A 69850-nucleotide genomic window follows, 5' to 3' on the forward strand; every position below is an offset into this window, starting at 1 on the left:
GTGCGTCCTGTCAGGCCGTATGCGGTTTACTTCCAAACAGATCAGCAAATACGCAAACACAGACACAGAAGCCAAATCCAGGGAAACTGGCGACAGCTGTTGAATGAGGAGAGTGGGTAAATATTGGTGTCTGTCACTCTTAATTTCTCCGTGTGTTTGAAAAGTTTTCATAGTAAAAGGTTGCCCGGGTGGGGAGCAGAGAAGGGTGACTCGGGGAAGCGGAGCTCTTCTGATGGTTTCTGCGAGACTCCACTTGACGGGTGGGAGGACCATCCTAGGGGCAAGGGAACCAGCGCCAAGCGTGGAGGGGCGGTGGGGGCCTGGGTGGGTGCTGGTGAGTGTCCGGGTGCCGCTCTGTGGATCAGGTGCCAGCCAAGGGCTGTGCTAGAGGGTTGGTCCATGGAGGGGCAGGGGTGGGAGCGGGCTTTGGAGACTTGGAGCTGCTCTACTGGGGGAGAAGGGGGTCTAGTCTGACCGCATGTTTTAACACAGAAGAATGAGGAGACCCAGAATTCCAAAGGAAAGAACCCCAAAATGGCTCACAGCATCGAGGTCTTTGGGGCTGTAATGAACGCTGCCCTCTGTCTCCCTTCCACCTGCAAGAATTAGTCTAAGCCAGTCGTGCCTCCGGGGTGATTGGTTCAGCAGTGGGCGTGGACCCAGCTCTGGCCGATGAATTGTAAGACATCCTCACGTCTGGAAGAGGTGGTCTTTTCTTGGTCTAGTCCTTGTTGCCCATATGTGATGTCTGGAGCCACAGCAGCCATCTTGTGCCCAGCCCAAAGACAGAGCCAGCATCAAAGTTGGCAGAATAAGAAGGAAAGGACCTGGGTCCTCAAGGACATCTGTGAGCCAGGGGACCAGCCAGCCCTGAGGGCCACCCACGACTTCTAACTAGTGGAAATACCGATGTCCTTATTCTACAAGTCTGTTGGATTCCATTTCTTGTATTTCTGATATAAGAGCAAGAAGCAGTACCCCTGCCAAGCCACATGGGGCCTCTGCCTGAGTTAGGAAAGGTACCCCTTCCTCCAGGAAGACGTCCGGCTTTGGGGGCACGATGCAGCTGGCTTTCAATGCAGACATGCCCCTGATTCCAGGAACCCCCACCCATGAACAACCCACATAGAGGACATCTGGCAAAAGCCCCGGTTCCCACCTGCCAGGCTGGTACAGCTGCACAGAGAGCTGACTCCCTCCATTTCTGGATGATTCTGGCCTTGGAGAAGTTCAGGGAAGTGCCACAGGGTGGGGCTAGCCCCCCACCCCGGCCTCCAATTCGGCCTGCCCTCCGCGGACACTTTGTTGTGTACACTTGACCTTTCCTTGACTTCTTCCCCCGTGCTGTTGAAGCCCCCACCCCCACTTCCTTTCCAAGCAGAATGACCCCTGAGGACCCCTGCTGGAAATCCTGGAGATGCGGCTGTGGCGGGAGCCCCTCTGACTGCGCTCCTCCCTCCGTCTGCCCTCTGCCCAACCCAGCGGTGCTGGGGGAATGTCGGGGGGCCGGCTGTGTCTGAGAGCCTGCTGCTCTTGGCTCAGTGGAGGACCCAAAGGTGGGTGCATGCCAGTTTCCCACGAAACACCCTCAGGAGCCAGATGTTTCCAAAGTGGGTCCAAGCCTTGGCCCGCTGGCCTCCCACGGAGCTTGGGCTCATGGACCTGGGGAGTGAAGGGGCGTTGGCAGGGCCCAGGGGAGGAGGCAGGATGGAGTTCAAGGGCCAGGAGAGTATTTTGGCCTTGACCCCTGGGGCTCTGTGCAAGAGGCAGTCAGGTCCTCGAACGTGTTTCTCATTCTAGAAGGAGACGGCGTAGCTTCCTCCTGGGACATGGGCTCGATTCCCTGCTGGACCATGGGGGCCCTGCTCAGCCTCCTGCAAGGCCCAGGTGTGCACACGGTCTGGCCTTGTCGGGGCTCCAGGAGCCAGGGCACCCCAAACGGCAGCTCAGACAGCTGGGCCAAGATGGGCGTTTGGAGTCCATGGGATCCCAGTTCAAGTATCGGGGCAGGCTGCTCCCTGCTGTGTGGCTTGGCTTCTCTGGTTCTGGTCGCTGTCTAGGAAAGGGGGATGTGACCAGTCGCTCCCACCTGGGGCTTCTGGCAGGACTTCATGCACACAGAGCCCCTGACACGCTCCCCAGCACGGCCTAAGCATCAGTCAGCGTGTCCAGTCACGGCGCTCAAGGGTTTGCGAAGCACTTTTGTGGCCGTTACCTTATCACCTAAGTACTGCTGCTCCGCAGGCGGCCCCCATGCGTCCGAAGCAGGCGCCCAGCTGGTTCCCGGCTTGCTTCCCTGCTGTGCACCCCCGCCCCCCGCCTTCCTGCCGCCCCTCCAGCCGTCATGGCCTGCGCAGCTCCCTGAGAGGCTGCGAGCTGGGCTGTTAACCTGCTGGTGGCTCTGGGCAGGTTGCTTCCCCTTTCTGTTCCCTCCGTCTCTGAAAGCCGAGAGCCGCCTCATCTCCAGAGTGGCCTTTCCTGCAGATCAGAATGTTGACATTTGCTGCCATCGGGGAGGTCTACTGCCTCAATGACGCTTGTGATCCTCTCCGCACGTCCCCGCTGTGCCGGACGTCGGCTAGACGCTCGGAATACGTGATTCTAATCCTCACAGCAGACCTGGGGGTGGGGGGCATTTGCTCCCCATCCCACAGAGGGTGGCCGAGATGGACTGGAACCCACGTTGGTCAGGCTCCAAACTCAGCCTCCGTCGGTCCCTCCACAGCTTCTCTGTAAACGCCCAGGCTTTCCTGTTCGCCGACAAACTGGGGATCGACCGACGTGGGTGATGTGGGGAAGCCCGAGCCGGGGGTGGGAACCCACGGGGAGGGGCCTCTCTGGGCCCAGCGCCCCCTCGTTCCATCCCCGCGGGTCCTGAGCTGCATGTGCAGCTCGAGGGGACGTGAGCCCCGAGAAGCTCTCTGTCCGGTGAGGAGCTCGTGCGGCACAGTGTGACGACAGCCTGAGAAAAGGCAGCCACTGACGTCCGGAAAGTTCCGTGCCAGTCTCGCTCTGCACCTGCAGCTCCCTGGAGTTCTCCCGATGTCGAAGTCGCACCCGGGAGCGTTTTGGGAGCTCTGTCGCTCCCTTCCGAGTCGCCCAGGCCCGGCATGAAGACCTGCAAATGTTTTTTTCCTCAGCTCACGGAGAAACGAGTGGGGATGTGGGTGAAGGCATCAGCAGGTGTGGCCCTGGGACATGGAGCCGCTTGTGTCCTTCATAATCCATGCAGGTACGGAGCCCGTGGTGCGACTTCGCAGACGACTTTCACTTACATAGGACACCTACGTTTTCCAATCACTACTTGGAACCTAGAACCCAGCGTGTCGGCAGATTTGCCCACACAGGTGGGGAGCTGGGTTCCCCGAATTCTTGGAGACTTAAAATCAACCTTGCCCCTCGCCAGCCTCACCGGTTCCAATCCTTCTGTATCCCCCCAGAGAACCCCGTGTCCCCTCCCGGTCCCCAGACGTTTGCAAGGCCAGCGACATGCTGGATGGTTCCGGCCCCAGCCCCCGAGGGGCAGCTGGGAGGGGGAATAGTTACGCCACAGAAACTGGTACACGCTTTCTTTTTTTTTCTGGAAAGCCCGTTGTTAACATTTCTACCAGCATCCAACTTTTAAAGGCCCAAGTTTCTTTGAAGTATCTGTTGTTCCCTTTAAAATCCCTGTGTGTTTTGCAATGACTGCAGAAAACGTATTTGTCGATGTGAATAAGATATTTTTAATGACCAGCCCTATTGCTGTGTCCACTCCTCCCTCATCTTCAGTACGACGAGTGCCCCGCAAAGCCTTCCGTGTTCGTGCTCCGCCTGGCTTTGGCCGACCGGGTGTTGCTCGCTGGGGAGACGAGGGAGACGAGGGGCAGAGCTGCGTGGGAGCTCTCTACTTTCCACCCCATTTTGCCACGAGCCTGAAATTGCTCTAAAAATAACGTCAATGTTTTTAAAATTTAAGATTCAAAAAAAAAAAAAAGGGAAAAAACCCAGCACCGCTCCATTTCTGGGTGTCCTTCCAGACCTAAGCGCCCATTGGGTTTGGGGTCCTTTCTCTAATTAGCAGCAGTGAAAGCAGGTGGGGGGAAGCTGTGGTTCGCACAGGTGCGGCCCATCTCGGTGCCAGAGGCCCCGGGACAGTCAGGGTTGGGGATGAGCCCAGGGGAGGCCCAACTCCACCAGCTGAGTTCAGGGAAATGCAGATCCCCAGGCCAGTCGCACCCAGGACTGGTCCCGTATGGTGGTCTCGGCCTGCAAGGGACAGAGCCACAGCCCGGGCAGTGCAGCCAGAGACGGGCTGGGCGGGGAGCCGCAGGAGACTGAGGCAGGAGCACCCCCTTCTCTGAGCCTGGGTCTCCTCAGCTTGGGAATGGAGAAAGTGGTCAGCCCCGGGGTAGCGGGAACATTAAACCAGACGCCCTGTGCCCTCAGCAGGAGGGACCCCTGGGAGCACCCACCTGTGCTCGTTGGGGCAGCCCCGCATCAGAGTCTCTTGCCAGCCCAAACCACGAGCCAGGACGGGCGTCTTCCCTCTGTCGACAGACGGGCGCGTGGGGCTGGGATTCTCGAAGACACAGGTCACTGCGGGTGGGGATATAGTCCGCTCCATGCCGAGTGGCCAAGGCTGACCCGGGCCCCATGGACTCAGTGCCGCACCCAGCCACTTCCCAAGAGGCTAAACTGCCATGCGGCCCTTCTGGTCTCCTTTTGGACACAGACCTTCCCAACATTCGCATCATTGATGACCAGCGGCGGCTTCTCCGAAGGGGCTTCCCATGCACCAGGCCCCAAGCCCAGGCTCGCCTGCCCCTTCACCTTAACCACAGTGGCCCTGGGAGGCAGGAACACTGTGCCCCTTGTGGGGGTGAGGACACTCATCTCAGGGTGTGTGCGCCATGGGCCCGAGGCCACTCCGACTGGAAGCCAAGTCAAACCCTCACCCATTGCCCTCCGGGCGCTGGGGGCTGAGTCCGCAGACTCGTGAGGCCGAACCCCGAACGACTGCTGCATCAGGAATCTACCGGGGAACTCGGTCACCAAGACGGAGAGCCCACTGTGTGCGAAGGGTTTCGTGCGGGTTATCGAGGGCTCGTGGACAGGCTAATGGGGGGCCTCGCTGGGCGGGTGCCCACGAGTGAAGACTTCTGTCTGCCGGGAACGTCGACACAGGAGGCTTCCGACATTCAGGGAAGTGAGGGACACGCCCAAGGTCCCACAGCTTGCTGGGCTCGGGTCCGCCTTGGAAAGCAGGCTGATGCTTTCCTCTGCTCATTCCGGCAGGATCCACCAGCCAGGCCCTGGCATGAGGAGCCAAGCCCAGCCGGGGCAGGGCATCCTGCCCCAGAGAAGCTGTTCTCACCCAGGCAGCACGGGCTGCCCATGCATGATCTGCTCACCTCTGTCAGATCCAGGGTCAAGGCCCCGCAGCTGACTTTGGCTCAGGCTGCCCTGGGCCGGGCCAGCATTGCCCCGACTGCTTGCGCTCTGGCTTCCAAAGTGGGGTCATCTGTGTGGGGACTGAGTGCCCCTCACACGGTTTGCTTGGCTCAGTCCGCAGAGGGAGCTGGCCATCTCCAGGATGGAGGTGGTCAGACGGTGCCCAAGATGTCACCGCTGGGAGCAGAGCAGGTCCTCCACCGGGGATTGACCCGCATTGATTTGCTGCCACCTCAGCTCCCTGACCGTCTTCAGATCCGCGGGTTTGGAGGCGTGAATGAGCCAGAGAAGGCCCCCAACCGAAATTACCGCTGGACCCCAAGCACCTCCGAAACGCCAGCCATCGCGAAGCGCTAGGACACAGCCACACCCCCATGAACCATGTGGGCATCCCTGTCAGGACGCCTGGAAACGTCGGGACCCTCCCTGCCTTCGAATGTTCTGTCAGCAAACCTGAGCTGCTCCTACGTGCCGGGCACCCAAGAGAGACTAAAGACACCAACACACGAGACAGGCCCTTCCTTCCTGGCACTCACTGTCTAGCGGGAAGCCACTGAGGGCATCACTGTCAACAGCAGAGAAAGTGAGGACAGCTCTCTGAGGGGGTCACCCCTGAGCAGATCCGGCTGAAGTAAAGGAAAAGCCACGTGAACAGCTGGGAGGAATGTTCCAGGAGTAGGAGGAGCAGTGCAAAGGCCCTGCGGTCAGATCATGCTCAACATGGCTGCGGGGGGCAGGGGTCCCGAAAGGCTCCTGTGGAGCAAGGGGTGGGGGGGAGGGTGAATGGAGGGGGGGTCCCCAGGACTGCCCCTCCTGGGCGTCATCCTAAAAGAGTAAGTGAAGAGAAGCAACATCGTCCTGGGGACCAGAAATTTCCCAACCACCTCAGTGGCCACCCACACGGGGGCCGACGAAGAGAGGATGGCGCGTCAGCTCCGAAGACCATCGTGCACATTTTGTAACCTTGAGGAAAGTGCACATGATATAATGTTTTAAAAAAAACGTTTTTTAATGCGGCTCCGAATACAGTCTCCAGCGGAGACGAAGGCCTGAGAGCTGTTGGCGCGGTCTAGGGAGGGGCGGCGTGGGGGGGGGGTTCTTTCTTCCTTTTTCAAATTTTATATAATGTGGTTTTGCTGTATTATTTTTATAATTTAAAAAAAATTTAAGGGGAAAAATGTGTTCAAACCAAACCAATGGCAGAGTGAGGGGAGGCAATGAGAAATGTTGGTTTCCCTTCCTCATGATACCAACGCCCCCCCCGTCCCCCCACACACCGAAGTTTCGGGTTTTCTCACCACGGCCTCCTGGGGCACGGCTAGCACAGGGAATGCCACGCTCAGCCCCGAAGGGCCACAGGAATTCCTCGGGATCAGGGAGACCTGCCCCTGACCACGACTAGGTTTCTAGAACAAGGCCAAGAGTGGGGAGGGCATGTGACCTCCCAGGACAGCTGGAACAACCGTGTCCCCAAATACCTCCCCAGCTGCTGCCTGATATCCCCTCGCGTGAGACTCCTGTGAGCACCAGGGCTTTCCTCCAGACCCCCATGGACAGCCCGCCTGTCCCTCATGCCCATAGCCAGTGTCAGGCCAGCCTGGCATCCGGGCTCACTGCCTCCGACCAGGGGGGGTCAAACAGCCCCCAGCCACTCTACAGTTGTCCCCAGGCTCACAGGCAAATCGGAGATGCAGATGCCCTCCGTGCAGGACAAGAGGCCTCCGGCCTGTGCTTCCTTCTCTCCCTCCTCTTCCAAATCTTTCTCCTTCCCAGGCACCCCCCGGCCCCACCGAGCTGCCTGCTGCTTCCCGAATGACACTGGAGCCGTCCAGACTGAGGGCAGCCTGCCTGCCCAGCTCTGCTCTTGGCCCAACCCTTGACACCCAGCTCAGACGTCCCTTCTCCTGAGCAGCCCTCCCCGACCTCCCCACATCCCAGTGTGGATTAGGAGCCTGTGAGGTTTCTCCTGCCCGCCCCAGCACCCATCCTGACAAGCCAGGTCGGGGGAGCTGCTTCCTGGCCTCCCCCTGCCGACACACACACCTTGGGGTGTCAGAACAGAGGCCAAGGTGCATAAATGACCCAGGTTGAACAATCATTGGAGAAAAGGGGGCAGGATGAGGGGGAGAGAGAAGGGCTCAGGTGAGCCTGGCACAGACGAGGTGCCCGAAACCGCAAGGGTACCTGGGGGGCCCTGAGAAAGCCGCGGTGTCATGGGCTGCGGTGCGACGGCCAGCCCAGGCCTGGCAGGGAGGGACCAGGCAAGCCCTGCCCCAGCCCCCAGCTACCAAGAGCCCCTTCGCCTTCTGAGTCTGGGACCCAATGCTCGACAGCAAGGGAAGGACGGGCATTTGCTGAGGGAGCCCCGGGAGGGGCAATGTCCTGTGCCAAGGGAGCCCCAGGGCCTGAACAGGGCCATGTGCGGAGACAGAGAGACCAGGATTCCTCAAGCAGCCCCCGCACACGGGCCTCCACGGGGTGAGGGTCTTGGCTTTTTTTCTCCCAAATGGGACTAGAAAATAAACTGCGTCCTGTTGTTATTTTTGTAAAAACCTCATGACAAAAATAAAGTCAGAGCATGGAGAAAACCATACAGGGACCAAACCCACAATTGGACTCATTTCCACACCCACCCTTAGAAGGTGCAAATTTCGAAGAGAACTTTCAGCGGGGGTTCGCGGCCCCACGTTCCGCACGTTCAAATCCCCAGGGGGGCTCCTTAGGTGTGAGCGTCCAGGTGCTGCGAGACAAGGGCCAAAGCCCAGACACGGGGCACTCAGGCTGGACCCCGCAGGCCCGGGCGGGGGCAGGGCTGTGCGGATGTGCTGCGCGGCCGCTCCCCAGGGAGACCCCCAGAGGCTCTGGAGGGACGGATCAGCATCCCAGGAGCCCAGAGCTTCCACGCGCTTGCTTCCCGAGCCCCGCTAGAAGCTTCTGGGGAGGAGCCCACAGGAGATGGGAAAAGAGAGATGAGAGGGAGAACCTCCCGTGACGCGCCCTCCATCTGTCCGGAGCCCTCGCCAGTGACACGGAGACCTGGGTCCGGGGCTCAATGCACCATGCTCTGTGCAGGTCCCCCTTGGGGCTCTGAGTCCCGTGTCCACACAGAAGGGGATGGGCTCCAGGGTCTGTGTCCAAAGACCCTCCCAGCCCCGAGACTCCAGTTCCTTCGAAGTTGGGGGGCACGAATGCGCATCATCTCTGGTGGAAAGAGCCCCTTTGTTCCACAGTGTCAGCTCGCTCCCTCCACACCCCGCGTCTCACCCAAAATGCTGAGTGAACCTTGACCCCAGAGCTTTCACTCCCAAGCCCACACCCAGCGGGTCCATGGGCAGAACAGCGGTCATCAAAGAGGCAAGGGCTTCTAACTAGTGCACCTCCAAAATGGAAAACGAGAGCCCCTCGTGTGGGTCCTGGAGTCTTACCGGTTTCTTATTTTTACCCCCTCCATGCTCCCAGCTGGTCTCGGCTCAACACGAGAGGGGGCTGATTAGATGAACAGAAACTGGCTCGGGAAGGGAGCGGCGGGTTTTGGGCGGGAGCCCATCTGTGCGGCGGGGGCTGGGAATGCGCCGGGGGGGCGTGTGGTTTCCGCACCTGCTCGGGCTGCGGGAACGGGATGAGCCCCGGGGTCATGGAGACTGAAAATGCAGAAGTACACGGCCTGGGTCAGGCATGTGGGGGCTCCAGGTCGCTGAGGGGGGTCCCCTGGCCTCCACATGAAGGGGTCTCACCGGAGCCCTCACCCACTGTGTGGTCCTAGGGAAACCGCTCGGTCTGTAAGAGCCTCAGTCTCTTCACCTGTGTACGGGAGCACCGAGTCGATGAGTAGGCCGTGGAGTGGTGGGCTATGCTCCCCCCAGAGACACCCATGCCCTGGCCCGCTGCATCTGCGGGCGGGTCCGTTTACACGGCAGAGGGGGCTGCGGTGGGAGAGGGAGTTCAGTGCGCTCATCAGCTGACCCAGGGACAAGAGGGTAGTGTGGGTCACCCAGCTGGGTCCACTTTCACCATAGGGTCCCAAAAGCAGAAGCGGGAGTCGGTGGTGCCAGTCAGGGGGGCGCCACCTGCCCCGGGTCCGGAGGGCAAGGGAGGAGACACCATTGGGCAATGCCGCATTTCCAGGAGCTGGAAACGCCGGGAAGGGGGTTCTCCCCCGGAGCCTCCAGGAGGCACGCGCTCCGTCCCCACCTCCCTTGAGCCCCAGGAGGCCCGTGCCAGACTTCCGAGCCCCAGAACTGTGAGAGGGCACATCTGCACGTTCTCAGCCGCCCGGCCCGTGTGGGCATGACTGCAGCCCCCGCGCGCTCTTCACGCACTTGGCGGGGTGGTGGGTGTCAAGGCAACAGACGCACTCACCGCCCGGGAGGCGCAGGAACGGAGGAACGCGGCCAGGGTCACTCCGTTACTGAGGGATGGCGCCTGCCCTTGACCTCCCAACACCCTGCCCGCGTCCTTCCCCTGGACCGGGCACGTGGAAGTCCTCAGCCCTCTCCACACTAGCCGCCCTGGCCAGCGCCACGGTGCCCTGGGGGCAGGCGTGGGCTGGGACCGGAGAGGCTGTGCTCCTGATGGGGAGGCCCGGGAGAGGGCAGCGCCACCATCTCTGCGTCGCTCTGCATGGGGGACTTCTCGGTCTGCCCTTCCCTCTGAAAACACAGGCCCCCCGAGTCAAGCCTCATCACAATGAGTATCTTGGTAGAATACACTCGCCATCTTCTCCGAGAGAAGCCACAGGGACACGTTCTGAGAACTGTATGTTTCCAAAGGTGACGGCGCCCTCCAGCCAAGACTTCCAGCAGCCTGCCTGCCGGGCACTGGGACAACCTCGTTTATTCCTCCCTGCAGACCCTCCTGTGGGAACCATGGGGCAGGAGGGTGTCAGAGCCCGCTGTCGGGGGCTTGGGGAGGGCTGAGACTGGGGATACCCTCTCAAATGTACTTGGAAAGGGGGCAAACCCTCTGACTGGGGGTCTCGCTCCTTCACCTGTGGGGCAGGAGAGCATCACCAGGAGGAAGGCGAGGGGTGAAGACGCGGCGATCCCTCATTTGAGCCCAGGAGGAGAATGTCTGCCATCTTGTGGGGGGCAAGTGACCTGTTTTGTCTCTCACTGCGCTGTGGTCTCGGGGCGACCTTGTCTGAGGCTGGTGTCTGTGAGGGGGTGTGTGTCCAGAAGGAGGAGAGCACAGCCCGGCCATGAGCCAGGGCTGTGCCCAGGTGTCAGGGCCCCTCTGCTTCCCCCAGAGTAATTGAGTGAACCCTTCTGAAATCATCCTCCCATCCCTGCTTGTCATGCTGTCCTTCCCCTCTGAGCTGGGTGTGGTAGACACTTCTGGGTCCCACACCTCAGCTGGTTCATTTGCAAGAAATAAGCCGTGTTTTCCAAAGGATTTTTTTATGAACTTTATTTACATGAGTTTCCTGGGGGTCATGGAAGATAAGGGTTCCCTGCACTTTCAAGTTTGGGAAGCACTGGGCTGCAGTGCTGCAGGACTTCTCAGAGCCTTTAATGTGTTTCAGGGTATCTGAAATGTATGGGAAAAAACTAGGGTACTTTGAAACTCTGTTCGACTACAAACAAGGGGTCTGGGGCTCCTTTGTTTTGGGAGGTGGTCCGTGTCTTGTGGGAGAGCATTTACAAAGGGCAGAAACAAGGAGATGCTAACACGTGGCCTCCTGCTTGGAGGAGGACTCCGGGGGAGCCGGGGAGCCCGCCCAGGAGTTCCCACTGCAGACTCCGGCACACGTGTGCGTGGCTACGGATCAGAGGCCGAGAAGCCGCCGTGACTAATTACGGACAGACGCGCTGGCTAAAGCAGTCAGAGGGCTGAGCTCGGCACCTGACAATCATGGAGGCTCACAAGGCGTGGCCCCCACGAACCCTGCGCGGTCTGATCCCAGCCCACAGGACGCTGAGGCCCCAGCTTGTTTGCCTTGCTGCCTCCCTGCCCTCGGGCTGCACACACCTTCTGGCCTCCCTCTGCACATGCCCCCCTGGCCGGGAAGCCCGCCCTCACCCCCGGGAGAGGTAAGGTCCCTGCAGCGTCTCTACTGGCTTTTCCCTGGTTTACCAGCTTCTTCCACACTGTGAGGGTCACAGACTCCTCGGGTCCCGCTCGCTCTGTCTCCAGCCCTAGAAACGGGCTGTGTCTGTTTCTCGGTCCTGGTGCGTCTGGGGCTCCTAGAGCCGGGCTCGGCCCGCGGTGCGCACTCGGTACACGTGAGGCCCCCGCACAGTGCCGTGATTCTTACAAGCGTCCCCAAGACTCAAAGGCATTAGAAACCCCAGGTCCGAAGGATGTCCGGAAGCATTCACCCTAAAAGCAAAGTATTCATGAGAGGTTGGGTGACCCCAAGGGGCGTGGGATTTGGGGGCTGAGGGCATCGTGGGCACATCCTCAAGCTGGCGACAGCTGTGTGTAACTGCAATGACCCAAAGGCCACCCCGTTGTGCCCCTCGGCCTCGCATGCTGAGCTGCCCCGCAATAAGGCCGCCAGCAGGCATCCGTGGACGCGGGAAGAAGCAGAAGCATGTTTTGTGCACGGTTCTCCCGGGTCTCCTGCGTGTTTACAATGATTTCCCGACATGTTTAAGTGGCTGAATCAGACCCCCGTCCTGGGGGAGCAGGGTTCAAGGACTCCCCGTCCCATCCCCGCTCGGCGAACATGGACTTCGCACATATGCGTACCCTAGGGGGCGTCCAGGTGCTCGGGCCCTGCAGCCTCCCCGGGAAGGGGTCCTGGTCACGTGCCTGTCACGCCCACCGTGTGGACCGGGCCTATAGAGAGCAGCTGCTCGCCAGCCTGGCCAGGCCGCCGGCCCTGGACCCAGGGAGTCCGTCCCACCCGGAGCATAGCCGGCCAGACCCCAGCGCCGCTCTCGGCTCAGACGTCAGTTGTGGGGTGCGGAGGGGGGGCGTCTGTTCCCGGGGGCTCTAATTCGGTCTCGGCCGCACGTGTGGCCCACAGCACCTGGACTGACTTCTGACAGGAGGCACCTCGAAACCTCAGCGGGCCGTGTCGCAACCGTGTGGCCCGCCACACACCCGGCTAGCACCGGCCCAGGAAGACCCGGCCTCGGGCGCTGGCCCAGGTGCCCCAAAGGGGCTGGGCCGCCCGGCATGGGGGTGGGGGAGATAGGTGAGGTCCTGAAACCAGACCCCCTGGGCCGGTTCCCCTTCCGCCGCCAGCGAAACGCGGGACTTCCACTACCGATTCCTCCCCGGGCGCTGCTGGTTCCTTCGGCAGGACGCACGGATCGGGGCACCTTCCGTCCTCAACTTCGCGTTTTCACTTTTCTTATCAGAAAGGGCCATGACTAATCCCGCGAGCCAGGACCCTCTTTGGCGTGGAACTGCCGTGATGGTCAGGGTTCCCAAAACCTCACCCGTGTCCCGCCTGTGTGTCAAGGTAGGAGCGTGAGCCGAAACGAAATTCAGAATGAGAAGAGCCGAAATAGAAACGGGAAGAGTCGGGATGGGAGAGGGTCCCATGGCCCCGGGGCCGCTGCTGGCGCGCTGGCCAGGCTCTCTGTCCGCGGAGCCCCTCTCGGTGGCCGAACAGGGGACGGCACCGTCCCGGAAACCGACCCCATGTCCGAGCCCCGCAGACCCGGCTCCAGCTACAGGCCCCTACCTGATGCAAAATCACTCAGCCTAAGCCTCGGTTTTCCCGTCTGTAAAATGGGGCAAGGGGACCACCCACCCCACCAGGCTAGAACTAAGTGCACTTGCCCTTAAATCGGGACTATTTATTCTAACAGTAGCTATGGCTTACAGAGTTGCTGCTCATAAACAACACGGCCCCGCACTCAGACATCCTGCTCCCGTCGTGCTCTGGGCACTGTGCCCCATTTCCTCATGCAATCAGTACAGTGACCCGGGGGGTGGGTCTCATTATTCCCAATTCAGAGATGGGGAAGCTGAGGTCATCCGGGCAAGTGGATCCAGGCTTGGGGCCGCTGTTGACTGAGGGTCCCTCTTCAGGACGAAGAGCCAGCGCGGACACCCGGCAGAGAGAGGGGCCTGGAGCTGAAGCTCTGTGAGCCCCAGGGTGCTGGGGCCGCTGAGCCAGGGCCCCCATGCCGGGAAGCCCAGTTCCCGGACCGTGACCTCTGCCACATGCATGCACCCTCAGGGGCAAAGCGCTCTGTCAGCCTGGGGCCTTGCAGGAGGAGTAAGGAGGGGAAAGGAGGGGATGGAGGCCCCAAGCAGAGCGGGGGAGGGAACATGAGGCCGAGCGTGAGGGACTTGGGAGGGAGGCCAGACAGGTGTGTGAGCAGCAGTGGGTGGGAGATGGGGACTGACCCCATAGAAGTCAGGTTCTAGAACATTCTCTCTGGCTCTTCTGTGGGTGACGGGGCAGAGCAGGGACCCCAGACACCAGCTGAGAGGCTGTCCTGACTTAATGACTGAATCTCAGTGGCCACGTGGGACTAGTGGCTGCCACGTCAGACAGCGCGGCTCCAAGTTCCGACAGGGCCTTGCGCGAGGAGTCGTGGCACTGGATTTGTGCGGCTGCGTGACAGCTCCGCTGCTGGGGAGGCAGCAGATCAGGAGCGTGGTCAGTGTCGCAGGGAGAAGTCCACCACTCCGCAGCATCCAGGCCAGAGCAGTTGCTGGCCGGGAGGGAGCCAGGTGGCCAGGGTGACTCGGGTCACGTGGTGGCCACTTTCTCGTGTCAGAGGTCCTGGCCAAGCATGGCCTTAACAGGTGGCCGATGACGTCACTCCTTCCCGCCTGGCGACCCAGCAGCACGAGCGACCAGGTTTGAACACCTGGGAGTTTCTCTTAAACTGGGGCACTGTCCCCTAACCCCCGCGACGCCCTGTGTCTCCTCGCCTGGTGGCTCTCTCCAGCCCCCCTCCTCTTCTCCGCTGCCGTGCCCTGGGAGCAGCACGTGTCTGTGTGTGTGTGTGTGTCTGTTCACACCTGTCACCCCCACGGTAACCAGGAGCTGGGGTGCCCACTGGATCACCCCTGGTTTAGAGGCAAGGAAGATGAGCACAGACAGAGCCCTTGCCCCGGGCCACGCAGCTCGTGAGGTCAGAGCCAGGCTCGCAGCATGCACGCGCCCTGCAGCCACACCCCGACCGTGACCCCAGCAGCAGGCTGGGCTGGCCTCGGGACAGTCACAGCCAGGTCACTGCCAGTCCCTGCCCCAGCCTCCCTGTGAGACTTTCCCCCGGGGGGCTCTGGTGCCCCCTCACCCACTGCAGCTCCAGAAGTCACTGCTTCACTAGAGGAAGCTTCTCTTTTCACACTTTATACTCAGGGTTTAAAAATAAAGAAAAATAAAACTGGTTCAAAATTAGCACAAGACTCGCTACAAAGAACACAAGACACAGTTTCCTGTGTGCGTGTTTTTTCTTCAGTTTTTTTAAGACTTCCAGAAAAGTTTCCTCTGCAAAACTGAGACCAAAAAGGCAAAAAATGCAAATGTGCTGGTCCCACCTTGAACCATCATCTGTACCTAGTCCAGGGCAGGCAGAGAGACTGAGGAGAGAGCTAGCCAAGTCCCAGAGGCTCTGCAAGCGAGGGCCTTGAACTGCGAGCAGTCACCGAGTCTCTGTGGGCTCCAGTAGGGCAGGGCCAAGTCCTCTGAGCCTGTGGCCTGACCCCAGCACCACCTTGATGGAGGGGGTGGGTGGGTGGGAGATGGGGGAGAGGATAAGTGGAGGGAAGGGTGACGGATGGAGGGAGGGAGGGGTGACCGATGGAGGAGGGACGGAGGCTGGTGCATGGAGGTGAGGTGGCCAGATGAGTGGCTGGAGGACGGACAGACAGACGAGTGACGGGTGGAGGATGGAGAGCAGGCGGATGAGAGGCTGGAGGACGGGTGCGTGGTGGACAGGTGGGCGGGTAGCTAGGTGTCAGGGGAAAGAGTGAGCGAACGAACAGTCGTTATAAAACTCCATCACGGGGGCGCCTGGGTGGCTCAGTGGGTTAAAGCCTCTGCCTTCAGCTCAGGTCATGATCTCAGGGTCCTGGGATCGAGCCCCGCATCGGGCTCTCTGCTTAGTGGGGAGCCTGCTTCCCCCTCTCTGCCTGCCTCTCTGCCTACTTGTGATCTCCATCTGTCAAATAAATAAATAAAATCTTAAAAACACCTCCATCACGTACGGGCCCACCAGCAGAGCCAGCCTGAGTGGAAACCTAGCCAGACACTTGTGTCTTCAGATCTGGGACTCACACGTGCCCACACCTGGAGATGACCCCCATCCCCCACCGTCCCCAAGGCATGGAAGTGCTCGTCCAGGGAGCTCCCGCGCCGCCGAGCTGAGCGAGTACGTGCCGTCTTCGAGCACAGGGCCCCGTGCGAGAAGAGAGCGTGGTTCTCGGCGAGGCTCTGACAGCTGGCCGGGGGGACAGGAGCTTGTGTGGGGCTCGGGAAGACAAGCCCAGACAGATGTGTGGAACAGCAGGGAGACAAGAATCCTCTGAGCAGAAAAAGCAAACTTCACTCCAGAAACCCCCACCACGAACTGCCAACTCTGCGGAAAGGAGTGAGTTCCTCGCTGCTTCAAGTATTCAAGCCGGGAATGACCAGCGGTGGCAGATGACAGTGCTCTTCCTCCCCCACGGGTTGGGGCCCGACTCATCTGCTTCAGTCTGGCGGGCCTTGTGCCTGTCGCATGCAGCAGGAAAGGCAGAGGGGACCCTGTGGCCCTGTCCAGGCCTCAGCGGGCAGCTTCCTCTTACTGTCCCCCGGACACCTACCCTAACGTTCCTGAGTCACCAAGCAGGAAGTCCCTCTGCCGTCCTGGAGAGGCCACGTGAAGAGGCCCTGGGGCCTCAGCGGGACAGTGGGCCCCCAGACCCAGCTCTCCCGCATCCCCGTCTGAGAAGCGCCCTCCGGACCAACTCCTCCGCCGGCTGGTCCCCGAGGAAGAAACCAGCCACTGAGCCCGGCCTGAGCTCTCAACCCACAAAGTTACCATCAAAATGAAGCAGTTCATGTTCTGCACCACCAAGCCCTGGATCAGGCGGCTTGACAGCCCTGGAGGGGGGGACACTGGCTGTGGGCCAGGGCACAGGGGGAGTGAAGGGGCCACATGGTCCACGGGACACAATGCTGCTGCGTGGTAGGGCGGCAACAGCATCGGGCCCTTCGAAGCTCACGCACTGTGGTTTGATAAAACCCAGACTGGTAAGTCTGGGGCAGACATAAAATGGGAAATCCCAAGTTACTGACTCAACAATTTCACCTCCTCTCGTCTGAAATGCACTCTGGCCTGCCCTGGGAGGGGAGAGGAGGAGGAGGAAAAGTCAGCTGTGGGAGCTCTGCCGGTGACACCTGTCCTTCCACTGCCGAGACAGCAAAGACCATGGCTCTGGCGTTTGCCCCTTTCCTCCTGCAGACGAGTGTGGAGCCGAGGGCGCGTGCTTCATGATACAGGCTCGGCGGATGCAGCAGCAAACACAGAGCTAGTCCCGTGCTCTTTGAACGTAGTGTCTGGTGGGGGAGACGTGCTGACCAAACAGAAACTCGCACACACAAAAATGCAGGTGTGTGTTGCGGCAACAGTCCTCATTTGGAGGCTGGCCAGCAAAGGTTTTCCCAAGGAGGCAGCCTGGAACCTAAAGGAAGCGGGAATTAACCAGTCCAGGAAGAAAGGGGGGCAGATTCCAGGCAGGGGAAATGGTGTGTGCAAAGGCCCTGGGGAAGAGGGATGGGGCTTGCTGGAGGAAATCACTGGAGCTTGGTTGGCAAGAGCAGCACAGAGACAGGGCTCAAGGGGCTGCTGGACCAGCACATTTGGGATTCTGCAGAGCACACAAAGGGTGCTGGTCTTTGTTCTGAGAGCAATCAGAAGCCACGGGGACGAGTTGATGGGGCAGAGTGCCACGTTCCTTGGCTTTTGAGACGATCACAGAGATCAACTTTCCAATGAGGACCTTGAATAACTGCTAAATGGAGGACGTCTTGTCACGTCCCCAGGCAGACCAGGTGACAGGGGCTGCTTCCCCAGCACTTCCCAGCTACCTCGAGAAAGACCCCTAGTGCAGTGGGGCCCGTTTCTGCCACAGTGTGGAAAGGGGTTCCCAGTGGGTAAGCCTGTCAGATGCTCCCTCAGCCAGGCACCCCGGAGCAGCAGCCACAGCGAGGAGTCAGATGATAGGACAGGTGGAAAAGGCCCCCTTGGATCTGGGGTCCTCCTGCCACAACCCGTAACTCTAGTCTCACTGCGACAATCCCAAACCACCGGGCAGTCTACGGAACGCCGGGCCAGCGCTCCCCAGAGCCATCGAGGCAAATCTGAGGAACCACCACAGCCCACAGGAGCCTGGGCAACGAAGCCAGCGTGGGGTCCTGGGACTAAGGAAGGACGTCAGGAGAAAGCCAAGGAAACCGGAGAAGGCATGGACTTAGCTAATGGCAACGAATCAATGCTGGTCCATGTTTGTGCCAGAGCCCCACGCTGAGGGCAGGAGCTAGTCAAAGGGAGAGTAGGTGTGGGGTGAATGGGAGCCCCCTACCCTATCTTTGTAATTTCTCCATCAATCTAGGATGGCCCTTAAAAATAAAGTTGTTTGTTTTATTCGGATGCCCAGGCCCCATCTTGAGAGCCTGGACGGGGCACGGGATTGATCCTTGGCTGGGGACACGCGGCCCTGCTCCACGCTTGGGCCATCCTGATGTAGGATGGATCCACGGAGACTGTGAGTGACCAGCGCTCAGGGCACTGTGGTCTGGAGCCCGGCCCTGGGGACGGAGGTGGGGCTGGATATGGTCTGAGGTCCGTGTCAGCCGTGGGAGGCCACGAGGTTCAGGAGCCCGATGCTTGCGTGCGGAATGCGTCCTTGGTGTCGTGACATCTGAGTTCTAGGCTCTGAGTTTGCAGAGAGCGGGGGGAGGGGGTCCCTCATGAGCGGCTGCCGCGTCTGACCTGTGTGGCACGTCCTGCTTTGGTCTTACGATACTTTCCACAGCGGACACCAAGGTGAGTCCGGCTAAGTGCGACAGCCCTGCGTTCCGGCAGCTGTGCCAGTGGTTAGCAGGCCGCGTGAGAGCGATGGCGGCAACAGTGATGTCCCAGGTGGCCGTGCAGCCGACAGGAAATCCCCCAGAGATGCAAACGGTCGTCCATGAGCCCAAGAGCTGCACGAGACAGGAGCCTGCTGGACGCGCGGGTGTAGACCCAGGCGTGGCACGTGGCCGGTCAGCGAGCTTCTGTGGGATCATTAAATAACTCACCAGATACCCGCCAGAGAAAGCGTTGAGTGGAAGATGCTGGAGTTCGCTTTCCAGGCCCCCTTGCGGCGGGGCCGGCCTCGAAACCAGCAAACGAGCCCATAAGAAGCGAGGGGCTTCCTGGCCTCCAGCCCCACCTCCACCCCTGCCCTCACCGTCCCCTCAGCAAGTCCTCTCTGGCTTAGCGTGCGAGCGCCGGGCGCCTCCTGCTCGCAATCCCCCTGCGGCCTGAGCCCCGTGAGCAAGGGCTGTACTTACTGTGTGTCCCATGAGGACACGCCAAGGGCCGGGACCCGTCGGGGCCACACCACCCTCCTCAGAGGCCCACCCGCCGGGCCACGCTCTCCCGAGGGTCCGGGGGTTGGCCAGGCCTGGCATCGTTACCACCGATTGTAGCTGATCTGTGTGGAAAGTGCCCAGACCTGTCAAGGCAGAATGACAGAAGCCAGCAGAGGGATGCCTGTCCCCCGGGAGCAGCAGAAGGGTCACCCTGGGCAGGCGGAGCGGTGCTCCCTGTGGGGATAGCCTGATAGCGCATGCCTTTGCACGGGGTACACCCCTCCCCCCCAGCCACACGGGGAGCCGGGCTATGCCCGAGAGCAGGGTGAGGCCCAGAGGGGCCATTCCTGTAAGTGGCAGGGACACAAGGGTGCAGAGTCCTAGGGCTTCTCCAGCGGGTGTGGGGAGGAGAGGAGAGGGGACCCAGTCTGGTCTGTGCCTCGGGATGCTTGGGCCGCAAGGAGCAAACTCCCTAGAAACCAGCCTGGCCCTCCCCTGACACCTGCCATCAGCGTCACCCACAGGCGGTCAGCAAGAGGGAGGCACGGTTCTGTCACCCCCCGGCCCCAGCCTCAAGCCAAGGAAGGAGTGAGGAGACTTTTCCCGGAAGCCCAGCAGCACTGCCCCTGTCACTGGCTAACTGCCAGGGCAGTTCTGGCCTGTCCCCCAGACTTGGGCGATGTGCTGACGTCACGGAGTCTCAGTCTCTTCACCAGAGCGATGGCAATAATGTTTGCTGCTTAGGAGGGGCAGGGGGAGGGGCCGTCCTCAACGCACGCGAGTCCCCTTCCTAACCCGCTGACACCCTGTCATCCAAAGGACACACAGTTCCTCCCCTACGTGCCATGTGCCCCGCAGAGCCTCCACTGGCACTGGCACAGCCCGCGAGCCAAAATTCTGCCGTCCGTTTCCTCCAGACTCGGGAAGCTCGCTCAGGCCCTCGGTCGTGCTGCCCATTCAGCAGGTGTCCCAGCCGCGAGAAGACGCCCTCTGATGACCGGTTCAGGGTGCAGAACACAGCCTCCGCACTAGGGGGACAGTGCGAGGGCAAATTCTAGAACATTCCGGATGCTTCCAGATTGCTGACCCACTCATGCAGCCATTCCTTTGGTGGTTCCTTCATGCCACACCCCTGGGACGCCTGTGACATACGTGCCAGGGAGCAGTTTCGGGCGCCCAGCCAGCAACGGTCAGTCGAGTCTCCACAGTGAACACAGGCTTCTTAAAGCCTCCTTGACCTGTTCGAAGTGCTCCTGTCTGAAATGAAACAAATCGTGAGCCTCGTTTAGAAATAATCCTTCCCTCCCCCACACACTCCACGACGGGCCTCCAGTGTTGTTCAGATTTTCCAACTAAGAATTTCCTTTTGGCCGAGCCCAGGAACCCGGAGGAAGCTAAGGCAAACGTCTCTCGAGGGCCCTGCGTTCACCGCGGTTTTGGGTGGAAATACGGTCTTTGCTGCGACTGCATCATGGTTGAATTTCACACCAGAGAAAGGAAGGACTGACTTTAACCTCAAAACAAGGAAGAATGTAGCAGCCACACACAAGAGCCGTCACCAGAACCAGCAGCCACCGTGGCCGGGGGTCCAGGAGCGTGTGGCGGTCGTCCCCGAGGACAGCTAGAAGGTGGCCCCCGCACGCTGGCCACACAGGACCTGCCATGGAAGGAATGGCAGAGGACGGAGTGCCCGTGAGGACAGGCTGGCAGCGGCGAGCCAGGAGGAAGTGACTTTCGTGAGCCGTCGCCCTCAGAAGGCGGAGAAGCAGAAATCTAACCACACGGAGGTACAGAGCTATTTTCAACCTTGGGGTTTTCACCCCAAGTCCCCAAAGCACGGGGGCAGCCCAGCTCCCGTGTGACCCCGTCAGGGCGCTGGACCCACGGGAAAGGACAGAAGAGAAGGCAGGTCTGAGAAGGACTGGGGGAAGGGCACGTGGGGCGGCCAGTCTCCGCCGTGGACGCTGGGCCGCAAGGCCATGCTGGGCCCGGGCTTCCCGTCTGCTCACGCAGGCCTGTGTCTGTCTCCAGCTGGGGCACAGACCACATCCCTAGTGGCTGAAAACACACCTTCGTCCTCTTACGTTCTCTGACCACAGATGTAGGTTCCAGCGGTCAGACGTCCGCTGTGGGTCTCACCGGGCTCAAGCAAGGTGTCGGCAGGACTGGTTCCTTCTGGACGCTGCAGGAACAATGTTCTCTCCCCTTCTCCAGCTTCTACAGGCCCCTGCAGTCCTTGGTCCGTGGCCCCTCCCCATCTTTGAAGCCAGCAGAGTGGCACGGTCCCGTCTCTCTGACTGCCCCCCCTTCCAAAACGCTGTGGGGACACCAGGCCCACTGGCCCCTCCAGGACCCCCTGCCCATCTCCAGGTCCTTAACGCAGCCCTACCCACAAAGCACTTCTGCCACGAAGGGCGTGTCCCCCCAAGTTTGCTCTGAACACTCACATATGGACATGGAGGGGGCATGCCCCATCTGCCTCACCTTCCTTCCCTCTGGAACCTTCTAAGATTCTGGCTGAGGGAGATGAGGCTTCTACCAAACTCACTATCGACTACAGTGGTGCCTGATGTTCACGGCGGCCCGCCCTCCCCACAACTGTGCTGACCCCTACAGCCTGCCTGTGCCCCCACGAGGGAGGCCAGGTCCCTGCCTGTCCACAGGGCCCTAAGTCAGGCTCGGGGCAGGCAGTGCCAACTGGCCTGTCTACGTTCATTTGGGAGCAAAACAGCAGAGCCGGGTCCTTGAACCCGAGACCTGCCATGGCCCGAGCCCTTGGCCGCCTTGACGCACGGCTGCTCTCGCGTCTGAGGCAGAAACCACACTCCCCGCATCGAGTCAGAACAGACCCAAGGCTTGAAAATCCAGCTGCTCAGCCCCGAGGGCTCTCATTCGTGGCTGCTGGGGACACGGAATGTCCGGCCGCTGTGGAAGGCTGTTGGCTGCCTTCTCGAACAGCTGCACATCAGCGTGGCCCGCGGCCCTGGAGCCCAGGTGGCCCCCACAGGAGCCGAGAACAAAGGTCCACGCCAACACCTGCACAGGCCGGGGCAGCTCCGCTTGTGGCCGCCAGCGGGACAAGGACCAGAGCAACCAGGAGGCCCAGGTCTCACGGAGACGCCGTCTGAGCCGCTGAATGGGGACAGAGTCCCCGCTGCCATGGGGTCCTGGCCGCCTCTCCTGCCCTTGCCATCCTGACCCTCGGTGTTGTCACCTCCCAGAGCACAGCCCTCCTGCCCTGTGCCCGCGTCCCATGCGGCCCCGAGAGTGGGTAAGCGGAGGACAGAAGCGCAGGCTCATGCAGAAATGCGGGAGGCTGTGTGACGTGTGCCCAGGGACGCGGAGACCCCGGCTCAGACATGGGGGCGCGTGAACCACAGCACGCACATGGTGCCCTCCGTGACGTCCAAACCCCGGAGCCGCACCGAGTGCCTGACAGCGGGAGGAGGCAGGAGTCGTGGTGTGCTCAGTGCCCAGAAGGCGAGCCCTGGGGACACACGCGCACTGGGCCTGTGACGGGACTGTGTGCGGTCACACACACAGGAAGGCTCGGCGTGTAACTCGAGCGTGTGACTCCCAGGCATGTGTTCAGGGCGGAGGGGTAGTAAAGGTACAGAGAACAGTGGGGAGGTGGTTGCCTGCGGAGCCCGGACAGCGCCGTCCCTGTAGCCAACCTCATCCCCCCTCCATGGGGCAGGGGAGGGTGGTGGTGGGCAGCCGAGGTCAGAGGCGACGGCGAGCGCAGGTACCCCAGGCTCACGGTGCTATGTCCAGGGCGCCTGCCCCGAGCACCTTCTCTCTCTGGCTTTCCACCCATCTGCCCGAGGAGGAAACCGAGTCACATGGCCACCGACCTGGCGGGGGGGCAGGGCCCGAGCTCTGGCGCCGACGGGTCTGCAGGTTTGAGACGGAGGGAAGTGATCCCAGCCCGCCTCCCGCTCAGGAAGCGAAAGGCACACTTTAGGGAATCACCTTGAGTTTCAGGATGGCGTGGGTCCCACACCTTCTCCCCGAAACTTCCCAAGGATGGGCTCTTGAGTAAACCGTGTCCTGGCTGGGAGCCCTGCGGTGTTCACCGGGCCACACGGCTGTTGCAATCCGTCGTCGTCCCCGTGCAGGGGGGCCCTGGTGTGGCCCCCCCGACCTCCAGAGGGGCCCCCGCCTGCTGCCTCCAGCAAGCCCAGGCTCCAGCCTGAGACGCCTCCCGACCAGCTTCCGTCCTCCCTGTCCATCCCCGGCCAGCTCCCCGCCACCGCGTGCCCCATTTCTGTGCTCAGAGCCCTCGGGGCCTGTGTCCTGGGCGGGCACGGGGATCCCAGGCTGCCTCCAACCCGGGAAGCACATTTCACCCCAGGGCCCCCCAGCAGCGAACACTTGCTCACACGTCGGGAACTTTGAACGGGGGCCACGTGCTGGAGAGCGAATGAAGAACAAAGCAGACGTCGTCCCTCCTTTCTGAAGATGAGGGTCTCCCCCAGGGCTGCCCTTAGCACGGCTGACATTTGGGGATGGAGGAGTCTAGTTGTCGGCAGGGAGGCTGTCCTGTGCACTGGAGGGTGGGAGCAGCACCTGCCCCCAGCCTCTAGCCCCTGGACACCAGCAGCCCCCCACCTCTGCTATCGGGACAGCCAGGAATACCTGCGTGTCCTGGGGCCGAGCCCCTGACCAGTGAGGACAGCAGGGCCGCGCACACATACCCTAATGTGAGAGGCTTCTCAGACCCCGACTCCCGCAGCCCTGGGAGGACCAAGTGGCCCCAGCTCTCACTTAGAGGGGGCGTAGCCACAGTCCCCCATCCTGCTCCCCCTGCCAGTGCGTGGGGTGCCTTGGAGAAGAGAGGCGTGTCGGGGATACTCGCAGCCGTCAGGACCCTCTCCGCCCAGGGACACGGAAACTCGGGAAGGCGGATTCCTTTGCACAAAGAGGACGCTAGTAATCAAACGAGCAGCACCCTGGGGAGACTGGCCGAGGGTCCCTCTTCCAGTATAGCCAGGTCAAAGGCGAGCTCTGGAAAGCTGAGATGGAGGACCAGACAGTGATGTTTTCGGCTCTGGGGGCCATGCGGTCGCCTTGGTCGCCATGGGACCCAAGCAGCCACAGAGCAAGTGTTCACAAGGGCACATCTCCAGATTCCAATGAAGCCTGACACGGACAGGCAGCGGGCCAGGTTTGCCAGATCAGCTGACACCTGGTCTCAGGGAAGAGAGCAGGAGCCAGGACTGGTGGGACAGAGCTGTCACCACCCAAGGAGGTGGCCCCCAGAGGACCAGGAAGAGGGGATGGTTCCTAGCGCCTAGGGACAGTCATGTGCATGGCCTTGGGAGCGACCCGCTGACTCAGGGAGATGCAGGGAGAAGAATGGGGTGACACACCGGGCCTCTCTCCTCCCTCCCTCTGACTCCTGCTGGGGCTCCCACTGGCTGATAAGGCCAGAAGCCAGAGGGTAGGGGGCCCTGCTAAAACTCCCTGGAGGTCCACTTCCCGGGAAGCCAGCAGGTGGGCACTGGGGGAGAGACCGTTTTGGGACTCCCTTTGCTCCCCCATCCGATTCCACACAGCCCTGCCCCGAGCAGTCCACCAAACTGCTCGCACTACCTGCCCACAGGGAGGGGCCGGCCCCAACCGCCACCTGGGGTGCCAGGCCAAGCCCAACCCATGTGCGTGGATGACCTCAGGCCAGCCTCACTGCGATCCCCCAGGGCAGGGCTGTTACCCACAGCAGCCATGTGAAGGAGGAGTGACAGACCACGTAGAACCAAGGATCCTGAAGTTCTGAGAAGGGAAGTCCTTTCGCCCGGCATCTCCCAGCTAATCAGTGCCCCTAGCAGGAATCGAACCCTCGGCCGGGGTAGCTGCCCTTTGCAGGTGCACCTGGCTGGGAACCAGGTGCTTTTCCCACCTTCATCCCCCTTCCTCCATCTCTCCTTTCCCGTCCTCTCCCCACCTGACCCACCACCCAGTCCCCAGGCTCCTAGCCTCCGTCCCGCGGCCTTGTCTGACCCAGTGATGCAACAGCCCAGCCAGCCTTGCAGTTGAAACCCTCCGCAATGTACAGTAGAACGGGCCATCTGCTTCCTGCGGGCCTGGCCTCCCCGGCGGGACCCCGAGCAAGCACGCGGGGCAGCAGAGCAACAGACCCTGTGTTTCTGGGCTCAGGATTTCTAACTGGCCCCGATTGCTCAATGCTTGTTTGGGACGGGGGAGCAGCGAGGTCAGAAGGAAGTCGCCTGCAGGTGCTCCAGGAAGGGAAATGCTGGATGGAGGCTGGCTTCTGGGGCTGCCCAAGGAAACAGCAGAGTCCCTCCGTCTTGCCCTTCTCGGAACAATGTTTATTTTCCACATTGTTCAGTCTCTCCAGCTCCCTCGGGTCCTTGCAATTTGGAAAAAGGGGAAGGAGTGTGCACCCTGCATGGACCGGAGGGTGGATGCGTGGATCCACAAGCCTGGAGCCAGGGCCGTCCCGGGACTGTCCCCCCCAACCCCCCAAAGAGGAAACGCAGCAATTTCAGGTCAACTCAGATCCCCTCTGTTCACGACAGAGAACCCTGATGTCCGTCTGCACGTCTAGCCCGTCCCGGCACTCGTGAAAAGCCTTCTGGTCCCCGGGCCTGCACCACACGCTACTCAAACTCCCAGCGCCCAGGGGTGGCACTCGCGGTCCATTCCTGGGCGCCACCCTCCCCCCCGCTGCCCGCCTCTGTACACATCAACTGAGTCCCCCTCCAGCAAGAAACACTGCATCCAGGAAGGGAGGGCAGGTGAACCTGAGCTTCCAAGGAGAGCGCTGGCCCGGGACGACCAGAGGGAGGGAGACGTCTGGGAAGGCCCTCCCAGGAGCGCCAGTGCCTCTGTCTCACCCTGCGGGAACCTCTGCTGCTCCCGTCCCTCCCGTCCTGGACAGCAAGGAGGCGAAGGAAAGGGAGCAAATGTGTCCTGAGCACCTACTGTGTGCCAGGCAGCTTGGAAGACCTGCCACCTGGAGCCCTCCCCTCCCACGTTCGCGCGCACCCCGCCAAGTTCACCCCTTGGCCTCGCGCTCTGCAAACACCGACCGCGCCGCCGCCCCCGCCCCCTGCCCCACACGCCAGGCCCTCGTTCCTGCCAGTCCTTGCCTGCGCCCAAGAGCCGATCGTAAATTAGAAATGGCAGCAGAGTCAACAGCTGCGTTACAGTTGTTTCCTTGTTTGTGTAATTGTGGCATAGTTTTAACCACTATAGAATCACTGAATAACTACTATATAAAGTTAATTCTAATGAGAAATATAGAATTAGATAAACATATAAACGATTTATCACATCGCTTAGTAATTAGCAAAGAACTGCATATAATTATAGTCAATGTAAACAATATAGATTATTTCTTAGACCTAGTAAGTCTAAGACTTGGCAAAACTTAATACTAAGGTAATTGAACTGCGTAAGTGATAGGTACAATAATATGCCGTTGTCGGTACTCACGTGGCCAGGGTCTGGTAAGCCCTTTACCCTCACAGGAGGTGATATCATTACCCCATACAGAGGAGCTGCGCAACAGAGAGTTTAGGTGATTTTCTCTCGGAAGCACAGCTAGGAGCCCTGAGCTGGAAACTGAGCCTGGGCTGTCTGGCACATGCCCCCTCCTGAGAGGTGACTGTGCTCCGTGGAGCTCCCAGTGCCCCCAGCACGTCCCCTCGTCCTTCCTGCTGCAATCATGCCTCCAACCCCCCCGGCAGCCGGCCCCTGTGGGGGCACTGAGGGCCTCTCGGGCTGCCGGAGCCCCATCATCCTGCGCGCAAGGCCCGGGAAGAAAGTACCAGGCCCCCGCGGCCCCTGGGAGCACCCGCTAGCTAGCCGGCAAGGCCGAGGTAGGCGCACTCGGGTTTGGCTCCCTCCCCTGGGGCCGGCCTTGAGGGCTCCTGTGTCTGGCCATGCCCGGCCCCACTGGCTCCACAGGTTCACCTGCACAGGCCTCTTCTTGCCCCCGGTGGCCCTTCCTGATGTGACCCCACACACTCCTGAAACTGCATCCTTGCCTCTGGCTCTGCTTCTGGGGGATCTCCTGCAGGACCTCAGCAAGGGTGGTCTGCGCGGTCAGCTGCTGAGGGCTCGCCTGGCACCCTCCTAAGCTGCTTTGCTGCGCTAACACAGCCCTCACCGGCAGCCTCAGATGCGAACACCGCGGCATAGGGGCGTCCTCCTCACCTGCCCTCTCTCCCCCAGCCCCGGCCATGCCCGGCCCCACAGAAACCATTCCCGATGGCCTGATCCCTTCTCCGTTTGGACAGAGCCCTCACGTCGGGGGTGACAGCGAGGATGTTGGCCCAGCCTTGCTCTGAGAAGTAAGGAGCAGAAGGAAGGGAGGGGCCAGGGGAAACGCCACATCAGGCTCTTGCCCTCACTGACAAGTTCCCTGCACCCCCCATCCTCCCATCTGGTGGGGACAGGCTCACATGGTAACCCCCCAGCGTCAGGCCCTGCCTGGGGATGAGCATTCCCAAAGGAAGGGCCACGGTCTGAAGAAGGTGAGTGTCCATGTCAGGCTCCCACGGGGGACAAGGGAAAGGTCCACCTGTCGGGCTCAAGGAGCCAGGGCTTCCGGGGAGGGGGCAGAGATCGGTTTCAACAAAGTACAGGCGGGTTGGTAGCCAAGAACGTGCTTCTGCTCTGCCCCCCAACATGGCTGCCAGATCCCTGACACTCCTGTCATCGAGAGGTGGGGACCCCCTCAGTCTAGGACGCCACGTGTGGCCCCAGCTGCGCCCAGGCCCCAGATGTGTGGATCGAAAGGCCTCCAGGCGATCCCACCCCCTGGGGCACTGAGGTCACCCTCCGCCGTGTGAGTCTTCCCGGTTGACACGGCAGACTGTGGAACGGGAAAGCCAACACCGCCGTGTCCTGTCTGAAGTCCGACCCACCAAGTCCACGAGCAGAGTGAAAGGTCAGGTGGACAGTACTGGGAGGGGCGGTCACCGCGTTCCGGGCAGCCTCCATCCGGGTGGAACGGCACCCAAGCACACAGAAATTCCCACTCTGCCCTCCGGACGCCTGGAGCTGGTCGAGCTGGACGAGGCACCACATACCACAGACAACTTGCAAGGAAAGTTTGGAAAATGCTGGATCCAACGCGTGTCTTATGTGAGCGAGAACTTGAATGCGCCCGTGTCCGTGAGGAAGTTCGAGATGATGAGTGGGTCAACGCGTTGACCGCTTCCCCCTCCTTTCAGTAAGGACAGCCACACTTTCCACGGAGAAGCCGGCCCTCCTCCTCCCTCAGCCCACTGGACTGCAAAAATTACAGCCATTTGTTATAGACCATTTCTTAGAAAGAATTTCTAAATATTTCTAAGTAACTGAGTTGCTAAACTTTCTCTTGTAGAGTCTGAATCACACACGAATCACTTCTTCCTGGTTCCCACCACGGCTGCTGTGTGGAAAGTAGCTGTCCCGGGCGCGAGGACCCCCCCTAGGACCCCGGGCCCGGCAGATCCTGGGGACGCTCACCCCGGGCCTCAGCCTCTGCTGCCATCCGGACGTTACAAAGGAAAACCGGTATTTCCCACCCCAGATGGATTTTGCAAAGGTTAGTGTGCCGAGGGGCAAGTCGCTCTGCCAAGTGACAGGTGACATGTCTTCACTTGCGTAAATGTTTCCAGAATAGAGTAAAATGTCGGACCGAATGTCTCATGGGTCCAGTCCCATGGGCTGCCCTGGGGTCCCAGAAGCTACTTGTCCAGAGGAGGCCCCATGTCCCGGGGGTCAGGTCACCTGTCAGGCCCCAATGGTATTTTCCAAACTTCCCGCCATTCCTGAGGCATCTCATCCCTGGCCCCGACCTCCACAGACAAGAGCCCCCCAGCCTCCCGGCCCACCACCCGCGTCCCTGTGAGAGCAGCTGGGCGGGCAGGGTTTGTCAACAACCCGCACAGGGGTGCTGAGCTCTGGGGAGAGGCGACTCCTGCAAGTCTCCACATTTGCTTGCAACAGTGACTCACGATTATGTCTAAGAAAGCCACCCAGTCTCCTGGGGTGAGCCGGCCAGGCCCTGTCAGAGCCTCTCCCACACTCCACCAGTGGCGAGAGTCCGCCGCATGCAGGGGATGGGTGGGTGCCTTCAGTCCCTCACCCCTGCGCCCGTTGCCTGCAGGTGCATCGTGGTGGGGGACGTCAGCCTCCCTGGGTTGGCTGGGGTCTGGGCCCCCCGAAACGGATTTGTCCTGGGTCGTTCAACAGGTACGTCCCATGAAGCCACCACTTCAACGATGACCAGCCTGGGCCCCCCGTGTCCCTGCTAGACCCCCAAGGACCCAGCACAGCGAGCGCCTGCATGAACAGAAGGTGCACGTCCCTGTCACGTGCAGCCAATGCTAACGGGGTCCCAGCATCTTCCGGGACAGGGCTGTCTCCACCAATTTCCTCCTCCCTCCGCACCCTTCACACGCCCCTCTGTCAGCTCGCACTAACCCACACGGGCCCCCAGACTTTCACAGAACCTAGCATGCCCTGCATTTTGTCCAGAAAGTTCCCTCTGATCTGCAACCCTCTATTCCTTGTTGCTATTGTTTGGGGAAGGAGTGAACAGCAAGAAAAAAACCCTTAAACTCACAGTGCGGCTCATTTTCTTAATTCCCCCTTGGAAGAACCAGGTAAAAAGGAGGAAACATGTTATAGTAACTTAAAATACAGAACATGAATCAGCTTTTTAAAAAGTACTTTAATAAAGAACAAAACAGATCAATACACATTTTAAGTAGATACAAAAATAAATATCCCTTTAGCCCATTCAAGATCTATCCTTTACTGTTTGAGCTAGAGACCAAAACCCGCTGTTCTGACATAATTTCAGAAAACAGATCTGTTCTCCTTAACAATACGATGTCGGCTTTGTTGGCCAAAGAAGAAAAGCCACTTCTGTTAATTTCCCTCGATTTTCAGGTGGATTCAAACCCAGCTCGAGGGACCCACGATGACTAAGTCTTGATACACATGCGAAGCCGGCATCACCTTCACGAAGTGGCCATGGGGAACGTGAACAAGGCTTCTCTAGCTTGGATTTCCAGAGACCCTGGTTATAAGGCTGCCAGATGGGCTAAGTGGGGATGACCCTGTCCCCTGAACCCCAGCTTCTCCCGCTTCACAGAAGTGCACCTTGACAGGTAAGGCCCCTTCCTGCCCTTTCACAGCGAGACTGAGCCAGGGCCGGTGGTGACCCGGCTGGTCAGGAGAAAGGACGAGGCAAAGCCCCTTCTCCCCACCCCGGCCTGGTGGCCACATGAGCGTGGAGCTGGCTTCCCGAGGCCGCAGCAGACACCTGCTTAGCTCACTTGGCACGCCAACCTCTGCCCGTCCTGGCACATCACCCGGGACACGGAGGGGGGGAGAGGCACCCCAACCGAGCAAAATACAACACTGCCCCCGCCAGAAAAGAATGTTCAAGTGCCTTTTAATCATAAAAGTCATTTTAGAGCCATGGTGGAGATGTGCTGTGTGCACAGTGGACGGTCAGTGGGGAGGCTGACCTGTCTTCACCCCTCTGAGCGTCTGGGGGTGGTAGATGCGCCTTCTCCGCGAGCAAACAGCCTGAGTGCTTCCAGGGCTGAAACTGGGCCTTCTCCCCCAGGAGTCGCAGCAAAGGGCTCTGCTGAAGAGCAGAACCGGGCACGGCCCGGGGCCACCCGGACCGCGAGGGGTCCTAGGGAGGGGGAAGGCACTGTCCCTGCCACCACCCACCCGGGGACTGGGGCACCGCGGACAGGTGGTCGTGACATAGTCCCAGTCCGCCCAAGCCACGCCCACACGCTCCACGGCCCAGCTGGGCTCTGGTTCACGGACTCGACGGCACAATCAAAATGCTTGCACGATGTAGTTACTTTTGCAGTCTGTGGTTTATAGCTCACTTTGTAAGAAAGAAGAAAATTCAGAGCAGTTTACAACAGGACAAGTAAAATGTGTGTATTTTGAAGACCGGTCAAAACCATCTAGAAAGATGAAAAGAGCAAGGGCTCTGGGAATGATTTAATTACAGAAATGAAAACCTAAGCTGCCTGGCAGGAAGGCCCACAGGGAACATTCTGGAACACACCAGGTCCTCCGGCAGGGACGTGCCCGCTGGGGTCAAATCCTAGGCCGCGCGCCCGTCCCCTAACACAGCTGGCGTTTTGCTGTCACCTTGAAGCGAGGCTGTTACCTAAGTATTTCTACATCTTATAAACAGGCTTAAAAAGTAAAGACCCTCCACATCGAGTCAAGCGTTGGAAACAGGAGTCTATCGCGGTAACGCAAGGGAAAGACAAAAGCAGCCTTGTCCCCACATCTCTTCCTGGAAGCAGTTACGTGCTGGTAAAACTGAAGGCCCAGACGTGGGCCTATCCCCAGACACTGAAGGCACCCGCCACGCGCGGTAACTGGGGGGTGCAGGAAGCCCACGTCTGAATCCCAGGTCACAGGGACAGCGCCCGGGTCGTCTGGGGCACGTTTCCACGCTTAAGAGTCCCGTCGTGCTCCTCCTGCAGGGGCGTCAGCGTCCAGTGCTTGGGGACGCCCCTACTGAACCAGGAGCCCCGCGAAGCGTCCCGCCCCAGCCACGGGCATCCGCACCCTTAAATACTGACAGTAACTGTAGGAACGAGGCGCGAGACGGGGCCGGATGGCACACCCCCGAGACAGGCTACACCGTGATCTGTTGGTTTTCTCTGAAGAAGGGTCTCTGGTGAGAGGTGCACACGTCTGGAAACATCCGGAAGACCTGGTCCGGCTGGGGCTCCTCGGGAGCCTGCATCAGGGGGCCGCCACCACAGCTCTTGCTGGCCTCCTCCACCAGCTGCCGCACGTACAGCTGCTCGATCTGGAGGGACAGACACAGGTCAGACGTAGGGCTGGGAAGTGTGGTGGGATGGTCTCGCACCCCAGCCAGATTCTCTGACTACTCAGTCCAAAGTGCCCACCGAGAACCTCCCCATGAGCCCCTAGGGAGGCAGAGGCAACGGAAGATCAAGTGGTATTCCCGGTCTGCGGTGCCGGCCGCAGCCACTCCAGATTCCACCATTAGAGTTTCATTCCTTTGCAGACCCTGAGGCAACTGAACCTTGCTAGAAGGCAGAATCTTGCTAGGAAGTGGGCTCTGACTTAAGGCAGGGGGAGGAAACCCAGATCCTGAGAGTCCTGGAGCGTGAGAAGATGACTGAGAGAGAGCAAGAATCCACAAGCCCCACGTGGAGGTCTCCCCGCGGGCCTGCCTCTGCCCACAGGCGGGGTCCCCCAGTCGCTGCTGCCTGTTCTCCAGCCCAGGACAGACGGAGTCCCGAAGAGTGGGCCGGAGAGCTCACCTGCACCAGGATGAGTTTGGAGCGCAGAGGGGTCAGATCCGGAAACTCTTCTCCGAAGCAGAGCACCACCCTGCTGTCCGGGAGCCGGCCCTGGTTGTTATAGAAGTGCTGCAGCTCTGCGGGGACACAGGGCAGGGGAGGGGTCACCACAGCTCCCGGCACGCTGCCCCGCTCCAATGTGGGCGCCCAGGGCTTTCATACCGGAGCTCACGCCCCGCACCCCACCCCTCTGCAGGCCGCGTCTCCAGCGAAGCCTGCCCCCCACGTCCCACAGAGATCCCAGGCCAGGTGCTGGAGACACAGGCCTGGAGGCTGGAGCTATTTCAAGCGGAGGCACAGACAGCAGAGGGGACAGAGCAGGGAGCCTGACGTTCCAGGAGGAGCACACAGGGCGGGACAGGAACCCCGGGACTCCGCACACACAAGGTCATCCTGTCTCACAATGTGCACCTCGATCCCTGAGTCCGACCCTGCGGCCTGCGGTGGGGTTTTTCTAGAGACCCTGGTCTTCCCGCCCGCGCTCAGGAAAGCCCCTGAAGCCGTGCCCTCGCTCGCACGCGTGCCGGTCCGGCCCAGAGAGGCTCCCCGGGACCACTCGGCCTGAAGGCAGAGCCGGCCAGGAACCTCCCCCAGCTGCAGGCACAGCACGTCTCCCGCTCCCCCAGGCCCAGAGCGCCCCAGGAAGGCTCGGGGCAGCCGCGGACGGCAGGACGCACCTCGGAAGAACCGGCCGGTGTCGAAGACCTTGACCACCTCGTCGCGCTCCAGCTTGTTGGGCTGGTCCTCGCGGAGCACGGCGTTGCCGCTGCAGAACACGCGGCCCTGGCACAGCCGCTTGACCAGCACGCCCTGGCAGCTGCTGTGCAGCAGGACTCCGCGCTCCAGGTGCCTGAAGAGCTTCCGCGTCACCTGCCGCTGCCGCTCGCTGGGGATGGCGTCCGCCGGCGGGAAGCGCACGAGCTCCAGGCCCTCGGGCCCGTACAGCTTGGCGCCCGGCAGGCCCGGCTGGCCCAGGGACAGGCGGCAGCCCTCGGGGCAGGTGGTGGTGGTCTGGCCCACCAGCTTGCCGCCGTAGTAGAAGCTGATGACCATCTGCGAGAAGGCTGCGGGCGAGGAGGCCCAGTCAGGGGCTTCGGGAAGGGGCGGGGCCGTCCTTTCCCCCTGCACGGCCGGGGGCGGGGGGTGTGGGGGGTGTTTAACTTCTCGGGGGCCTCAGGGCCTTCGGGGAAGTTCCTGCGCGCTTCTAGAAACCAGGCTTACTAAGGAAACTAATGACTCAATAAAACCACTCAGCGCGCTCCACTCTTCGGCGAGGGTCACCATGACCCGGATGACGCAGGAGTTCGGAAAATCGCTCCGTCTCAGGGTCCCGCTGGGACGCTCTCCTGCGAGGTCCTGCACCACAATCCCACGACACCCCGCCCACGCCATCCTACGTGCCCCGTAACCAGGGTGCTGCCCCACTCCTGACCGACGCCAGTGCTCCATTCGAGTTCAGGCCGGGGCAAACGACGGCGCCGCCCTTTCCTTGACAGATGCCGTCCCCTTGGGGTTCCGTGGATGTCACATTGTGACTCTCCAAACCCTTCAGCTACAGCTATGCTCAGAGGAGTCTACGGCCCAAGTCAGTCCGCGTTTCCATCAGCGGCCGTGGCACCCCAGCATCAAGTAAACGGAGAGAGGATTCTGCTTGCAATTTTCTCTCATGCCCTTGTCCCCTCAAGAAGCCCCCGGTGGGCACTGAGGGGTCCTTACCTCCAGCTCTGGACAAACCAGGTCTCTCGGCCTCGGGCAGGGGCAGCCAAGGGACCGGAATTTCTAAGTGTGTCTAGTCCTTGGACACCTCCCTCCCCGGGTTCTGCTTAAGAATCACTGGCTCAGAGACACCCAGCGGCTCAGCTGGTTGAGCGTCTGCCTCCGGCTCAGCTCACAATCCTACAGCTCTGGGATCGACTCCCGCGGCGCCCAGCTCCCTGCTCAGTGGGGCGTCTGCTTCTCCCTCTGCCTGCCGCTCCCCCTCCTTGTGCTCTGACAAATAAATCTCTTTAAAAAAGAATTATTTGTTCAATTAAGTACCCCCACTAGCGTTCTCAGGCTCCGTTCTCTCCCGGGGCGGAGCTAAACGGCATTCTGGAATCGCGCCAGGTGTCCCAGTCCAATCCACTTCCGTGACATGTGGGAACACGGAGGCCCACGTGGGGTCTCCCCTGCGGGAAGCGGCAGCCCCAGCATCCGACCTCAGGTCCTGTCCTGTCCTCCCACCCAGCCAGTCTGTAACACCACATCGCGCCCTGACACACTCCACAACTCCCTGCACCTCATCCCAGAGGAAGAAACACCCCCGCGGACCTTGTCCCCACGCCGCACCTTCACCCTGTCGCTGCCACGGCTGTACTCACACCGGCCCACGGCAGGAGAACTGGCTGCTTCCCAGGGGGCAGCAGACAGGGGCTCCCCACATGCCTGCATGAGGCTGTCCTCATGCCCCAGGGCAGCATAGCTTGGGCAAGGTTTGGGGGGCAAGGCCTGAGCCAGAACCACAGCGCCCGACAGGAGCCACAGGGCAAAAGCCACCACCAGGACCGCTACGGGGCTCCGGCTGGCCCCTCCCCGAGTCTCAAGGGTCCCCCACCCACCAGGGGACGGCCTCAGCACAGTGACACTGTGGTGACGATGCTGGGAGCACAGATGCCTTGACGTGGGAACCCAGCTGTGTGACCAGGCACAGGTGGCTTCACCACTCTATGCCTCAGTTTCCCTACCAGCAAAACAGATGAACAGTGGCACCCACCTCCCTCCGGCGGCTGAGGACGGCGTCAGCTCACGTGTGCGCTCTGCACCCATAAGCACCACAGGAGCAGCTACGACAAGACAAACCCAGGAAACAGGACGACACTGCCTGCGCAGAGGAGACCCCGGGAGCTCTAAGTCCTAATTCCGGGTCTATGTGGTACCCACCAGGGGCCGCTGCTAGTGCACCGGCCCTACCAGCACACAACCTGCCCAGCAGCCCGGGTAAGGAAACAGGTGTAGACGTTATGGCGTCTGCTGGGACGGCGGGACGGCTGCACGGGGCAGACGGGCTTCCCTCGATCCCCAGGCCAGCCCTGCGTCTGCGGTCTGCAGCACGGCGCCCCGCTGTCTGAGCTCAGACCCCGCCCTGACCCCCGAACGTCGTGGGCACACTCGAGGCGCACACAGGCAGCCACGGGGGCGTCTGGAGCCACTGGCCCACAGGGACATTGTTAACGCCTATCTGTGGTCACTCTGACCTGGGAAGGTTTCACATAAAAATCTGGACTCCTGATCTCCCCAGAAAAATGGGGCAATCAAGCCTGGTGGCATCTAAAGGCCACAGCATCCAACACTCCCCACCACCTTTCCCCTGCCCAGTCCCTCATCACCTCGTCCCTGCAGGGCCGAGAACAGGGGACCCCCAGCATCGACTTATTCATGCAGGTGGGGGGTGACTGGAACCGAGGTCCCAAAGTCCACAACCTCGAGAAGATTGGGTTCTGGTTTTCCTTAGCATGATGCAGAGCTACAGGCTGCTTCTCCCGCTGGGTGCTAGGACCTCTCTGGGGCAACCAAGCACACTTCCTCCTCACCCAGATGCCGCTGCCCTGCCCCCAGGAAGCACTGGTCAGCAGACAGCCCGGGCCGCGGCCCAGAGCAGACTAGGTCAGAGGCCTGGCCCTGTGAGCCAGGGCCACTGCCGGGCCCGCTGGAGGCAGCCGGGTGCCTGGCTTTGACCCGGGCCACTGCTTCCCAGCTGGGTGACCATGACCAGCGATTTAACCTCCAAGCCTGGGTTCCCTCCTTTGGGAGGCCAGAGCTGTGACAGTCCCCAGCTCACACTGCTGCTCTGCAGTGACACCAGTACTGTGAACAGGGACACTGCTCCTCTGGCATCTTCCTGCCTGGGTATGAAGCCGCCTCCACCACCCCGAACAGCCATCCCATGAGGGCCTTGGTCCAGACACCTCTCGGAGCCCCATCTCCTCCTCTGCACCAAGAGACCTCCGGTCCCCCAGACCCAAGGTCCCGCGGTCTGTCCTGACGAGCCAGGCTGTTCGCTTCCCGGAGAAGCGACAGCTGTTGGGGTAGACACCCTCAGTGAGTCCTAATGCAAATCCCAGGGGCCACTGGCAGGATGTCTGAGTCCCCAGCACAAGCAGACAAAAATGTACCAGAGCCCACCCGTGACCATGAGGGGCTGGAACACACACGGGACAGCCCGAGGCCCTACCCCCGCCCTGCGGCCCACGGGCTGTGACCCAGCACTTCTGAGCCTGTACAGGGGGGCCCGCCACAGCACCTCTCGCCAGGTGACGGGAGGTATGAGATGCAGACAGGGGAGTCACAGCACTGATCCTGGCACCTAGCCAGCCGCCACCATCGTCGCCATCCCCATCATCCCATCATCCCCATCCCCATCACCATCGTCATCACCCCCACCATCGTCATCACCACCACCATCATCTCCATCATCACCAAGTATCCTTATCATTATGAATTTGAGTGCAGAAGTCAGTTTAAAAAAAAAAAAAAAAAAGCACTCGTGAGACACTGGTGATGCTTAGCGACTGATGATATCCCTACCAGACACTCTAAAGGACACTCCACTTAATCATCACCACACTCCAGTGAAGTTCAGAGGGGCTCAATCCCTCTGCCTGGGAACTGCACCCAAACTGTCCCCATGCTCGTTCTCCTGCAGATTTACGCAGGAAGAGCTTTTTGGATCGATTTGGCGGCCCAATCGGAGAAGGGCCTCAGGGATGCCAGCCCCTGGCTTGCCCCCGCAGTGGAGGAGGAGGAATCGGGGTCCTGACTTCTGACAGCAGATCGGCTCATCCATGGACCCAAGCAGGCCCTCGGAGCTCTGCCTTCTAAGAGCGCCCATGTCGCACCCCGCCAGCCCGGCACGGAGCAGCCCTTACCTGAATGGTGCGTGTCGTAGGCAGTGTAGCCCGTCACCAGTGGCAAGCCTGCCGGAGAGAGTGAAAAGCAGATTCAGACCCAGTCGTGTGTGTGGAACCAGCCCAAATGCTCCCTCTGCAGAAATCTCTTTAAAAGGCGCCATGGTGTGCTCCTGAATTCCTACCAGAGGCTTCTACTGAATGTGGGATTCCCCCCACCCCAGCATGGTAACCCACGTTTCATACACCAGACCTCAGCTCAACCAGCAAAGGGGGAGGAAACGTCCTCTGGGCTGTGGGATTTTTGATGGAGGGTCAGTGTGATGCTCTGGGGCCCCATTTCCTCCCACCCGAAGGCCTCCTCTGAAACAGCACCAGCCTGCGTGCCCACCCCAGGCCTTGTCTCCAGGGGGGAGCCCGGGGCCCAAGCCAGCTTTCCCCAAATGCAGGGAGAGGGGGCTCGCCCAGGGTCCCGGAGGCCAAACTGCCACCACCCAGCCTGGCGGCCTCTGAAGCCAGCTGGGCCACAGTCCCTTCCCAGTGTCCCACAGGGAAACCTCGGGGGAGAGACTGAGGGAACACACAGCAATCCGTGCGCACCAAGAGCAGATAGGGGAGGCATCAGGAGCTAATAAATGCATGAATGTCTCCTTCAGCCCGTGACCCCCTGGACACGTGTCCCAGGGACAGTCCTGGTGTCTCCATTAGATGCGAGGACGGAGACTTTAAGTTACAAACTCCCCGCTGGCCATGGGATTCGAAGCCAGGGCTCCCAGAGAGCGAACACACAGTCCTGGTCCTGGTCCCGGCCCCGCCCCCCTGCCTCTCCGGCCTCCGCTCTGAGGGGGTCTCTGATGTCCTGGGGGAGCGGCTGGCGGGCCCACATGGCAAGCTCGAGTGCGGCCGAAAGCCCCATCTCCCCTCTGGTCTGGGAGGGGTTGGCCACCCCGTCCCAGGATCTTGGGCCACAAGCCGACGCCTCCCGGGGGAAGGGCCAGGGCAGGGTCTGGGGCAAGGTCCATGTGCCTTCCTAAGAGGCAGTGGGGAGGGGTGCGAAGTTACCTTCAGTAAAGCAGAGCTCAGGGCAATACCAGGACCCCCCGCCCCCGACGCCGCCATCCCCCACGAGCAGGGCGGTCCCCGGAAGGCCGGTCCTCACCTGCGCTGGGCTGCTGTATCCACCACTCCGGGAGCAGCTGGCTCCGGCATGCGTCGGGCGGGGAGGGGCTCCGCTTGACGACCCCCATGTAGTCGTCCATAGACGGCTGCGGGAACAGGGCGAGTCAAGAGCCCTGCACTCACTGGGCTTCCAGAGCGGGACTCGGGGGTTGGGACACATGAACAGATTAGACTTAACCAAAAAGCCACACCGTGTGGGGACGCCTAGATCCCAAGACACAAGGAAAACCTTACTGTGCACCTTGACCGATCCGGACACACCCACCAGCATGAGCCTGGGCGGCTGGCCACTGCAGGACCCCCGGTGAGTTTATGGCTTTTTTTGTGAAACTGCCTGTCGCAAAACCAACGGCCAGGTCACCTGGCTGCCCCGATGCGCTGGAGAGGCAGAAGGGTCTGGGACTCCAGCAAACTGATGCTGGACAGACTCGCGGGACTGAGCGCGACCTGCCTCCCTCTCCACTCCTAGACCGCCGGCTCTGACTCCTGAACGGAGGCCAACGGCTCTCATCAGCAAACCTGGGAAATCTGGGTTTCTCGGGGCCCTGGTGTGCCAACCTGACCGCCTCCCTCTCGGAGCCGGCAGGAAAGCCTCGCAGGGGAAACGGGGTGTCGCTGGAGATGCGAGGCCAGGAATGCATCCCGTCCGCTGCCAGAGACCACCCCGAAGCCCAGCCGCTGCCGCTCGCACCCAAGCCAGGCCGTCGAGCGGAGGCTCCGCGTGGCCATCTGCACGTTCTCAGGCAGCCGGGTGACTCCTGAAAATCCCGCTGCGGCCACGCGGGCATCAGAAAGACTGTCGCGCCCACACCGCCTCTCACCGCCTCGCGCCCACCCAGCTATGCTGGGTCCCCCTGCTAACAGCCCGAGAAGCAGAGGTGCGAGGCGGACGGTGGGACCAGGAAAGGCTGCCTGCAGAGCTGCGGCCGGCATCTGAGACCCCACGGGTTTTGCCGACAGGGACCTCGCCAGTCCTCGGCTCACAGCCCCCAAAAGGAGTTTCCGTGTGGTTCCAACAGGCCTGACTACCCACCGCCCAGAGGCAGACTAAGGCAGCAGCCTGCGGGCGACAGCACCCCGTCCCCGTCGTAAGGCCAACCCCAAGCCTGGCAGCGAGTTTCCGTCTTGTTCACTGCAGCCCGCCCAAGAGCCAAGGGATTCCGCGATGCGTTTTCTAAGACCGCTAGTCAGAACGTTTAAAATAGGGCAAGTCCACAGCTGGCGCGAACATCACTGGCCCAGAGCAGGGAGCTCCGCGGCACCGGGATGCACTTGGGGATCGAGGGGAAGGGGCTGCCCGCTCACCTCCTTGATGAGCTCGTCGATCTCAGGTCGCCCGCACTCCATCTCGGTGATCTCGCTCACGCAGCCGGGAGTCGCCACGCCTAATTTGCCTACGGAAAATTGGGCAGACGCGTGACACACGGCCCAGAGCATCGCAGCCATCATCGAGGGCAGAATCAGGGCTGGCTTTTCAGTCTGGGGTTTTTTTTTAATGCTGAGTTCAACAAAATACAGGTCAGTCGGTGTCTTCGCTGGTTTGGAAGAAGCCCAGAAACGATCGCCCATGCTGCCTCAGCCGTCCGATCGTCCAGGTCAAAGGGAGAAGTTGGCGGTTGTCTGTAACACTCAGAGGGCTGGGACGGCCGTGTGGCTTGTTCCCGCTGGCCAAGAAGGAGCATGAGCGCCCATCAGACACACTTCACACCAGGCGCTCACCACCCATCTAGGGCACATCTATAAGCCGGGCTGTTTGAAGACACTCAAAGATTTCTTGGCACAATGTGTGCGCAGATTGGAGTCATTTTTTAAAGTTAATTGACAGGAAATGTCTCTGTGGCTTTTCCAAATACACAGCGCGCATCTGTGCACACACCAGGCGTGCGCACATGGAGTACCGGAGGACGGGCCCCATCAGGCACAGCCTCCAGGCCCGGGGGGCCCCATGGCAAGCCCCCACCCCAGGCTCCACTCCCTCCCCACACTCACCCCTACCCCTGGGCCAGAGATGTGCCAGCCGTTTCCTATAACCAACGGGCTCCTAACTGACCTTCACTCCATCCCAGCTGAATCCAGACTCTACTTGGAGACTCAAGGACTGATTAGAAGCTGAGGATGGGGGAAGTAGAGGGAAGTGCAGGGTAGAGGGGGCCCCCCAGTGAAGCCTGCAAACCACTGAAGTACGGAGCAGAGTGGGTCCATTTAGACACTATGCAAATGCAGCGTCCCCCGCCCCCTGAGAACCGACTCCTTCTGTAACCCCCACCGGGGCAGGTGATGCTGGCTGCACCCCACGCTAGAAGCTAGCTGGGCTCACCTGCCAGGTCAAGCTTGGCTGAGCCGGCGCAGGGGGCAAAGAAGTCACACTTCTCCATTCCCTCAAACCACAGCTCATTTGGGGCTGATAAAAATTATCCAGAACTTGGACGTAAGAGGGAAAGATGCATGCCTAGCCTTTCAGAGGCCTCCCGGAGCATTACCGGCAAGGCCTCCCTGTCACGATCAAGGTCTCAGTCTCCCAGTCAAGGTCAAGGCCTCCCTGTCACAGTTGTCAGACTCTCCAAGGGAAGGCTGGTCTGACTTACTGCTGATGACCAACTCAGCCATGTTCGGTGCTAACTTACACACCGTGAAGCTACAAACTCCCAAAACTAGGGTTGCCCACTGGGGACGGGACATCCAGTAGCTGGGCTCGCGGACCAAGTGCCACCCGAGCCTCACAGTCTCCGTCCCACGGTCCCTGTCCTGTGCTGGCTCCCCTGGGGAGGAGTTTAAGGACTCTGGCCCAGGCTCACCATAGATTTGCGATCGCCACAATTTTAACTTAAATTCTCTGTCGACAGTGTCAAGCCTCCCCCAGTGGGAAGAGCTCGGACTCAGAATGTGTGCACAGCCCGGGAGAGCGTCTGAGCGCTCGCTTTCCTTCAGGCTCCAGGGACCAGTCACTCCGGAATCACCGCTTCCCAGAGCCCCCCGGTAACCCTCAGGCTCTAGCTGGGTGCCAAGGCGTCTGGGATCTCCGGCAACGAAGCCAACAGCGCCATCATCCTCCAGAGCATTCAGGAACGTGACCCTCCGCCTGCCTGCGTCCACCTGACTGTCCCCAGCCTCCTCTAGGCCTTGTTAGAAAACAGAAGGAGCCGCTCCTTCACGCTGCCCAGGCCTCTCGCCCCTGCCCGGCCCTGTGACCGCACCCCAGGGAGGCCCCACTGTCCACTCCCGGGCTGACGGCGGTCAGCAGCAGGCGGCCCGACCTCCCCACCCTTTCCTCCCATGGGCGCTGCCTCCCCCCAAGTGGAAACTGCCACTTGGCCAGCGGACAGTGGCTGAGGTCAAGGGGAAGCGCTCTCAGGATCTGCTGGCGCAGACGAGAGGACAGTGAGCTGAGCCGCAACCGCTCGCCCAGATGTCCCCCCACCCAGCACCCAGGCTCTCCGGCAGGGGGGCTATGGGCCTGGCGGCCTCTGCTGGACCCCGCGCCCGTCCTGGATAGTTACATTTTTGCTCTTCCTCGGGCACGATGCGGTACACTTTGTAGGGCTCAGAAATGTCCAGCTGGGACCGGTCTGTCACTTCCTCAAAATCTGGGCTCTTGTTCAAGGCGCAGCGGAGCCTCGTCTTCCAAGTGGCCGGCTCGGCTTTGTCCCCTTCCTTGAACTTGCCTTTGAAAACCGCCCAGGCCTGAAGGAGCAGAAAGCAGCACATGAAAGAGGCGGCCAGCCCCGCCCCAGCCCGACCACCGACACCCACAGCCACAGTCAGGGCCTGCGCAGATCTCGCTGTCCTGACAGCCACCTCTGGCCATCAGCTCACACTCGGGGCATCTGGGGACCTTCGGGACCCGTGGACCTCCGTCTCAAAAAGACAAGGCCAGGAAGGGCCCCTCCCCAACCAGGACCACCCAAGGGAACCAGAATGCGGGCCCTGCCGGTGGCTCCTCCCCACACACATCTTGGATCTGCCTCTTGGCGAATCCTTCCCGGGACCAGAGGGCCAGGAGGGGCCTGAGGTCAGCGAGCGCAAAGAGGAAGTCGCACATGGTTTCACTAGAATGTTCAAAACAAAGAACAATTTGTTGCTTTTTCAAATCAACCCCTAGCCAAAATTTAGCATGAAAAGGGAACATTTGCAAGAAGTCTGAATGTGGTCATACGCCGCCCTGCTACTTTTAATAGAAATTTTGCTTTGCATTTTGGCATTCTAACCCTCCCAGCCCCAGCCACAGCCCCAGGGCCCTGCTTAAGAGGCAGCAGACTGTTTTCTGTCGCGGCTGGTTCTCCACAGCTGTTCCTGACCTCTCCAAACCTGACGGTCCTCTCAACCAGGACCAGAGCTCCAAGCTGGAAACCTGCAAAAGCCACAACACGGAAGGGGGCAGAACTGAAAAAAAATCCAGGTGACTACATGGACAGGCAGTTTCAAGATTCTGAAACTGGAATCCACACACACCAATGACGGGGTCAGGGCTGTCGGGTGAAAACCTTGGTCTCTGGCAAAGTCAGAGCCACCTGCCGGCCTCCGTCAACGTGAGGTCTGGAGGGAACCCTCAGCCCGACTCAGGAAGACGCCAGTCTTCTCAGGGTGACCTGGTCAGGGCTGAGACACCACGGTCCCTATGGTCAGCCCCATGGAGTTCCCCACAGCAAGGGTCCTCAAGGTCAATGACCACAGACAGCTGTGCCCTGGGGACTGGTGAGAGGCAGATCCTTGGGGCCCAACCCCAGGGAGTCCCCTTCAGTACGGGGGTGCTTAGTCTGGGAACCCGCATCTTCAGCCAGCATCCCAGTGACCACCGTCCGGTGACCCGAGGTGACCAGGGGGCCACACGGGCAGAACTCCGTGACACACCCTCACCCCCCACCCCCACCCCCAGCAAAAGACCTCACAGCTTCTCTGTTGAGGCCCTGAGCTCAGATGGCGCCGCAGCCGGAGGCGAACGGAAGAAAGTTCCTCATGGGGCACGCGACTGTCACCCCCTTCTCTGACGCAGACACAAAGTCCCCTCTCACGGGAATGGTTTCCCATCCCTCCTAATCATTCAGTGTTTTATTAACAGCATCGCAGACCGGGCTGGGATTCGCTTTTCTCAAGGAAGGCGAACCCCTCGCACCTTCAACAGTATTTCCGCTTTTCACACAGTTAAATCCGAGTTTCCCCACTTGGGCATTACTGCTGTGTGCAGCTGGAGGGTACTCGGGGTGGACACCGTCCTGTGTGGGACCGAATGTCTAAGAGCATCCTGGCCTTGACCCACAGAGCCCCGGCCATGACAATGGGCACTGTCTCCAGACCCGGCAAAGGGTACCTCGGAGAGGTGACGAGCCAATGAGCCAACACACCCCTGCCCTACCCCTGCCGCAAAGCCCTGGTGAATCCGCGTTACAGGCAGCCCTCGAGGGCTGGGCTTCGGGCAACGTTAGGACCTGCCAGTTTTCTACAGGGCCTATGTCCTATCCCACATGCCAGGCTCACACTCACCCGGCCCTCCGGGACATCCTGGCGCAAAGTGGGGTGCTCAGTCGGGGGCGCCCCAGTGGGCTTCAGAGGTACCTCGCTCCCAGTCCTGCCCCAAGCCTCTCGGGCTCTCCGGCTGGCTCTGAAACATCGGCTTAGCTGGGAGCTCTCAGGACCCTTCCGCAGCCTCAAGTGGAGCCATTCGGAGGCCCGGGGCAGTCTGCGCCCCACACGGCGGCCGCCCGCGTGCCCCAGGGAACCGGGGACCACAAACTCTTCCCGATTCGATGTTACAGTCTCGTCTTGTGTTTTAAAAAATCAAACGCTTTTTTTTTTCCCCTCGATGGCCTACTGCATTTGAACTATCTGTGCTACAAAGTCCGTTCTAAGGTCATTTACCCCGTCACAGGGCTGCTCAGAGAAACGACCCTCAGCTTCACCAAATGCTTTTCTAAAAATAAGCATGAGCGGACAGGAGCGCCTCAGGGCACTCAAAGACAGAATATGCTCGGCCTTTTCCGATCCCATCTCTGGCCTACCCCACAGGGCCGGCCACACAATCACACCCGCACACCGTGAAGAATTCTCTGGATAAATGGCTTCACGCTCCATGGGAAGGTTTTCTTTGAGTGTCCCCAACAGGAGGTTCTCTACTTACCCAGAAAACTTGTGAGCCTCTCACCCTGTGCAGGTGCGTCTGGGTGCTGCGGGGAGACGCACTCGGAGGCTGGGCCCGGCTGGTGGGGTCCCTCCCTATTTCTGACCAGCGGGCCATCCTCCCAGGGGCCACCAGCCCCGGGGGGCCCCCACATCCCCCTCCCACCCCACTTCTGCTGAGATTGTGGGTCCTCTCAGATTGCCACACTGAGCGACTGCGTAACGAACGGAAGCATTGGGGGTCTTGCACATTCTTCTCGCCACTGTTGAAACGGCCATGAGGCACATTGCATAAGACATAAATCTGGAACTTTATTTCATTACCCCCAGAGCCTAGGCTGAAACAGGGACAAAGTGCAGGGAGAGGCCTTGCATGGCCACCAGGAGACACAGCCAAGGACATGCGGCCCACTGGTCCAGTGTTCCCCCCGCCCCCAAGAGGTCTCAGTGAAGTCACCCGGAACCCGGGCCCTTAGCACCCCAGGCATCCACCTAAATCTGCTTATCCTCGCCACGGTCAGCAATGCTCGCAGGCCTCCGTGGGGAGGGGGAGACGCTGCGGGGTTGAGGGGTGCTGCCGGACATGCTCCCATGCCCAGGCGGCCCCATAAGCAGGAACCATCTGGCCTGAGAGGTCAACAGTGCCAAGGGTGAGGAGCTCTGGTCTGCAGCCATCCACGACCCAGAATTCCCGGCAGAGCCAGAGGACCCTGGGCCCCGGTGACATTTAGCTGGGTCTTTCCCTGGAGAGTCGGCAGGAAGCCTAAGGCAAAGCCCTCTATGGGCGAGGAGTCCTCAGCGGCAAGGGTAGTGAGACAAAGGATCTCTTCCGTGGGGAAAAATGAGGACACCGGAGCTACCCGGGGTCCTGGAAGGCGAGATAGGGCAAACCATCCACGTGGGCCCACTTTCTGGAGGAGAGCCAGTAACTGACCGCAGTTTCCCAAAGAGATCTGGGAGCCCGGATCAGAGATGGAACAGAAGTGTGGAAACGTGGAGCCCTACCACCACCGCCACAGAGAACCCGAGGGCCGACCCACCCCTGAGGCTGGCTGTGACCTGCAGGTGCCCCGCTCCGGGGCCAAGGCACGGTCTTCTGTCATTTCTGTTCGGCTGCCAGAACAGCATCCCGGGCTGCCCTGGGGTCCCACAGGCCTGTGCTCCTGCCCTCCCCTCGGTCTGGGGTCCTACTCCCATCCCTCCACAATTCCACCTGCCCGCCCTCCCATCCCTGGACCCCAGATGCCCACAGAACAGGGTGAGGGGGCAGGGGCTCTGAGTCAGCCACCGTGGGCTGCGTCCCACTGCCAACCCCCTTGACCTCAGGATCCAAATCTCCCAGGGGGGGCCTGCATCCCCCAAGTCTCAGAGAAGCCTGCAGGGGACGACGACCCACAGGGGACCCTGAGAGCCCAGCTGGGCTGCCCTGGCTCTGTGGCCCAAGAGCTGGGAGACCTTGGACAAGTCACTTCTCCTCTTGGGGCCTCCACGGAAGAGGAGGAGAAGCGCCTACTGGATGGGAGTGTGTGGAAGGACAAACCGACCCGCGGGGCAGGCTGGGCACAAGCAAGTCTCTCCACGCTTGGGTACTTCTTGTGTGCAGGGGAAGGAAGACTATTTTTAGAACCTGCTGCAGGTTCGGGGCACCCCACATGACCCGGCCCCGGAAGCAACGACAGATGGTGTCTCTCTCATCTGGGCTGACCCTCCACTGTCAGGCAGAAGTAAGAACATGGAAAGAACCAAGACTTACACCCTTCCTAGAATTCGTAATGGAAGTGAGACGGGAGCCCAGGGGATAAGGTTTCAGTCTCGGGGCCCTGAAGACTGCTCGCTCCCCGACTGTTACTTCTCGTGCGGAAGAAATGGGGAAAGTGGCCTCCATCTCCCCACCGGGAACAAGCCAACAACATCCCACTGACCGCCAAGAGACAAGGACACACAAGAGATGTGAGCAGCCTGCAACCTCGTCTGTGGGAGACCCATTCAGCACCTGATCAACGTTTGTTCTAAAAAACTGGAATTATTTTCAAGACAACGAGAACGAGGTCCCTCAACACCCGCACGGGCCTGGAGGAAGACGGACCACCCGGCCGAGGGGAGGGAGTTCAAGTCCGCACCTTAAAGATGGACGCGTCCACTTCCTGGTTGTAATCCTGCTTGCCCGCGTGCTTCCAGGGGATCCGGAACATGCTCTTCTCGTCGCTCTCCCAGATCAGCCCTGGGTACAGGCCGCTGTCGATCTGCTCGATCAGCCACTGCCGGAGCCGCCGGCCACCGTTCCGGTCACACATCCTGGGACAAAAGCGCACGTTCAGTGACATTATAGACACCGCCGGGAAATGGGCAGCTGCCCCGCCCCAGGTGTCGGTCCTTCCCGAGGTCTTCGCGGGTGCCCCTTCCAGCCTCTACCCGCTCTGTCTCAGGCAAACACAGCCACAGGGAAGGGCACCTTCCATTTTGAGCACGAGATGGGGAATCATCGCCTTCACGTGTCCAGGCCCTAGAACGAGCAGCTCATCACGCGGAAAGCCAATCCCCTGACTTGATGCCCAACGGGACCAGCGTTTGTTAACAAATAGAGCATCTGTGCGCTCCAGGAAAGAAGGGATGCCAGAGCCGTCCCTCCCGGACCGTTGCTTCTCAGACGGGTTACTGACAAGAGCGAGAGTCTGGGAATGAGACCGAGCTGGGGTCCCACTTGAGTCCCACCATCTCCCGGCTGGGGGCCGAGTCATGCTTTCAGCGTGGCGTGCCCCGGGAGAACCACCAGCCCTCGGCTCCCTGGGGGAGGGCTCAGAGGAGGCACTTGCAGCCACGCCTAGACCTTAGAAGGTCCTCTCTAAACAACAGATGTCATCCTGACTGTCCTCCTCGGGAAGGAACAAAAGCAAGGAAACCAGCCGCAGCGGGGGAACAGAGCGAGGTCGGCCAGGCTGGGCTCTTCCGGAAGGCACCAGAATTTGGGGACATCGCCAGGGTGCCCAAAGACATCCTCTGGAAGAGCGTTCCTGCCAGAACAGGGAGCGTTCCCAACAGCAGACAGAAAAAGAACCACCAAGCCGTATCGACACACAGCCCGCGTTTACAAGAACAGGGCTGGAAATCCCCTCAACAGTTGGGCAGACGCCCACCAAAAAAAAAAAAAAAAAAAAAAAAAAAAAAGGCATTTCTACTCTTCTGATTAAAATGTGACCTCTTTGGGCAAACAGGTTTGAAACCATCAGTAGTGACAAGACATAATGTCCCCAAGAATACAGTCACATCCAGAGCCCTGCTGCTCCATAAAGCAAGAAGGGTGCGACTTGGAAACCAGCCACCCTCCACGTGGCTGTGGGATCAGAAAGGGGGGGTCCAGGTCCTGGGGGGAAGGTGAGTCCCAAGTGCCGACTGTGACTTTTCTATGCCCACCAGTGGGTGTAAAAGGGGTGACGTGGGTGGAATTAGGAATTGGACTTGAATTTGGAAACTGAAGACCCAGCAAAGGCTTTTCTCCCACATGACCTCAGGAAAACCACCTGAGGTGCTCTGAGGCTCTCCTCATAGGCCAAGTGAATGAACTATACGTCACAGGCATCCCACAATTCCAAAACAGTCCCCTGTGCTTCTAAATAAGGAGGTAAAGATTTAGGAGGGACACCTAGGGAGAGAAAAGAAACCCCACCACCAAGCACCCCCCAGAAAGTAACCTAGCACGGTCCTGGTTCCTACAGATCCTTTTGAGTTGAGAGACCGCCTTGCTGGAGGAGCACGCCGTGTGCGCCGGAGGAAGGCAAGGGGGCCCTGAACACAACAGGAGGGCTGGTGGCTGCGGATCTGACAATTCTGTGAAACGTGCCCACTCATCAGGACTCGGCTCACCCCCTTAGTACAAGGGTCACAAACCAGACTCCACGCTCCGGGAGCCTCCCGAAAAGGAAAAGCAAGACTTTTTTTTGGATGGGCAGCTTTTCTAGAAAGTGGGTCAACACCTTCTTATCAAGATTTCTGATGGACTTGGGGCACCTGGGGGGGCTCAGAAGGTTAACGGCCTTCGGCTCAGGTCATGGTCTCAGGGTCCTGGGATCGAGCCCCGCATTGGGCTCCCTGCTCAGCGGGGAGCCTGCTTGTCCCTCTCCAACTGTGATCTCTCTCGCTCCTGCTCTCTCTCAAATAAATAAATAAAATCTTAAAAGAAAAAAAAGATATTTCTGATAGATTCATAGCCCCCAGCATTGTTTAAGGATAATGGTCTTGGTGATTTATAAGGACAGGAAAGGAGAAAAGAAGGTTTCGAGAGGGGTCAGTGAGAGGAAGAGTGAATCACAGAATGTGAAAACGGGACAACACTTCGGACACCATCTAACGTAGCCTCCTCGCCAACCAGAGGAAACACGGAAGCCCAGAAGGGCACCTGGACTCCCAGGCACCCCGGCAGGCTCTCATTGTGCTCACTTGCAGAAAAAAAGCTAAGACATCATTACCGGATCTGAGCACATGGACAGCCCCCCACCGGAGCTCAGAGATCACCGCCTCAGACTCTAAGTGGCAACACAGGCCTAAGATTCTAGTCCCCGAGGGCCCACAATGATTTATGGAATGCTAACGCATTAATCCCAACAAATGTCAAGCCAGAAAAAAAATTCAGAAGCCCGGTCACATGTGTATAACTTCCTCTTCCTTGATTTTTAGATAATCATTCTCTTTCTGGGCCAAGTCCCAGCTGGAGCTAATCTGCATCTCAATAAACAGGACCCGGGGCTCAGGCTTCCCAGGCGGGAGGCTATCAGAGGCTGCAACGGCCCCACCCAGGCCGGATTCCAGGATGTGCCCAGGGGTGGTGCCGGACTCACCTTCCACACCTCTCCCACCCGCTGGCCGCCGGGCACCTCCCCCACCCCCAGGCTACCAGCTTCCACGTCGTTTGCCACTCGGGCCCCAGCCTTTCCAGGATGACCGAGCCACTCCCAGTTCTTTTCTTGGGAAGAACCTGCCATAATCTCAAAGGACAGGCTCAGAACCTGCAAGTCTGGTCCAGCTCCTAACTTCGGTTTAAAAGACAAAAAAGTGTGTTATACCCCCCCATAGGCCTAAATTCCGGAACATTCGCTGTCTCGTTCCCATTCACATGCACCCCACAGCCCCGGGGAAGCAGCAAATCTCACCCCGTGAGGTCTCCCCTAGCGCTGGGGTGCCCTGTGCACCCCGATGCTGTGAGCGTGAGCCCCACACAGCCAGGGCCTTCTTGCCAGGCAGCCAAGGGCCTCTAAGCCCCGCAGAAATCGCCGTCGTCCGGCCTAAGTGCACGCCCGCGCCCCGCCAGCCCGCGCCCCCCCCCCCGACGGCCACCGCGCAGCCCCTTGGTCGTGACGCTCGGAGCCGACCGCGGGCAGCAGGGCTTGGGCAGGACCGGGGAGCAGGTCTTGCACAGGAGGCACCACCAGGCCACTCCCAGGTCTTCAGTGCAAACCCGACGCCTTGGTCCATCCCAGCCCGTGGGGACCCGCCGCCCCATGCTCAGCGCCTGGACTTTAGGTCTGAGCTCGGGAGGAAGCGCGGAGGAGGAGGGACGGAGCCGGCGGGGCCGCTGCCCACCCGCCGCCGGGCAGCCTACCTGCCGCCGCGCGCGCGCCCGAGCTCGCCGCCCGCCTTCGGCGCCGCCGCCCGCGTTCCCACGCCGGCCGCCGCGCTCGGGAGATGCGGCCGCGGGCTCCTCGGCGGCGCGGGTCTAGGGCTGGGGGCGGGGTCGGGGGCGGGGCCGGCGTGCGGAGCGGCGGCCGCGCGGGCCAATGGGCGCGGGAGGGCCGCCGGATCCGGCCAATGGGCGCGAGCGCGCCGCCAGCACCACCCAATGGGCGCGGCCCGCCCGGCCCGCCTTCTTCGAAGCGCTTGGCTTTCCGAGAAATCACTTTGCGCAGAGGCGGCCGCTGACGGCCGGGGGCCCTTCCGGGGTCCGCGCTGGGGGGTCCCGGGGGCGGCGCGGGACGGGGGTGCCCGCAGGAATTCCCGCGGGGGCGTCCTCGCGGCCGAGTCAAGGGCAGGGCTGGTGGCGGGCGTCGGATGGCGGAAGTCGAGGCGCGGCCGGGCCACCGGGGCGACGCGGGGGTCGGACTACGGAGGTCGGGGCGAAGCCGGGCCCGCGGGCGGAGGCGCGGGTCGGATCCTGGAGGTCAGGACGCGCTGGGCCTGCCGCCGGCTTCAGATCCCGGAGTCAGGGCTCGGGGGTGGATGCGGGGGTCAGACCGCACGGGTCCGGGCCACGGCGGAGACCCTCGGAAGTCACGGCTGGGGTGGCGGCGGCCAGGGGTCCGTGCCGCAGACAGCCCGTGGCCCCAGCAGGGTGACCCCCATCTCAGCCAGTGTGGCCCCGATTCCTGGAACTGCGCGGGAGCCATCCCCCACCCGAGGGAGCCCCTAGGAGCATGTCCAGACAGGGGCAAACTTGACACCTGACCCGTGTTACTCAGACCTGGTCCTCGGTGACCGGGGGCGGCAGCTGAGCGGGGCTGTGAAAGGAAGAAAAAGTGCCCAGCTAGAAAAGGCTATCTGAAGCCATCGCCCTCTGAGGACCAGAAATAAAATCAGAATGGTCCAGCATATCAGCGCTAGAATGTCCAATTAGGAAGTTTTTATCATAAATTCTTTTCCCCAGGAAATGTCAGTTGTGTTGAGACGGGGTCCTCTGCCTGCCTGTGTCCCGTTTCCAGCCCCTCTGGGATGTTAGCTGGCATTTACTATACATGGGAGTGGAATAGGGGGCAATGCTGGTGACGGAAATGACAAAGGAAACCCTGGAGACAGAAGGAAAAAGTCTTCCCCACATTCAGGTCTGGGGCAGCCTTACAGGGAGAACAGCAATCCCCGTGGACTTACTGCCTCCCCCCGGGGATCATACACACCCAGCAATGTTTACTGAGCCGCCCATTCATTAGGCTTTTCAAGAACCTATGAAAATGTTTGAGCCAGAAAAAGAAATTTTATTGGCCCCCAAATGCAAAAGGCTCACTGCAAATTTAAAATTAATGAATGTTCAAAGAAAAGCCCCCAACACCTAACATGCCAACTTCGAATTGTAATTTCTTTGCTGATAAGCATTTGGTCGTATTTGAAAACCACATGGGAGTTAGAAATCACTTAGTAAGAATTTCCTAATGCCATGATTGCCAGGAAGTCATAGCAATCATAAATTAAATGAGTTCCCTGTCGCCAAATAATTTCGAATGAAAACTCCTTTTTCAAAGCTCAAATTCTTTAAGAGTGTTTGGGTATGTGGGAGTATTTTGATATGTTCTTTATGATGTGGGACGAGCTTCCAGAACTCAGAAATTCTTTAAAGAGCCTGCATGTGTGTTCATACTTGGGTTTCCATCCCGGTCAGCGGTGCCCACGGCACAGAGACGTGTGCCCAGATTTCCACTCCACACTCCAGTTAGGTCCAGATGGGAGCACACAAATACAGAGAAGTCTGCCGCGCCACTCTCCCAGAGTTTCACCGGCAGTAGGTGTCACTAGATACATTGCAAGAGCTTACACCGAAACTGCTCCCCAAGCCTCGGATTTTCAACATGGTGACTCCTCACTGCCTGGGAACAACTTCTAGCCTGAGCCATCTAGTTCTGTTCCAACGTAACGAGCGTTGACGGAGCGGCTGCTATGGGCTGGGTACAGTGCCAAGGACAGGAGACCCAAGAACCAAAGTGTCTCTGACCATTCCTTCCTCCCTCGTGACCTGTCAGCACCTCGTAATCCAGGTACATTTCACTCTGGCCCTGCAGCAGCCTACGCCCCACCCCCATACCCTGTCCCCACGTGTCCTCGTCACTGCTCCCCGAGCTCCAGCCTCTCTGGGGACGAGGGTTCCCCCGTGGCCTCATCCTGGCATTGAAAAACCACACCCTCCCGACCTCATGGATGGCAGCCAGCCTCTGCCATCAGAACAGCACGTTCTGCAGTGGGGCCCCAGTTCAGAGCCAAGGTCCTGGCTCACTGCATGTGTGCCCTTGAACAAAGGAGTTAACCTTGCTAACTTTTGGTGTCCCCGTCTGTACAGTGGCATCAGTAAGACTATTAGGTTAAATTATTTGAAATTGCCAAGAGTCAACTATTTTCTGCCCTACAGAAAAGGGCTGTTTTGTACGGCCTGGCCTAGTCCTTCCTACCTCTTAGGATTAGCGAGGGCTGCCTGAGAGCACGGGGGCCCCCAGGGAGGTTGGGGGCTCTCTAAGGGAATTGGCGAGGAGATCTCTCTGGGAGGAGCTTTTCATGCTCCAGTCCCCACCTTTCCTTTGCGCCTTCCAAGCCAGGCTTAGTGAGCATGTTTAAGAGAGCTCGGAGGGGCGCATGCTCGGAGGACAGGTGTCGACTCCCTCCTGAGGGAGCCAGAATCAGCTGCGGCAGTGTGGGGTGGGGGTTCCGCCTCCTGCCCGGGAACCCAACAGGTGCTGGCACTGGGTGCATCTGATGGGCGGGTCACAGCCTGCGGCCCCTGCCTTTTACCGTTCTTCATCCAAAAACGAAACCTCGACAACTCTCTATGCATTTCCCAGGACTCCCATAACATCAGATACTTTCAGTTCTGCAGGTCAGAAATCCAACCTGAGGCTCATGGGGCTAAGATCAAAGTGTCCACGGAGCTGTGTTCCGTCATCTTTCCAGCTTCTTAGGGCCGTGGTCCCGGCCTCAGGGCCCTTTCCTGTGTCTTAAAAGCCCCGATGGCCCGTTTGCACATCACATCACTTTGCCATTCTCTTCTGCGTCCCTGGCCATAGGCGCCCCCCAAAATTCGTATGTCGAAATCTTAACCCTGCGGGGGTGGCATTAGGAGGTGAAGCCCTTGAGAGGTGGTGTGGCCGTGAGGGCACCTCACCAGACACGGAATCTGCCAGCCCCTTCATTGTGGACGTCCCGGCCTCTGGAGCCGCGAGAGGCAAACGCGTGCTCTTTACAAGCCACCCAAACATTCAAGCACCCCATGATTACACGGGGTGTGCACGCATCTCCCACCCGCACGACCAGAACACTCTCCCTGCCTACAGCCAGTTGCTTAGCAAGTTCAAGCCCGTCTTCGGCCATGATCTCCCTTCGCCAGTAAGTGACATGCTCCCAGGAGCCACAAATCAGGACACAGGTGTCTCTGGGGTCATTATTCTGCCTGCCACGCCATCCGTAAGTTCCAACTCAAGCCTTTTTTCTTTTCTTACTCCAACCTCTGACCCTCGTTTTCGGCACACAGACAACTCCAGCTACATTGAAACCTTGATAATGTAATTGGGGACCTGAAGTACACATTTATGAATGATTTCACTGAATTCTTCTTAAGATAAAGCAGAAAATCTTATTCTGGCTTGGCACCCCTGCTTAGCACAGCCCCGAATCAGGGGTGCCTTAAATAGACCCGTGTGAGTTCACCATGAGAGGCGATCTCGGGGGGCAGCAGGGGAGGAAGCTGGGAGGACGGACGTCTGTTCACCTCTCCGCCCAGGAAGTACGCTCTGGTTTATACTCCTCTTACTTGAGGTTCTCCAAAAACACGCCCGGTTTCAGTAATTCACTAGAAGGACTCATGGACTCACCGGAGAGCCGGACTCACGGCCGTGATGGAGTAATAGGAGAGGACCCAATGCACGAGCAGCAAATAGAGACGGGCAGGCTTGCAACCCCCGGGGGAGCAGGCGCTGGCGTCCAGGGCCCCTCCCGGGCTCACACAGGACACACTCAATCGCCCAGCAACACGTTGTGACACCAGGTGAAGTGCTGCCCACACCGGAAGCCGCCCGGACGGAGCACCAGGGTTTTCCCGAGAGCGGTCATGTGCACTCCCTCCTCCGCCTGGCCCAGACCCAGACCCGTCCCGGGAGGAAAGCAGGTGTTCTGCGTCAACCATGCTGTTTACATGTCGGCCCCAGGAACCACTCTTATCAGTGCTGGGGGGTAGGGGGACCCCCATCCAAGTTCCCAGACGCCAGCTCAGGGTTGGCCTGGCCAGCAGGCCTTTCTGGGGACCACGGTCTCAGCCCTGCTGCGCTGACTCCCTTCTGTGCCGCCTCCTAGGTCTGAGGGGTTCACTGACGCACAGAAGCTGCCACGCGTGTTCCAAGGGAGCCTGCGGCTGCATCCACTTGCCGTCAGCCACCTGCGTCTACTTGTTCACTAGGCTGCGCTGCATTTTCCCTGGTGTCCCACGGGCCCCGCATTCACAGGACGTTGGGAGCGAGGGCAGGTGGGATGCCGGCTTCCCGGGAGGGCCAGCGGCAGCAGCGGCCCCAGGGACCCCAACGGGCTCCTCCCGTTTCTCCGTCTTCCCGCGCTTGACTCCAGGGCCCCTCCAAGGACAGCTCTGGGTGGAGGAAACAGGTACCGTTTGGCATTTTTCCCCAATGGCATATTTCCACGAGACCAATGCATGACAACTAGAAGGGAACTGATCCCCTCCAAGATGTCCTACTGACTCTAAATGGAATTTTCTGCTTGAGACCACGTCTGCGCAATGACACGACTGCTCTCCCCCGAGGGCAGCAACGCCAAATCCGAGAAGGTCGGCTCCTGGCAAAGCCAACACTGCGGCTATGGGTGGGCCCCGAGGAGCCCCAGATAAGCAGACGGAGGACAAGCCCCAGGCAGGGACCTGCCCTCTGCGGAGTGCTCTGTGGGCGGCTGGATAAGGAAGGCTCTGGAGAACGGCCCCATGCAGGGGCGGGGCAGGCCGTGGGTCAGAAACACAGCGCAGGCACACCAGGACGTCGGCCAAAAACTAACCTCACCGTCAAGACAGCAGTGAGGGGGCAGCCACAGATCCCTTAAACCGGACGAGAAAGCAGCAACCACGCCAGAAAAGCGAGATGCGCCGCGCGGCACTAAAGTCCGCCGTTTGTGCTCATTGCCCGGCGGTGGGAAGACGGCTCGCTGGGCGCGGCTCACCACACCTGTTTTCAAGAAATGACTTACAGCAGCCTCTGAAGAGCGATGCCCCAGAGAGAGAAAGACAGATTGAGTCTCCACCCCTGGCCGGGCCGCGGACTGTGCCGCCAGATATCATGGGCCATTTTCAGAGTAATGTGGTGGGAGCAACGGCGGCCGCAGAAATGCCGTCTGGGACCTGCCCAGCGGGCACCAGGCGCTGCTCTACTCCAGTGGGTGGCAGACACCGGGACCACGCGCTGCCCCGACTGGTCTCTAGGGCTCTTTACATGCCCCGTTGTCCCACGTCCCTGAGCCCAGGCGAGTGCTCAGCCTTGGGTCAAAGAAACATGACATCCATGCACGGAGCTGCTGGGCTTAGAGGGAGATACTTAACGTCCCCGAAGTGGTTTCTGTCGGCATCAGCGCAACGCCGCTTTGAATCAGTCCTTCTAAGACTATCGAAGGTAAGTCCCCTTAACGTACGAGGTCAAGTTCACGCTCTGAGTTTCCATGCTTGTGTCTACTGAAAGACGCAACCACGGCGCTAACCAAATGGCCAGGAGGTGCAGGGTCGGGTGATCCAAATCATGGCAACGCAACCTGAAAACCACAGTACGGGGCGCTTGGGGGGCTCAGTCGGTGAAGCGTCTGCCTTCAGCTCAGGTTGTGATCCCAGCGTTGTGGAATCGAGCCCCACATCGGGCTCCTTGCGCACCGGGAGCCTGCTGCTTCTGCTGCACTCCCCCCCATTCATTCTCACTCTCTCCCCATCTCTCAAATAAATAATAAAATCTTTAAAAAAAGAAAAAACAGTAAGACACCACTCCATACCCACCAGCATGGCTGAAATGAAAAGACGGACGGTACCGAGCGTTGGGAGTGGTGCGGATGGTGAGAGGGTCCACACACGGCTGGCAGGAGTGCAAACAGGTACAGTCACTTTGGGAAACATCAGTTATACCCATGCCTACGCCATGCCCAGATACGCTCCTAAATACATCCTAAATACGTCCTAAATACGTCCCCAAGAGAAACGAGGGCAGAGAGCACACCTGCCAAAACACATGTCCGAGGAACTTTGTTGTCAAGAGCGGGCAGAGCGAAGGCGACAGACGTCGGAACTGAGTTACCTCTGGGAGCCGGGGGAGGGGGCTGAGCCGGAACGACGGGGGGTGGGTCCCCAGGGAGCCTTCCTGGGGCTGGAAGGTTCTGCATCGGGACCCAGGGGGATGTCCACAGGCACATACCTACAGCAGGATGGGCCTTCCATATTTAGGGTTTGTGTGAAAAATGAAAACAGCGGCAGCGGACAGCTGATGCGCTGCAGACAGGGACAGGGACGTTGCTCAAGCCCCGACGGGCCCTCGGCCGGGTCAGAAGGAAGGTGAGGCGGCAGGTGCAGGAAGCAAGGGGCCTGCCTGGGAAAGCCGACCAGGGCGGGGAAGTTGGCAGTTGATCCCGCCAGGTAAGGGACAGATTCATTCATTAGTCGACGCAACACTGAACAGATGGCCGCAGGCTGTCGGCTAGTTCAAGACCCCGGGGCGTGTGCCTGCGTGTGCATGTGCACAGTGTGTGCGCGAGTGTGCGTGCGGGGACACAGGCGGGCGGCTTCCTCACCTAAGAGGCTGACTTCCAACAAAGGGGGCCCTCTCGTCGAGGGCGCAGGTCAGGGCTGACTCGAGGGCCTTGGGAAGGAAACACCCAGAAACCGGAGGAGACTGCGGACTGCGAGGGCGACGTGAACTTTGACCCCACGTCCTGCCCCGGGTTTGGCTTGTAACTGACCCGATCCCTCTGTTTGCTCAAGGTGGGTTTAGGGGATTATCTGTTGGCTGCTAACCAGGTGGGAAACAAAGGCAGAAGGAAGTGTAGACAAAACTAAACGTCCTCACAGCCCGCAGCTGGCGGCAGCTGCTTGAGGCCGAGAATCCGGTCCCTCCGGAAGCTCCCGCTGTCTTGATGGTCGCGCTCTTCTTCATGGAAAGGCCCTGCCGCTGGGCAGCACCAGCCTCCCGCCTCCGGTGAGCCTCTTCTAGAGTATGAAACCCTCGGGTTTTCCCTTATCTTCACCTCCCCTCGTCCCCTAGTATTCAAGCAGTTGGTCCTCAAAATCCCAGGTCTCGTCCCTGTGCTTTCATAAAACCACCTTTTGGCCCCCAAGGTGACCCCACCAACCTCACCGACATGCCAAAAACTACACCACTAACACTGACCCCTGTGTATGTCTTTATCCCGAAAGGACGATGAATAAAAATCCGAGGTCTCTGGGTTTGACGTCCTAGAGTTCATCACTTCTAAATGCATCGTTCATTCCCTGCCTGGATGTCCATTCAACCCTGGCAAAATGTCCCTGTACCTAATCCATAACCGTCCTCCGGAGGAGGAGTGGGAAGCAAAGCGCACAAAACCTGAACCTAAAGAACTGCAGGAAGTTGGGGCGCCCGGGGGGCTCCGTCACCGGCGTCTGCCTTCCACTCAGGTCATGATCGCGGGATCCTGGGATCCAGGACTCCCTGCTCGGTGGGGAGCCGGTTTCTCCCTCTCCCACTCCCCCTGCTCCCTCTGTTGCTGGGTCTCTCTCTGTCAAATAAAATCTTTTTAAAAAATCATACTAAGGGGACGCCTGGGTGGCTCAGTGGGTTAAGCAGCTGCCTTCGGCTCAGGTCATGATCCCAGCGTCCTGGGATCGAGTCCCACATCGGGCTCCTTGCTCGTCAGGGAACCTGCTTCTCCCTCTGCCTCTGCCTGCCATTCTGTCTGCCTGTGCTCGCTCTCTCTCCTCTCTCTCTCTGACAAATAAATAAAATCTTAAAAAAAAAAAATCATACTAAGCAATTTGATAATTTTTTGTCTTTATAAACTTTATAAACTTTATACCCAAACTGCTTACTAGTGAAAGAGCTTAAAAAGGTCCTGAAAAACAACGATTTTTTGGAGTAAGAGGGTTCTAAACACAAAATGAAAATATCTTAACTTTTGGGGCTATGGCTAGGAAATCCTGGTTTCCCAAAACTATCGATTCTGACGTGTGCCGAAGACAAATGTCCTTGAACTGTAATCCGCGTAAGTACCACGAGGCACTTAGGACACTGGGGGTGAGGCCCGACCCCATGCGCCCAAGCAGCACTGCTGAGTAACCCGGACCAAGTGCATCCACCCCGAGCGCAAGCTCCCTTTGCCGACCTGCAACAGACGGTTCTCTGACACACGCACGGTGCGCGCACGGGGGAGGAAACAGCACAACCGCGGCTGCTGAGCTCTAAATAGAGCCACGGCTCTGAGGGTTCAGAGACTTTTCAAACATCGTGTCCGAACCCCGTGCTCGCCCCGATCCTAAGGGATGGGGTGAAGACTTCACATCCTGTAGGATGGGCTGTGCCCTCGAGTGCCCAAGGCTGAGCTGGGGAGCTGCCTCTCCCTGGGGACCAGGGACGGAACAGGTGCATGCTGGGCCACGGCAGGTTTGGGGGGAAGTCCTCCTCCCTCCCTGTCTCCCATCGGGAGAGCACTGCTTAATCCTAAACACGCCGGGTCACTTGAAAGTTTAAGATGGTGATTCCAGGGGACACCTGGCTGGCTTCAGTTGCGAGAGCATGAGACTCTTGATCTCGGGGTCATGAGTTCAAGTCCCACAGCGAGAGTAGAGCTTACTTTAAATAAATAACTACCAAAAAAAAAAAAATCGTGATTCCAGTTCAATTTCATTGTCCCTAATGGGTGTTCCGTGAGTATTTCGTGAACAGAGGCAGTCAAATCCACACTGGGTCATCATCTGTTTCGCTGCCATCACGTGGTTGTCTACAACATGCCACGTAACTGGCGGCAAAGGAGGGACACAAAGAAGAGATGATGCACGGCTGGTTCCCAAGGCCAGGGCGCAGCGCGGGGACCCCCCGGTCACTACTGCCTTGCGGAACTCCACCCCGAAAACGAAGATGAAGGGCTGGACGGTGCCCGGACCCAAGTGAGACCCACAGTGGCGAATTCAATCTGCAATTTGCTTTCTCTTTTACCAAACACTTGCTCTCAGACCTTCTCACATGGTTCTCCAAACAACGCTGGAGGACAGGTTTGATTGCCCCATTTGGCAGATGGGGACAGTGAGGCTCAGGGAGGCAGAAGGCTCTTCACTCTTCCGTGTTGCTTTGCTCAGGGACACAGGTGCGGCTGGGGCAGGGGGTGGGGGTGGGATTCACGGCTCTGTCTCCCCTCCCAGAAGCGTAAAGGTTGAATTAACTGGGCGCTCCAGTTTCTTCCTGATCTCCAGCCTGCACTTCCCCAGGCAGAGCAGGGCTAGTGCTCCAACAGAGGCCAACCGGGAGCCTGGTGGGGAGGTACTTGGGAGAGGACACGGAGGGCTGAAATTTCTTTACAAGTTAGTCCTTGCCTCCCCGATAGCCTTCTCCTTGCTCAAGCTCTTTGTCTGCCGCAAACAGATGTGTCATCGCTTGCAAGCCACCTGCTTCCCCTCCAGAAGTGGGCGCAAAGGCCGCGTGTGTGTGCGGGTGACCCAAGTTCACACCAAGCCTCGGGAGCTGTGCACACCCCCTTCCGTTCGCCTCCAAGCTTTGGGGCTGCTCTCAGGGCCCCCGAGCGTTTGCAATTATCGCCTCGTAGAATAATTTCCAGGGAGTGTTTCTCAGGTGTGAGTAAATGGAAAACCTGTGTCATCCCAGGAGGCAGGACTCTAGAGAGAGGGTGCGCTGCTGAGGCGTGCTGAGGCACCACCACCCCCCTCCCCCACCCCCCTGTGGTGAACAGGCGGGTCACCGTCTGGAGCAAAGGATGCCAGACTTCCTTCCCCTACGGACTGTCCTTATGTGTTCACCTGCTCATTTGTTGCTCAGTTTGGGTAATTTATTGTCTCTGTACACGAACTTCCATGAATGCCTGTCCCCCAATATTCATATGTTGAAGCCTGATCCCTTTGGGGGTGGTTTGATCACGAGGACAGAGCCTCCGTGAATGGGGTTTGTGCCCCATGAAAGGCTCCAGAGAGACCCCTTTCCCCTCCACCATGTGAGGACACAGCGAGAGGGGACCATCTATGTAACAGAAAGTGCCCCGTTACTGGAAGTGAACACGATGGAGTAGAGAACGCGCACATGCGGTATAGACTAAATGATCCAGAGGAACAAAGGATGACCATAATCTCCTTTCTCAGGATGCCTGGGGCCTCCCGGGGGGGGGACAACTGGACAGGTGCGCGACCACTATAACTCAAAGCAAACTGTGTATGTGGTGAGGACCCAGGCGGGGCCAGCACGCCAGCATCCAGGGGAAAGACAGCAACGCACACGTGCGGCACGCGCTGCTCCACGTGAAGCTCCTTCTCACGGACAGCTTACCGGAGTGCCTCGGGGTCTGGCGGGGAAGCGGGGCAGGCTGACCACCAGCACCCCGTGGGCCACGTGCAGAAACATAGCGGCAACGAGGCACAAGGATCGGCCAGTCAGCAAACGGGAACCTGGCTTCCTCTCTTGGACTGTGTGTTGCCTCGAGCGTCTAAGAAGCAGGCTGATGGCAGGCCTGTCGAGCGTGCCTGGGGACAGACAGCGCGGGTCCCAGAGAACTGGCGTCCGGTTACTGGCGGGAGAGGAAGGGACGTGGCGGGAAGCAGCGTGGAGACGGGCCGTCTGTGCCAGGGCCCGAGGGACATGCTGGGACGCGCGACGCGCTAGGACGTGGCTGCCCCGGGGGAAGACGGTGTGTGGTGGGCTCGTGGGTATCTTCGTCTCAGGTTGGCGACAGGATAGAAGAATTCATTGTGTCATTCAGAAAAGTTTTCCGTGGGTGGTTGGTCTCCCTGACCATGAACCTGGGGGTTTCCAGAAAGCCAGTTCTCCTTTCCCTGGCTCACAGCTTCCCCTGCCGTCCCGCGGGGCAGCGCCTCTGCCCCCGTCCCGTCCCTCTCATGCATCCCCGGAACTCGGCTCCACGCAGAAAACACAAATCCCGCGCTGGGGCAGGAATTTTTTGGAAACATTTGCTTCTGCAACAGCCAAGCACCCCAAAAGTCACTTTGGGCCCTCCTTGGGAGCACCCTAAAATCCACTGGACTTACGCTTTAAAATGGTGGGTCTGATGGCCTGGGAACTCTGAGTCAAGAAGAGGACATGAGCCGAAACCGGCACAAAACAGCCGCGGGGGGCCCGGGGGATGGACACGGCTGCGGCTCAGGGTCAGGGTCAACGTTTGGCGCCCGTGCGATTTTGGAATAATTCTCATTGAACGTCCAAGCTGAAATCACCCAAATGTCACCGTGCGCGTGTCCTCAGTGAATGAATGACATGGTTTTCACCCAGCGTTTTCCACTTCTCTCTTCTGGTTTTGACTGGAGGAAATTTAAAAATTATGTCATTCAAAGGCGTGGAGGTCGCCTGTCTCCTGGCCGTACAAACGTGGTCAGAAAAGGACAAAGGAGGAAAAAGAGAAGAGAAAATGCAAGGCACCTTGGGGCAGAAAGGGTGGCTCGGAGGAGGTGACATTTCAGCTGAGAGCAGAAGAGCGGGGTGATGGGCCATGTGAGCGGGAGGAGAACCATCACGGCGGTCCCACGGAGTCATGTGGGAGAAAGTGGTTTGTGAAGGACAGGGGGCCAGCCAGCCCTGACCCCGCAGTGGTTTCCAGTGTCTCAGGGGAAGTGGCAGGAGGCGGGGATGTGGGTGTCGAACTTGAGACCAAGCCCAAAGCTGAGAGGCACCATCCCAGGCATGGAGGGAGTTTCCTTCTGGCACAAAAGCATTTATGGAGTGTCCCGCCGTCAAGTGTATGTGGGAGAGATGTCAAGTCGTCTCCATCCAGTGGTTTCCTGATTAAACTGTTTGTGAGCATAAAACAAGGGGAAAGGCACCCTTGTCCGTCCCTGCTATAACTTGATCCCGTTCCGAGGCTATTTAAGGAGGGCAGGGGGTCTGGGGAAGCATCACGATTTTCAGTTTGCGAGTCAGGAATGCGAGCATGTTACAGCAACAAAAATCATGAGAAGGTGAAGTTCTGGTAGGAGAGATCAGTCATCCTCTAAGAAGATCCCGAAGATTCTTAACCTTATTTTGTATCAGGGTCTCCACGGTGGGATCAGTGGTGACCCTCCGAAGAGACACCTCCACGCCCTAAGACCCAGGCCCAGGGAAGGTGGCCTTCTTTGGAAAAGGGGTCTTTGTGGCTGGAACTAAATTATGGATCTCAAGATGAGATTACCCAGTACTGAAGGTGTCTTTGTCAGAACAGAGGACACGGGTGCCCCGGGGCAAAGGTCCGAGGGATGCAGCCTGAGCAAGGAATACCCAGGGTCACCAGCAGCCACCAGAGGCTAGGAGATGAGCACAGAGGGGGCTCTCCTCAAAGCCTGCGGACACTTCGATTTCAGACTTCTGGCCTCCAGAAGGTGGGAAAGAACACGTTCCTGTTGCTTTCAGCCACCCAGGTTTTGGCCATTTGTTATGGTGGCCCCAGGACCCTTGAATAGACTCCTTTTGCAATCTGGTGAGGCCTGATGGGCCCCTTCAGGAGTAATGGTTATGAAAGGCATAGAATAGAAAGTATAGGGTAACAAAGAAGCCAATCCTACGGAGGTGGCCATTGTTCTGTGGACCCCGTGGGCCCCAGGTGAGGAACGAGGAGAAATTCTATGAATTGATATTGGTCTCCATCAGGTAACCCTGCTAATTTAACAGCTCCCATGTACTGGAATGCCTTGAGAATAGCCACTGGCCATGGAGGGGCCACCTATCCCTCGAGCCCATTCTGGCAAATGCCTACGTTCTATCCCAGACGCGGTCATATCTGGAGGCCTCGTGCCCAGGACGTTCAGGCGGGACCACAGTGCCTCGCTTTAGGGCCAAGCCACGGATGTGAAGCCTCGAACAATGGCTTTTTATAGGCATAAAGGAACACACAACAATTCTGTGACACACCTTCCCCTTAACTTGCTTGTAAAGGGCAGGACAACAGCACAACACATGTATCTCAGGAGACAGGCTTTCCTGTCCCTGCGGGTCCCCCAACACAGGCTCTGCTCAGACCCCAACTGCGGGAAGCAAGACTGTAATGACCAGTCTTTCCACGAACATCACCTTTGCTTCCAAACCATTCCAGAGAATTTTGCCCTAAAATCAGCACTGCATTCGACCTCAGAAACCCAAAAGACCAAAAGTGTTAGCATCAGACGACAGTGTCCCCTGGTCTGTAGACGTGGTTGGGAGAACAGGAGACCAGTTGCCCTTGGTCGAATGCTTGGGAAGATTATTAGTTCGGGGAAACAGAGAGAGCTCCCCGAATCAGCCCTAGATCCAACCGACGGGTGCTCTATACAGAGCCACGGCCTCCCCCTGCACCACCAACCTTGCCGGGACGTCCAGGCCACGTAAGTGGGAGAGCAGGCCGCTGGCGGCGCCTCGTGCATCCATCCCACTCGACTGGTAGTAACGAGGTGGACGCCCCTGAAAACGGCCCCTGGGGCCTCCTGCCCTAATCCCCGGGGGCTGTGCAGGCCACAGGATGTCATGCCCTGATCATACCTGTTACATTACAAAAGGGATTTTGTAATTAAGATTACTAATCAGTTGACTCTGAGTGAATCAAGGCAAGATTGGAATCTAATCACACGAGCCCTTACAAGCTGATAGCAGAAGGGGAAGTCGGAGTGAGAGCCTGCAGGCCCACAGGCAAAGCAGGAGCTGGAATGTGGACAGCCTCCAGGATCAGGGACGGTCCCCAGAGGACATCCAGCGAGGAAACGGAGAACCTCTGTCCCATGTCTTCAAGGACCTGAATTCTGCCGGGAGCCCAAGTGAGCCTGGAGGCAGAGTCTCCCCAGTTGAGCCTCAGGAGGAGAACGTAGCCCAGCCAGTCCCTACAGGACAGCCTAGGAGGTCCTGAGTGGAGGACCCGGCTGTGTCTGCATGGACGTCTGACCTGCAGAACTGGGAGATGACAAATGGCTCTGGCGGGAAGCCAGCCGTCCGTGGCAGCCGGTGGCACAGCAGAAGGAAGCTGGCACACCCTCGGTGCCATCAGGAGTGGGCTAGTGTGTGGCCCCTGGCTCCGAAGAGTCAGAGAGAGAGGAAGCAGCGGACAGAGCCCCCCAGCACCCGTTCCTGGACGCTCCCTGCGGCTGCAGCAGGGCGCCCGCCAGCCCCGTGGGGCCCCTGAGCCCTGCAGATGCGGCTGCCGTGAACGGAGCCGCTCTGTCCGGGTGAAATACACCAAGGTTTGGAGGGTTCGTTCGAGAAAAAAGAACGTGAGCGATCTCATCAATAACTTTTCCGTTGATTACATCAATCGACGGGCTGATATGGAAAATATTATTGAAGTTACTTTCACCTCCTTCTTTTTACTTCTTTAATGTAGCTTCTAGAAAACGTTCATTTCAGCGTGAGGGTCACGTTGATGTCCAGCGGCGCCGTGTCAGCCCTGCCTTGCCCGACCCTCCCCACTGCGCCGAGCCTCAGAGGAGCGGTCAGCGTCAGACAGTGAGGGCGTGGGGCAGGGACGGGCGTCAGGGTCGTCAGAGCCCAAAGCCCGTGTCCTGAGGTCTGGGCCGCCCTCCCAAGCAAGCACGAAGTCAACCTTTGGTTGAAAAGCAACGTTTTCAGCAGAGGCTGGATACCCTACACCAAACAAAAGCTTCAAATGGGGATAAGACCTCGGGCGGAGGGACGTAGGGAAGTATTTTGGGGTCCTGGGAGACCTCTCATTCCCCTCCCAACATTTGGCCCTAGGAACTGACTCTGATAAGCCCAGAAACCGGAATTGTCCACATGAGTGGTCGTGCAGTCGTTAGGGACACCTGGGGATCTTGGTCTCCTTCCGCGGGATATCCAAGGATACAGTATGAGAAAAGAAAGGTTATGATCGTGATCCGTTATTATGAGTACCTTCTCCAAATCACGGTTATCTTTATATAAATCCCACCCAAGATCCCTGCGATCGATCCCCCGGAATGGGCCCGCGCTGCATCTTCATCCCACCGTGCAGCCGCTCTGGGAGGAGAGAAGGCAGCAGAGGGCTGTGTTCTAGGCAGAAGCTGAAAACCGCAGCACACAGGCCCTCCACCGCCCTGAAGGTCAGCCCTGCAGGGGACTGGGCGGTCCAGGTCCTCTCGACACCAGGAGAAACTGAGGGGTACTTGCAACCATTCTGGAAGAGGTGAGCTAAGGACGTGGTCACTAGAAGTCACTTCCTGTCCATCCATCTGGCTCTACGAACCGTCAACACTGTCACACTTCACGCTCTCTTGGTGTCCTCCTTCATTTTATATCCTGTGTGCACCCCTTCTTGGAAAATTTTAATCCATTTACAATTCAGCGTTCACCGTGTCAAGAATGCCAGGTTGCAAATTCCCCTTTCAGTAAAGCTGTTATAATTCCCGAGCCTGTCATCAAGAATGCAAAGACCAGCTGAGCACACCACCTCCCAGAAGACCTCCGGGGCTTGCTCCTGGAGGTGTGCGTCGGAGGGGGAGGCTGAATCGTGTTGGTGAGGAAATCTCCAGGGTCCTGTTTTGAAATCCACTCTATACTTGTTTTTGGTAAAAACATGTGACACTCTTTGTTACTTCTCAAAAAATCTTGCTCTGAAGATGCTGACCTCGCTGACATGGACTGGGGCTCCAGCAAGGAACTAGGCTCCTTCTTGCACATCCCGGGATAGGCTCAGCATGACCCGGGAGAATGTGCTTCCCTCTGAGTCACACGACCCAGCAGGGGTGACTGTGGGTCGGGAAAAGGTAAAATGCTCCACTCAAGTTTCCAAGATCTTGACGAGCGGGTTATCATTTTTCTTACATTGGAAATGAACCAAAACTCTTTGATTATAGAAATTTAGCTCTGCCATCAGGCCTTTGCTTACTTTAATTTTTATTAAAGTTTTTTTCCCTGCCAGCATCTCAGTTAGCTGTTTCTAGGTGTGCGTGCCTGAGTCAGTCCTCCACTTAGAATGGAAAAGGGGAGCTTGGGACCTGCCCCTCGCTCTCTGTTCCCCCCCATACACTGCATCTTTCATGGGTTTATGCCTTTTAAAAATTGGCCATGACACCTGTACAAGCGTGCTCACAGCAGCACCGCTCACAACAGCCAAAAGCAGAAATTATGCAAATGTCCGTGGACAGATGCGCAGGCAAACAAAAGGTGGTCCACCCATTCGGTGGAAAATTATTCAGCCTTAAAAAAGAATGCGATCGTGAGTCGTGCCGCAGTGTGCTTGAGCTAGAAAGAAACCAGACACAGAGGACAGGGGCTGTCCCTGTCCACGTGAACGTGGAACACACAGTAGGCAAATCCACAGATTCAGAAAGCAGATGGTAGCTGCGAGGGCTGGGGGAGGGGAGAGCAGCCGTTGTTTCATGGGACCAGAGTCTCAGTTTGGGAAGAGGAGAAAGTTCCAGAGACTGGAAGGTGGGGACGGCTGCACAGCAACGTGTGTCGAATGCCACTGAGCTGAACCCTTCAAAATGGCTAAAAAGGGGACATTTTATTTTTTTTTTAAAGATTTTATTTATTTATTTGACAGAGAGAGATCACAAGTAGACGGAGAGGCAGGCAGAGAGAGAGAGAGAGAGGGAAGCAGGCCTCTTGCTGAGCAGAGAGCCCGATGCGGGGCTCGATCCCAGGACCCTGAGATCATGACCTGAGCCGAAGGCAGCGGCTCAACCCACTGAGCCACCCAGGCGCCCCAAAAGGGGACATTTTAAATGGGACACTGCATGTGGTGTGTATTTTACCACAATAAAAAAGTTTAAAGACATATTCAGCAATAGGGGAAAATGGATTAGCTGGACTCTGTCAATGATAAACATTAACCTCACGGAAACGAAAACTTTCCAATTCTGACGTGTTGAGTCAGCAGCTAAACAAGGAAAGCAGGATGGGGGAGGGATGAAGTTGTTATTTCCCTGATCTCATGTAAAAAAAAATCAGATGTAAATGTATTTTGCCTTCTGTGGGAGAATTAAAAGTTAGCATTTTCTGTTAAAAAAAAAAAAGTAAATAAAATTTGGGGAGGGGCTCCTTGCTGCTGCCGTTGGTGGAACGTTAGACTCTTGATCTTGGGGTTGTGAGTTTGAGCCCAAGATCAGATGTAGAGATTACTTAAAGAAATAAAAAACTTAACAAAAAATTTTTGAGGAGTTGAAAAAGGACATAAAGATGAATTTCCATGTAATTCTCTAAATTATTTGAATTTACTTATTCCTTGATTTCCCTGCTCTCTACCACTGATTTATTTTAGAGTAGCCCCCTTTTAAATTTGATTTTACTTTTTATACAGATAAAAGATACTTACAGAAAATTTCCACAGTGTAGAAAAACCTATGGAAAAAAGTTTTCCCTAAATCCCACTACCCAATGTAAACACCACCAACATTTGGTTAACATTTCTCCAAACCTCTTGCTATTCTGATTGATGTAGAAGGATGGATGGATGGTTGGATGGATGGATGGATGGATAGATGATGGGTGGTTGGATGGATGGATGGATGGATGGTTGGATGGATGGATGGATGGTTGGATGGATGGATGGATGGATGGTTGGTTGTATGGATGGATGATGGATGGTTGGATGGATGCATGGATGGATGGTTGGATGGATGGTTGGATGGATGGTTGGATGGATGGTTGGATGGATGGATGGATGGATGATGGATCACTGGATGGATGGATAGGATTATATTTACATAAGTAAAATAATTATGTTCATTCTTTTCTTATTCAGCAAAATATGTGGCAATTACTTGCTGATAAAGAGTACAGTTAGCTGTAGTTTACTTTTCAAAGGTGCATGGATATCCCAGGGTGTGGGTAAACCATAGTTTATTTAACCAGCCTCCCCATATCGAACATTTCAGTTGCTTCCAATTCTTCCCTACAATAAACAATGTTGCAGTGGTCATCCTTGCCCATTCAACTTTGTGAACATGTCTGGGTACCTCCCAGAAGAAGTTTCTAGATCTTGATTACTGTGTGGAAGAATACACACACTTGAAGTTTTTGAACATTTTCCCAAACTGCCCTCCAAAGGGGTTATGGACATTTTATGTTCCCGCTGATGATGCATGAAAGTTCCCGTTATCCCGTGCCCTGGCCAACACAGGCCATGGCTGTGTGACAGCCCGGCAAACAGAAGGCATCTCAGTAATGTCACTTGCCTCTCCCTGAGCAGCAGTGAGGTGGGCAAAATATATCGTTTTTTCACAAACTATCATTACAGTCAATTTTGTGTCTTCTTATTTGAATTCCCTGTTCATTTCTTGTGCTCACTTTGACCGTGCTCTTTATTATTTTGTAGGTTTTTTAAAATAGACCTTTATTCTTTGTCACATATTGCAAACATGCTTTCTCGGCTTGTCGTTTTAACTTTGTTCACTGCATTTTGTTTTGCTCTTCTGTACAAAGCTTTTTGATTCTCAGGGAATCAGATCTATGAAGCTTTTAGTTAGTGTTTCCCAACTTCATGTCATGATCATAAAAGATTCCACCACCCCAAGATTACAAAACATTCACCCCAATTCTCCTCAAGTTGTCTGTCTGTGTTTCACATGTAAATATTTTGTTCTCTTCTAAACTTACTTTGATATAAGAAGTTGGGTGTGGATCCCACTTTTTACCTTCAACGACCAGCCAGTTGTCTCAAAATCTGACTTTCCCCTATTGACTTCAAATGCTTCATCTGACAGTCCTCATTTGATATGTGAGATCATTTCTACATTCTTAATTTTTCCCTCTCTACTCCTGCCTACTTCACACATTTCCTGGGACCCCAGGCCAGTACAAACCCCGCCCTTCCTCCCTCTCAGCACAAGCAAACCCTGAACAGACACCTGAAGCAACTATATGGGCACCCCAACAAGTCAGTAACAGCGGGTGGACTGGGGGGGGCAGAATTAAAAATTTGAAGAACAACCGATAGGGGGATGAGCTTCCTGAGTTTTTTCCCTCCTTATTTCCAGACCTTACTATGGGGAAGCCCAAATCCTGGAACCAAAGCCAGAGAAAAGGCATACATTATATATAAGGGAACCATGATCTAAAAGCTTGGAGATTTCTCATCAGAAACATTGGATACAGGGAAATAGTGGAATGACATTTTTTAAGTGTTCAAAGAAAAGAACCGTTAACCCATAATTCTAGAGTAGAAACACTCTTCAGAAATAAAAACGAAGTAAAGACATAATTAAATGAAATAAAACTGGAATTCACTGCCAGTAAACCTTCTGTAAAAGGCATGCTAAGAAAGATATTCATGTGACGGGAAAATAACAGGAAACCTGGAACTTCAGGAATAAAGGAAGAGCAACAGAAATGATGAATCCAGGAAGAATTCTTCTTCAGTTCTATGGATGAGAGTTGAAAGGAAAAGCTGTAACATTTTCTGAGGATGTTTTCGATGTATGTAGATAAAGTACTTCGGACAAGTTCAGCACAAAGCAGGGGGAAGGGCAGAACACCTGTGATGATAAGTTTTCTACCTTTTACCTGAAGTGGTTAACTATTAACCATAAGCAGGTGGGATAAAACCCTACACAGGTATGTATTTTGCAATCCCTGGAGCAA

General features: G+C 58.5%; 1 protein-coding gene across 3 annotated transcripts; it reads right to left on the minus strand.

The window, feature by feature from the left end:
- Positions 1–29577: 29577 nt before the first annotated feature.
- On the minus strand, positions 29578–50128 carry IRF8 (interferon regulatory factor 8). Of its 3 annotated transcripts, none has more exons than XM_047711075.1 (9): positions 50014–50128; positions 46541–46715; positions 41807–41990; positions 39615–39703; positions 38290–38395; positions 37152–37199; positions 32925–33311; positions 32209–32324; positions 29578–31727 (listed from the first exon to the last, which is right to left on the minus strand). In XM_047711075.1, exons 2-9 carry the CDS (start codon positions 46712–46714, stop codon positions 31551–31553), a joined length of 1281 nt encoding a protein of 426 aa, XP_047567031.1. In that variant the 5' UTR covers position 46715; positions 50014–50128; the 3' UTR covers positions 29578–31550. The 3 variants fall into 3 exon arrangements, with proteins under 3 accessions (XP_047567031.1, XP_047567030.1, XP_047567032.1); XM_047711074.1 differs by lacking the exon at positions 50014–50128 and adding an exon at positions 46873–47486; XM_047711076.1 differs by lacking the exons at positions 41807–41990; positions 50014–50128 and having other exon boundaries at positions 46541–46674.
- Positions 50129–69850: the final 19722 nt, after the last annotated feature.

Source organism: Lutra lutra, chromosome 17 (genome assembly GCF_902655055.1).
Source record: "Lutra lutra chromosome 17, mLutLut1.2, whole genome shotgun sequence".
Classification (NCBI taxonomy): domain Eukaryota; kingdom Metazoa; phylum Chordata; class Mammalia; order Carnivora; family Mustelidae; genus Lutra; species Lutra lutra.

Excerpts from the sequence above, each read along its gene's own strand:
- IRF8 (XM_047711075.1), bottom strand. The coding sequence starts at position 46,714 with ATGTGTGACCGGAACGGTGGCCGGCGGCTCCGGCAGTGGCTGATCGAG. Across the intron at positions 39,704-41,806 it reads GCCCGAGGAAGAGCAAAAAT|GCAAATTAGGCGTGGCGACT; the intron begins GTAACTATCCAG and ends AATTTTCCGTAG. Across the intron at positions 37,200-38,289 it reads GATACAGCAGCCCAGCGCAG|GCTTGCCACTGGTGACGGGC; the intron begins GTGAGGACCGGC and ends TCTCTCCGGCAG.